We start from the raw sequence: 72,089 nt of genomic DNA on the forward strand, positions 1-72,089 counted from the left end.
TTTAGCAATTTTCCCTTCCAATTTCCCACCTTCAGCGTGCACGTAGACAATGGCCGACAAAGTAATTTCTAGCACAAGAAGATGTAAAAATAGCTGCTGACACCATAACTACAGGGAATTCATACATGCAAGTGAACTATGAACCAAGCTAAGTGTATGTGTGGGTATGAGCAGGTTTACCGCATTGTATGAACATGTTGCAATAACAACCTTAGCGATAAAATCGTTGTTGCAACAAACAAACAATCTTCTCTTGTCACCTTCACAGGGGTTAATGGGCTTTGGCTACAAAAGCGAAGACTCGACAACCTTACTACCTACCTGCTGAGGTGCCCCCAGAATATTTTTATAGTCTGATGTCAGATAAACAAACAAGCAAACGACCCAATGAAGTACCGTTTTTATACCCACCACCATAGCATGGGGGTATACTAATCTAGTCAATCCGTTTGTAACAACTCGAAATATTCGACTATGACCCTATAGAGTATATATATTTTTGATCGTCTCGATGTTCTGAGTCGATTAATCCATGTTCGTCCATCTGTCTGTCGAAATCACGATAGAGGTCGAACGAGTAAAGCTAGCCGCTTGAAATTTCGCACTGATATAGCTCCCATATAAACCGATCTCCCGATTTGAATTCTTGAGTCCTAACAAACCGCAATTTCTGTCCGATTTGGCTGAAATTTTGCTTGCGCTGTTCCGTTACGACTTTCAACAACTGTGCCAAATACGGTACAAATCAGTCTATAACGGGATATAGCTCCCATATAAATCAATTTCCAGATTTGACTCCTTGAGCCCATACAAGCCGCAATTTCAGTCAATTTCAGTTAAGCATGTAGTGTTTTGTTTTGACTTTCAACAACTGTGCCAAGCACGGTCCAAATCGGTCTTTAACCTCTTATAGCTCCCATATAAACCGACCTCACGATTTGACTTCGTGAGTAGTTACAAGCCGTAATTTTTGTCCGATTTCGCTGAAATTTTGCACGCGGTGTTCTGTTACGGTCAGTCTAAATCAGTCTACAACCTGATATTGTGACGTTGTCCGTGTGTCTGTCCGTTTGTTGTAATCACTCTACAACCTTCAATAATTGAGATATTGAAATTGGGCACAGAGACGTCTTTTTGATACACACTGATTAAGTTCTTGAACGGGCCAAATCGGACCATAATTGGATATAGCTGCTATATAGACCGATCTGGGATAAAGGGTCTAATGCCCACAAATGCTTTATTTTTTATCAGATTTTGCTGAAATTTTAAACAGTGAGTTGTTTAAGACTTCCCGACATCTGACCCAAATATGGTTCAGATCAACCTATTTTTGAATATAGCTGCCATGTAGACCGATCTCCCGATAAAGGGTCTGATGCCCATAAAAGCTTTATGTTTTATCCAATTTCGCTGTAATTTGAAACAGTGAGTAGTTTTAGGCCTCCCAACATTCGACCCAAATATGGTTCAGATCCGACTATATTTAGATTTAGTTGTCATATGGACCAATCTGTCGATAAAAGGTCTGAAGCCCATAAAAGCTTTATTTGTAATCCGATTTCGCTGAAATTTGAAAAAGTGGGCTATATTAAGACTCCCAACGTCCGTTCCAAATAAAGGTCAAATCAGATTATATATATATATAGCTGTCATATAGACCGATCTTCCAATTTAGAGTCTTAATCCCATCAAAAGCAGATTTATTACCTGAAAATGTTACTTGTATATGAGTTCTCGGGACCTGAATAAAATATGAGCGATATAACTACGTTTATAGTAGTGGAGATATAATAAAATAGGATGATTATTATATCCTTGTTTAATTTGGTCCAGATCGGTCCTGATTTGGTTATAGGTGCCATATAGAAAAAGCTTTCGAGAGCATTTATTATTCGATTTCGTTGAAATTTGACGCAGTGACTTATGTTAGGCTTTTCGACATCCGTGTCCTTTATGGTTCAGGTCGGTTTATATTACGATATAGCTGCAAAAAAGACCAAAATTGTGATATACAAAATTGAACAGTTACTTATATTGGGTTGCCCAAAAAGTAATTGCGGATATTTTAAAGGAAAGTAAATGCATTTTTAATAAAACTTAGAATGAACTTTAATCAAATATACTTTTTTACACTTTTTTTCTAAAGCAAGCTAAAAGCAACAGCTGATAACTGACAGAAGAAAGAATACAATTACAGAGTCACAAGCTGTGAAAAAATTTGTCAACGTCGACTATATGAAAAATCCGCAATTACTTTTTGGGCAACCCAATATTTGGTAGACCACTCAATGTCCGTACCGAATTTGGGTGCATAAGTTATCCAATATTCACCGGATTGTGACGAAAGGAGGTATATATATATACCCGAGGTGGTGGGTATGCAAAATTCGGCCCGGGCGAACTTAATGCCTTTTTACTTGTTTGTTGCTGCTTTAAGCTTCAAGCTCAGTGCAGTGTGTTACTGTGCCAGGCATCACAGGTGAGTTGAGTCCGTTGCATGCCGCACCGGGAGTTTCGTGTTGGTTATACCAAAAGTGTCTTGGGCATATGTATATCATACTATACGCTCATGCATTTTCTGACTCATATAAATATCTGAAATGCTCAAAAGATTTCAAATGTCACAAAATGTTTATGACTGAAATTTGTCCAAGCAGCAGCATGAAGAATCCTTTGAGCTTCTAAAACATGTTGTTGACATAAAAATTTTATATTTTGCAGCATGCTAAGAGATTGAAGGCAAGATGGCAAAAGAGAGAGAGAGAGAGAGAAAAAGGAGGAAAAGGAATAAAATTGAGTACCCAAGTTGTCAATGTAGAGCACTTGCAATCTGCATTGCATTTGAAATCAACAAAAAGGTCAGAATATGAAACAAGAAGTGATAAATCAAATATGCAAAAACCAATACGAAATCATATTTCATGAATGCTGAGACAGTTGAATTTTTATACCCTCCACCATAGGATGTGAGTGGACTAATTTAGTCATTCCGTTTGTAACACCTCGTGATATTCGTCTAAGACCCCATAATGTATATATATTCTTGATCGTCAAGACATTTTAAGTCGATCTTGTCATGTCCGTCTGTCCGTCCGTCCGTCTGTCCGTCCGTCCTTCTGTAAGTAAAGTAAAGCTAGACGCTTGAATTTTTGCAAAAATATATCTTATTGATGTAGGTTTGTTGGAATTGTATATAGGCCGATCTTGAGTCGTGACTTCTTGAGCATCTTGAGGGCGCAATTCTTATCCGGTTTGGGTGAAAATTTACATGAAGTGGTTTGTAATGATTTCTAACAATTGTGCTAAGTATGATCCAGATCTCCCGATTTGACTGCTTAAGCTTCTAGAGGGCGCAATTATTATTCAATTTGCCTTATATTTTCGATGTGATATTTTTCTATGACTTCTATGACATATAGCTCATATTTTCGAGGTGATATTTTTCTATGACTTGTACGGCATATAGCTCATATATATTTGAAAAAGTAATTGAAAGAACTTGGCAATTGCAATCCATGGGGAGGGTATATACAATTCGGCCCGTCCGAACTTAGCACGCTTTAAATTGTTTCGTATTAAAGCAGTTGTTTTGCTATCCTCCTGATTAGGGGGGTTTATGTTTTCTTTTAACTACATCTAGGACTATGAACATTTGCAAGGTGTTTCGTAGTTCATAAAATGTTTTGAGAATGTAATTTTATAAATTTTTCTAAAGACAAAATTCTATGAAATTATCAAAAATGATTAATTTGGTTGAAATTTTCCCTAATGACAAAAATTTCTATAAAATGTTCGATAAAGACAAAATTTGAATGCGATTTTTTCTTGAAAACAAAATATCTTTTTAAGTTTATATTTAACCCACAAACTTTTCCTAAGGATAAAAATATATGAAATTTTCCCGAGAGACAACATATCTATGAAATTTTTTTGAATTTAATGACAAAATTTCTATTAAATTTTTCCTAAAGACAATGTTTCAATGCAGTTTCTCACTTTGCGTGTTTGAGAAAATTTCATAGAAATGTTGTCATTTAGAAAAAATTCATAGAAGGGTTGTCTTTAAGAAAAATTTCATAAAAATGTTGTATTGAAGAAAAATTTCTTTTAAATTTTATCTTAAAACCAAATTCCTTTGAAATTTTCCTTAAGACAACATTTCTATGAAATTTTTCTTCAATACAACATTTTTATGAAATTTTTCTTAACAACGACCTTTCTATGAATTTTTCTCAAACACACAAAACTTTTGGGAAATGTTCCCTTAATATTAAATTTCTTTGAAATTTTCCGTAAAAACAACATTTCTTTGAAATTTCCCTTAAGACAACCCTAACCATAATTTTCAGAAACGCCAGATCCCCGTGATGGGTGGTGCGATTTAAACGTAATTTTTGTGCTCTACTATAGTACCCTAAATCCAACCCCACCCTAGATCCAACCAAATATATATATAGACCAATCACGACAATATGGAACTCAAATGAAAGATATTTAGGATCAGAAAATGTTTCTGGTATCCAATTGTCGGACCAAGTGTTAGGGGGACCCCAACCCCCAAAACACCCTAAATCGCACATATTTATCGACCATGGCAATATGGGACTCAAATGAAAGGTATTTGCGAGCAGAATACATGTTTGACATCCAAAGGTGGAACCAAGTTTCTGGGGGTCCACCCCTTCCCCAAAACATCCCGTAAACAGGACTTGTTTATTCACCATGGCAAAATGGGGCTTCGATAAAAGGTATTTAAGTATAAAATACGAATCTGATACCCAAATCTCGGGCCAAGTGTTTAAGAAAACATATCTGGTATCCAACTGTCGGACCAAGTGTTAGGGGGACCACTCCAACCCCCAAAACAACCCTCAATCGGACATAATTACCTACCATGGCAATATGGGACTTAAATGAGAGGTATTTGCGAGTGGAATCCCCAAAGAGGACAAATTTACGACCATAGCAATATGGGGCTCAAATGAAAGGTCTTTGGGAGTAAAGCAGGAATCTGATATAAATATTTGGAAAAAAGTTGTCTATGGGGCCACCCCACCCCATAACACCACCCACATAGGACGTATTTGCTGACCATTCCAATATTGGGCTGTAATAAGGAGTATTTTAGAGTAGAACACGAATCTGATCTATAATTTCAGGGCCAAGTCACTTAATGGCCGCCACATCCCCCAAAACACTCCCCAAGCCGGTCATGTTTGCCGACTATGGAAATATGGGACTCAAATGAACGGTATTTTGGGAGTAAACCACGAATCTGATATCAAAATTCGGAAGCAATTGCCTAGGGGACGTCGCACCCCCATAACAACCCCCAAATGAGACGGATTTGCTCATCGTCACAATTTGGGTATTAAAGGAGGAGGATCTCGATATTGATAGTTTTTAGGTCCCATACCCCAAACCGGACATATTTGCTGAGTTTTGCAATAAATGAAAGGTATTTGAGATTAGAAAACGAATTTGATATCCAATTTTGATGCCAATGGCAATATGAGGTTCAAAAAAATAATATTTGAGAGTCGAGAACGATGCTGATATATTTTCAGGGCTAAGTGTTTGAGGGACCACCCCACTTCCCAAAACACCCCATAATCGAGCATGTTTACCTCAATGTGAGACTCAAATAAAGGTATTTAAGAATAGAAAACGAATCTGATATCCAAATGCGGAATCATGTATTTGGGGCACAACCCCTTTTCCAAAACACCCCCCAAAGAGTTAAAATTTAGGTGCCAAGTGTTTGAAGATGCCTCATCTCATAAACTCACCTTAAACCATTGGTAATATGGGGTTTTAATGGATGGTATTTGAGCACGACGCTGATATTTTTTTCAGGACCAATTGTCTAGGGGCCCACCTCCCCCCCAAAAAATCTACAAATCGGACATCATGACAATATCCGGCTGAAATAATGACTTTAAGAATAGAATATATCAAACAACCAAATGTTAATGTTTACTTAATTTTTCCATAAACAAAATTTCAATAAAATTTACATAAGGACACAATTATTATGAAATTTTCAGTAAAACAATATTTTTGTGAAATTTTCCCTGAAGACGATAACATTTTCTGTTGAGGCCAAATATTATTGAAATTTTCTATAAAGACAACAATTCAATAAAATTTTATTAAAAATTTTGTGTTACAAGTTCTTCAAAACCAAACCAACCAAACATTTCTTCTTTCGTATATTTTTACTTTTCGAGTTTCTTAATATATTTTGTTAGACACCTGTAAAATTTTAACACATTCTACCATTTTTCGCAAGAAATCGCAGGTAGTTTACTGCCTGATGCCAACACATGCACCTGTGTCCATTTCATCGACTTCTCACAAAAATATCACTTTGCACTATCGAATACAGCCGAGTGCCCAATCCAGTAGAAGAGAAAACACAGCAGGTGTTTTGCTGCATACAAAAGTCATAATCATCTTTTTTCGATAGAAATTAGCACTAACATAAATTGTCAGAATATTGAGTAACACCTACGAATGATTTTGAAGTAAAGCACGCCCTGCCCCATGAGAGTTGAAGTGGAAACTTGGAGCTTACAAATTAACAGCCACCGACAGTCACAGTCACACTTTAGGCATTATTTATAAAATAAATTCTTACAGTTAACTCTTAAGGATCTTAAGGCTTATATATAACAAATAGTAAAAAGGTGCTAAGTTCGGCCGGGCCGAATCTTGAGAACACACCACCATGGATTGTGCTAAAAATGCATTCAAATAAATGAAGTTGTGTAGGCAGAATTTTATACTACATACCAAACTTCTGTCAAAACCAGCAAAAAATAAAACTTCTAGGAACCGAACAAGGTACAATGAGAGACCGGTTTACAAGGAAGCTATATCAGGTTATAAACCCATTTTGGCCGTATTTGGCATAGTTGTTGGAAGTCATAACATAACACTACATGCAAAATTTCATCCAAATCGGACAAAAATTGCGGCTGATGTGGCTGAAATTTTGCAAGTAGTATTCAGCTATGACTTTCAGCAACTGTGCCAATTACGGTCTAAATCGGTCAATAACCTGATATAGCTCCCATATTAACCGATCTCCCGATTTGATTTCTGGAGCCCTTGGAAGCCTCTATTTTGTCCGATTTGTATGAATTTTTAAACGTAGTGTTCTGTTAAGAATTTTTAAAACTCTGTGAAGTACGGTCCACATTTGTTTATAACCTGATATAGCTCCATTATAAACCGATCTCCCGATTAGACACTTTAAAGAGTCTCAACATTTGTGGTGTGTTAAATGTATCAAGAGGCGGGGTTGAATGATCGCGATTTCGGCCTTTGCCAGAGGCCTCGTCAGACTGCTATGCCACCAAAAGATTACATGCTTTTACCTACTCACTAATTGGTGAATGAAATGTTGGGTCTTGTTATTCAACCTTTTCTTATAGCGCAGTAAGAGAAAGTTAAATGCTAACAGCAAACATCTCTTTAAAGAGACATCTAACATCAACAACACACACAAAGCTAAAGAATTGTTATCGAGACAAACTTCGCTTGCCATAGAATAATTTTTCTATATGTGCATATTAACCACATATTTCTAGACGTACTGATTGTGCTTTGTTTATTTGTTTGTTCCTTATAGACTCAGAAACGGCTGAACCGATTTTCTTGAAATTTTCACAGATGGTGCATAATGATCCCTTGGTGAAAATTGGGTACTACATTTTGTGATATTTGAAGGGGGCCGGACCCTCCCCCTTACCCTAATTTTCAGAAACGCCAGATGGATTGTGCGATTTAAGCGAAATATTGTGGGCTCTCATATAGCACCCTAAAAATAAAAATTTGGTATCCAAATTTCGGATGGGGTACCTAGGGGCGCCGCACCGTCCTTAAACCTGCCAAACATATATTTAAACCAATTATGACAATATGGGACTCAAATGAAAGGTATTTAGGATAAGATAAGGTGTTAGAGGACCACGACCACCCCAACCCCCAAAACACCCCTAAGTCGGACATATTTACCGATCATGGGAATATGGAGCTTAAATAAAAGATATTTGAGTGTAGAATTCGAATCTGATATCTAAATATAGGACCAAGTGTTTTGGGGGCTGCCTCTCCCCAAAACCATCCCCCAAAGTGGGCAAATCTACGACCATAGCAATATGGGGCTCAAATGAAAGGTCTTTGGGAGTAAAGCAAGAATTTTATATCAACATTAGGGACCAACTGCCTAGGGGACGTCCCACCAACATAACAACCCCCAATAGGACGTATTTGCTCACCAAGACAATTTACAATTTACAATTTCACCAAGATAAATATTTATAGTTGATAGTTATATAGTTATAGATTGATAGCCTATTTTGGGGCCATGTGTTTGGGGGACGCCTCATCGTGTAACCTCCCCTAAACCAAGGGCAATATGGGGTTTAATAAATGGTATTTGAAAGAAGAGCACGATGCTGATATTTTTTCAGGGCCAAGTGTTTGGGGGACACCTCACCCCCGAAAACATCCCTAAATCAAATATCATGAGAATATCGGGCTGAAATAAAGTATTTTAAGAATGGAGTACACCTTACATTAAATTCGTTGACGTATAAAGCTCAAATCGGATTCAGATAAAGGCACTTATATTGTTAAACTGTCAAGCGATATACTATTTTCATAGCATGGTATTTCACTAAAAGCTCTTTAATTTTTGAAAATAAATATTCCAAGGAAAAATTTGTTCCATATGAAGTAAAAGAAGGCGCAGCGGAGCGGGCCCGGGTCAGCTAGTATATGTATATACTTTGAGGCTTTTACAAGCATTAGCATTTCATTAGTATACCCCCATCTTATGGTGGTGGGTATAAAAAAACGTTACCCAAATTTCGTCCTTGCAAAATTTCACCAAAATTTTACCTTTAGAGAAAATTTTATTTCAGTTCCAGTTTTGTCTTTACAGAAAATTTCAACAATATTTCCTTTGAGGTAAATTTTCCATAGGGTTAAAATTTTTATGGAGTTTTCTTGAAAGTGTGTAAGAATCTGGTCATCCTATTCTTTTTTATACCAGTCCAACTACTTTTTTCTACTTTTCATTTTCATCCTATACGAAAAACAAAAATCACAAATCGTTTGGAATATATTTCCGGCACAGTTGTTGAAAGTTATAATGGAACCCCTCATGCAAAACTTCATACAAATCGGACAAAAATTGCGGCTTGTAAGGGCTCAAGAATTCAAATCAAGGGGTTTGTTTTATATGGGAGCTATATCAGGCTATAGACCGATGTGGGCCGTACTTGGCACAGTTGTTGGAAGTCATAACAGAACACTTCGTAAAAAACTTCAACCAAATCGTAAAAACAACAGACAGTATGTTGTTGAACGAATAAAGATATCTTAATAATTCTTTTTGAATTTTGCAGATAAAAACGTCTTTAAAAAACTAAAAATTAATTCTGCCCGAATTTTTTTACAAAAATCCCCGAAAAAGCTACAAATATGCTGTGGAAGCTACAAATATTGTTATGTGTAAAAAGTTGTTGTTTGCATGGGTTTAGGAGACATATAGATTAAAAAAAAAAACATATGCCCAATTGGAGGATCTGGGCTTTGGAGATTTTGAACTCGATGGGTTTTTTCAGTATTTTAATAAAAAATTGCCTATTTTGAAGTATATATATTGGGTTGCCCAAAAAGTAATTGCGGATTTTTTAAAAGAAAGTAAATGCATTTTTAATAAAACTTTGCATGAACTTTAATCAAATATACTTTTTTACACTTTTTTTCTAAAGTAAGCTGAAAGTAGCAGCTGATAACTGACAGAAGAAAGAATGCAATTACAGAGTCACAAGCTGTGAAAAAATTTGTCAACGCCGACTATATGCAAAATCCGCAATTACTTTTTGGGCAACCCAATATTATACAAATTTCACATAGAACGCATCTTCAATATGTTCTCGTCAGCAAAAAAAAGACAAAATAACGCATTGGAGCAAGTTTTTTTAATAAAGAATAATCAATAAAAAACCTTTTTTGACCAAAAATACAAAAAATCCTTTTTTTTACATTTTTTACTTCCAAACTGTAAAACTTTCAACTGAATAATCAGGTGTGGACGCGACATGTGTCCATGTGGCAAAGTCGTTGTAGATTTTATCACAATTCCAAATCAAGCATAAAAATTAAAATCAAACCAGAAATGGCTTCGCAATTGCAAGATTTCAGTCAAAATTGCACACACAAAAATAAAAGTCGAATATCGTCGAAACCAGTGGACCTATTGTAGACCTCAAGCGGATTTTTTATAGGGATTTTCGAGCACTATTCAGTAAAAAAATTGGTCAGACCTTAAATGAGGAGTTGGCAGCCCTAACATTTTTTCCAAATTCCGAGGTGACCAAATTAAGGGACCAGCCAAAAGGCGCTCGGACAACCTAAGGCCTTTAAATTTTGCACACCGTTCTTGTTAACACCTCAGCTCTAACCATTTCAAAGAGATATTTACAACCGTTCTCACACGGCAAATGTTTTTCTCCCATTGTGCGTCACTTCGTTTACGGTAAGACCTTTAGGTAGTAAAGAATTGCTTTATTACTCATTATGTGAAAATACGATAATTCTTTTTAGTCAAATATGTTTTGTTTGCAGCAAAAGATGCTTTGTTGCAAGAAATTATAAGTTGTTTACCTCTTATGTCTCTTCCATTTCGCAGAGAGTGATAGCGTTTAATTTTTTGTTGGCAGTATGTATTGGTACTATTACTGTGGTATAGGTTATTATGGCTAATCGCATATTTGATAAGTATTCGGAACTTAGAACCACTTTCTGGTAAGTTTTACCTATGTCCGTCTATGTGTAGAAAATTCAGGTGGAAATATTTATAAATTTTGTCACAGCCCTTTTTTAAGTCTAGAGACGAAGCCTATCGAAACTGGTAAAAAATCGGTTCAGATTTGGAACTTCCTCCAATATATATTTTTGCCCGATTTGGAGTTATGTCGGAGCAATGTGGTAGTTTTAAAACATTCTTCACAAATTTTGGAATATATCATTCTCTTATGACTATTGATTTGAGTTGAATACTTGAGCAAAAGTTTTTTTTTTCGTCACAAATTCTTACATGAATTTATTCTAAAAGATCGTATACTTTTGCCTCAAACAAAGCTCCAACATTTTTTGCAAAAGAAGTTTGCCTGTCGAAAACTTCGTTTTTGGCTAATGAGTTAATTTTTTGGGTGTATTTTGTAATTTCACTGCTGATTGTAACCCCTACAAATAAAGCTGTTCTTAGGTATTGCTCGTATACTTTTCTTGTTCTTATTCAATTCGTATTTCATCCACAAATTGAACCCGTAATTTTTTCATTAAAGAAAATTTCACCGAAATTTTGCCTTGTGAAAATTAAACTGAAATTTTGTCTTTCGCATAATGTTACCGAAATTTTATCTTTGAAGAAAATTTAACCAACATTTTCGTCCTATAGACAACTTTATTGGCATTTTGTCGTTTAGAGATAATTTCGTAAACATTTCATCTTCAGGGTAAATTTCATATCAAATTTGTTTTAAGCTTAAAATGATATTGAAATTCTATTTATTTTTCTTGGTTTCTTAGTTCAATGTGGTCATAGTGCTGCCATCTGGTGGTAGAAAGTTTTTCACAACAATCCAACCACTTGGAATAAAGAAAAGACATGTTATAAAAGATGTAGCCTGTGTGCTACATCAGCGTTTGCAGTGTTTTGTATTGCGCTGTGGGTATCTTTGGAAAATCTTCACATTATTTTAGAAAAGGAGAAAATTATTGAGGCGAAGGTAAAACTAGTTTAAAAGTAAATCTTTTAATGGAAATTTGTATTCATAGAAAATTGTTAGTAATAAAAATTGTATTTGCTTCTGGTTAATAGATTTGTAAGGAGCCCAATAAAACATTTTATTAAAATAAGAAATTTCATAAAAATAAAAATTTCATAAAAATAAAAAAATTCGTAAAAATCAGAATAGAACATATACTAAAGATGCTTTCTTCGTTTCAAATTTTCAACATTCTGGGTAATGTTGGATCACCACTTCACCCATGTGACTATCATTTTTCATTATTATTAATATAATAGTTACTGAATCATTGAACTCATCGGAAATGTCAATGAAGATGTGGCGTGTGTAAGGCTATCATTCAAAAAGAAAATCGAATGATGGGTTTGTTATTTATTTTTCTTAGTCATAACAAAAAAAATTTCCATGTGAAAATAGTCATTTTCGAGCTAAAAATGCATAATGTATTGAAAAAAACTTTTCAGTTATAAATATTTGGATAGGTAGCAATATGTTTATCTGTTTGGATTATGGATTAACGATCTGCTTGGCAGCAGTGAAATCTCACTATTCATAGCTTCCCAGTGCATTATACCACAGCACCAATGTTTCTAATCTTTTAAAAAAAGTTTATAAAATAGCAATGGGGTCAGGTTGAACAATATCCTGTTGAATTCATCAAATCCATATACAATTTTATGAGTATATTTTCGGTTTTGGTAATAAATAAATAATTTGTGCGGCTTTAAGGAGTCCAACGTCAACATTTCCACCAACACCGAAACAAACCAATTTTTTGTTAACCTAATTCTAGTCTACATTCACAATATTCTTCATAGAAGTAGTTTTTCACATAATATATGCATCTGCTTCAAGTATACGTATTTCATTCCATTTCCATTAAATTACGTATTTTTACTCCATTTTATCCACCACATTCATTCAACCATCAACCGCCTTCTTACAACCTTTTAACTTGTTCAGTGGATGGTTGAAAACTAAAGAAATTTCCTTGTCAAATACCCAAAAGAACCCCAACACAGAAATAATATAACTCTCTATTGAAGTTGTAATTCACATGGCTTAATCATAACTCAAAGAGCAAGTGTTCTCAAAGAGTTTCTCTCTCTCTCGCTTCCTGTACTCCTTATTTGAGAGGTGAGAAAATTTCCCTTTTTGTAATCAACTCAAATGAATGAAGCAGGTAATTTATGAAGGCTATGAGTGAGATTTTTCTCATGTTCTATGAAGGAGATTTTGAGAAGTACATTTTCCCAAGTCAATGAAAAAATGAATGAGTGGTACTTGGGAGTTTGCTATGATGGTGTGTTTTGTGGAAATACTCAACATTGTAATAGAATGAGTGATAACGGCTATATTGAGTTGCTATTGAGGTGTTTTTTTCTTGAGGAATGTTTAGAACTCATGCGTTCAATATTAAATTCTTACAATGAGTAGATGTTTGTATCAGTGAGAGAGAGAGAAAAAGAGTCGAAACAATAGAACTCAACTTTAAGATATTGTGCTGCAGTTTGACTTTTCAATGTGGGATCAAATCATTTTGAGGTTGCAAGTCATAGATACAATCTCCACAGCGAATTTTCAAGTCAATGGTTTTCCTATATTTTTGACGAAAATAGGGAAAAACGGAAAGGAAAAAAAAAATATCAAAGAAAATTTCTCTCAGTTTTGCATTTTTAAATTAATTTGTATTAGGTATTTCAATGGGATATAGTTAAAATGCACAAAATTACATGAACTCGAAAGATGGAACGTTAGAGAATAACTCTATTGCACTGATGATTAGCCCTCGCAGAGCTTATAAATGATATGAAAAAAAATCTTTGGCAATATGCCCAATATTGTGGGTTCTTTGACGAAAATTCAAAAAATTATTATTTTGAGAATTTATATGGACAAAGAATTTTCATTAACAAAGACTTTTTTAAAATTCTTAAAATCAAATTAAAACTAAATTTAGTTGAAGGGAATAATTTTATTCTGCAGACCAAACTTCTGTCAAACCAACAAAATTAAAGTACATTTTTGTAAATTCTCTCAAATCAAAAAAAAAAAAATTATTTGAAACGAAAATTTAATTAAAAACAAAATATTTTGAAAACATTTAGAAAAAAATTTAATATTTGATTCTTTGAACAAAACTCAAAAGTTTTTTGAAACAAAACCACAGAAGTGGGTATTCTTAAACATCGGCGTATTTCTTAACGAATTAAAACAAATAGTTTTTCGAATAAAACATTTAAATTTTTTAAACAACAAACTTTATATCCTAAACATCATTTTTAAACTTTTTGAAAAAAGAATTAGAAAGTTGTTTAGATTTTCTAAAAAGCAATATTGGGCATATTCCATTGCTTATAATTTTCAAAGATTTTATAAAAAATAATGATATAAAAAAATTTTTTCGAGTTTAAAACTATCCTGTGCCACAGTAGTGGTGTAGGGTATAAAAAGTTGGACTGCTACAAATTTTTAATTTAAATAAAAAAAAATTAATTTTTTGGAAAAGAAAAATTTTTTTAAAGACCATTTTAGTTTTGTTCGGAAAAAGTTTTAAATTTTTCAGCCAAATCGGATGAAAATTGCGCTGTCTAGAGGCTCAAGAGGTCAAGATCCCAGATCGGTTTATATGGCAGCTATACCAGGTTATGTACGGATTTGCGCCATACTTAGCACAGTTGTGCAAAATCACAGCCAAATCGGATAAGAATTGCACCCTCTAAAAGCTCCAGAAGACAAGATCCAAGATCGGAATATAATCCGACCAGCACCGTATTCGCTAAGGGTGAAACAAAAGTTATGGACGAAAGAGTTTAAATCGGTAGATCGATATACATAAATTGTCTTATATATGTACCCAAATAAGGTTCGATCTGAACCATACTGAGCATAGACGACCCTATTTGATACGGATATCGTGGGTCCCAAGATAACCCACTGTGCTAAACTTCAGCGAAATGGGGTAATAAATGCGACTTCTATGGGTCTTATACTTTGAGATCGGTCTATCTTGGAACTATTGTTCGATTTGTACCGTATTCAATAAGGCTATCGAGAGTCCCACGAGAACTCACATGCCAAATTTCAGCGGAATCGGGTAATAAATACGGATAAAATTGGACACTGTAGCGCAGAGGTTAACATGTTCACTTATGACGCTGAACGCCTGGGTTCGAATCCTGGCGAGACTATCAGAAAAAAATTTCAGCGGTGGTTTTCCCCTCCTAATGTGTAATGGTCTCTTTTCGTTATCACGTAACAGTGGTATGAAAAGGATTTCGTTCGGACTTCAGAGAGGACTGCACGTTCTTAGAAAAGGCTAGGACTCGCCGGATGGGGTGGGGTTCTTGTGCTCTCTTAAATCCTCCATCGACCAAAACAAGAAATCGAACGTGCAAAGCTATAGTATGTACTAATTAAATATCGGAAGGACGTTAATCGGACTATGACTGACTCTAATATTAAAAAAATTAAGTCATTTCACCTTACATATGTGGGTCTATTGCTCTTAAAGACCCCTTGCCCACGCCGACCTATGTTCTCATAAAGTCCCTTCTCATTTTATGGAGAACCCCTGAATGGACACCGATTTTTGGCTTGGCCCCCTTTTAACTTCTTAAACAAAAATTAGCCCATATTTAATTATTCAATTCTTATTCTAGAAAACAAAGGTATTCTCTTAAACGTATTATATAGGTAATGACCTTGGTAATTAAGTAAATCTAAATATCAAAAAAAAAAAAACAATAGAATAATGATAGAATGATAGAAACAACTTACATGTCTAACCCCGAACATCCATTATGCTGAGGCCTCTGCATGCGGTGAAAACGTTCGCTGGGAATAACTTTATAATAAAACTAATGATATGTACTTATAATTACAAACTCGCCAAAATGTATCAAAATGAACTATTATTTACATTGATATGAAAAGTAAATAACGAGTACGTACTTAAAAAAACAAAACAAACTCGCTAAATAGAAGTATAAGAGTTTGCAATATTACTACTCAGTTACTCATTCAATCTGTGGTTACAACAACAACATTACTTAGTTACTTTTAATCTCTTTTCTCTGCTATGCTTTGAGACAAGTAGCCTAAGTTAGCGGGGAGGTGGAGGGAAGACGAGATCAACTCCCCATTAACCACAGCCACGGTAAGTCTGTCTCAGAGAGTTAAAATTTTGTGAGAAAGAGAACAATAGAATAACAAGGAATAGCAAAGAATAGATATTTGAGAATAAAAAAAAAGAATTATCAATGAAGCACGGGGTGATGAATGAAAATGGCAAATGCAAATAATGAATGAAAATGATGAATGAAAATGATGAATGAAATCAAAATCACTTAACAGCAACAAAATATCCACGTTATAAATGTAACCTTGCGAGTCCAGGAAGGGCGGTTAAATAAATTTAAAATCAAACAAAGGTATTTATAGCACTTGTCGTCCAAATCAAATTGTGCTGATGGTATAAAAATTCCAATGCTTCCAAATGGTATGCCACTGCTCTAACCTCGCCGAGTGTAACTCCAAATGTCTGGACAGCAGAATTATGATCAATTCCCATTCACTAAGCCTCCTTCTATATCAATCTTTGGTCATACATATCCAAATCACCAGGATCATACAATTGAATTGGCCACGTGGGGCCTTAAGTTATCGGTCGACCCACGTGGACCCCTTTTAAAATCGTGGACACAAATCTTGAAGAAAATGATGGATTTAGCAAATTCACTTCAAATCTATGCAAAAACACTACCTTTATAGCACTTGCTAATTGTCACAATTCCACCTGACAGGAAATAATTAAAACCCGTGAACGAGCACTGGCAAGACGTTGTTCACTGTGTATTTACCCAAAGTATTTTAGGCCACTAATTTCGATCTTTACTTCACCGGCACTGAATGGGAATGAGCACTAAAACTGAAATAGCAGATGTCATAACCTATGCGCCAGTCGGTTCAATTCATGTTGTCCCCTTGAAGCATGATACCGCTAGGTATGACAGAACAAAGAAGAGATGAGGAAAAAAAAAATAAAAAAAAAAAAAAAAAAAAAAAAAAAAAAAAAAAAGGGAGAGATTGAAATCTTGATTCCACCAACAATTCCCCTTACAGCAGAATGCAATCGAAACGGCTCCCCTCATCCTATAATAGGCGCTGCTGCCAATGAGCATACAAATCAATGCAAATAAATGATGTCAACTATTCTAATCTGAAAACCTCTAACCTAATCGTAAAGCTATATGAGGACACCACTGTAGATAAAAAGAGCACTATCAAGGTGTTTAATGTTATAAATCCGTGACAGAAAATATATAGCCGTCACAAAGCAGGTAGATTTTCATTTATCCCAATGAAAATATATCTGGAAACGGCCAACTATGCCGGCTTTAAATCCTTTCCATGATAGGTACCTATAGGATTTCCTTCATGGTCAACTAATTCATAGTAGCAATTCCCTACTCGTCTGACAATCTTGCACTGTAGCCACCGTGGTGCCAATTTCGAATTAAAGTTGTCGGCCTTCCGGCTTTGGACAAAATTCCTTCTATACGCGATGTCCCCTTCCTTATACTCTATGGCTCTTGATCGCAAATTATATATCCTTTGGCATGAGTTATACGCGGATTCCAAATTCTCTTTCACATTTTGTCGAATGATTTGCAGCTTATCCGAATGACATATATCCTCACCTTCGTTAAGTCCATCCAAACGTCTCAGGAGTTCATACGACCCACCGTGCGTAATCATTGGGTATCCAAATAGGACGTGGTATGGGGAGTAACCTATGGAAGTATGAACGAGGCTACGTAAGGCTATAGAAATGCTATCCAGATGGACATCCCATTCTCGTTGGTCCCGTTTCAGGTAAGATCGCACCGAAGCCAAGATCGAGCGATTGAGACGTTCGGATGCATTGGACTGTGGACTATATGGTGCAGTAAAAACGTGTCGAATACCGTACCTTCCCATGAGTTCCTTAAATTGTACCGACCGAAACTGGCTCCCATTATCTGTCACAATGTACTCCGGGACTCCATAATAAGTAAAAAGGAAAGACTGAAGAAAATCGGAAACGTCACTGGCTGTAAAACGCTTCACAGCTTTTAATATAGGAAATTTCGAAAAGTGGTCAAGTAATACAAGTATCCCAATATGTCCCATTTTCGATCTAGGATATGGCCCAAGGAAATCCATATACACTCGCTGGAATGGCCTCTCACTAACTACACGATCACCCATAAGGGGTCTCAAGACAACGTTCGGAGCCTTGGATTGTTTGCACTCCACACACTTATTTATAAAATTCCTAACTTCCACTGTCATTTTAGGCCAAAACAGGTTCCTCCGTATCTTCTCCAGGGTCTTACCTATGCCGCAATGGGCAGAATTAGGCGAGGAGTGACATCTGCGTATAACACCTGCTGTTAATTCCCCCGGCACCCACAATTTCCAGTTCGAAGCTTCGCTAAAAGGATTGCCATCCGAGAAATTCGTGCGCTTATATATAAAATTATCGATGATCTTCAGATCCGGAAGATTACACTGCTCCTTTAGAATCGAACTACGCAAATCTGTGTATTTGGGCCCACTAAACGCCGGGGACTGTAAATCAATATCAGGTCCAGTGTCCTCAAGAGAAAATGATTCCAGCGACAGGCGGGAAAGAGCATCCGGTACAGTCTGAAGACTACCTCTTCGATGCTCAATCTTGAAATCGAAGCCTTGCAGCTTCAGCGACCACCGCACCAAGCGACCATTCAAGTCGGTCTGCCGCATCAGCCACTGTAGACTGGCGTGGTCTGTGACTACCTTGAATCTATGGCCTTCCACGTATTCTCTGAACTTCTCGATCGATTTTAAAGCCGCCAAGCACTCCAGTTCAGTAATTGAATAATTCCTCTGGGACTTATTCAGTTTATAGGAAAAGAATGATATAGGTCTTTCAACCCCCTCTTCGTCCTCCTGGGCCAAAACACCTCCAATTCCAACCTTCGAGGCGTCACATTGAATCACGAAGGGTTTGTCGAAGTCCGGTGTAATGAGAACGGGAGCACTTGTCAAACGGGTTTTAAGGGTCTCGAATGCCTCGTCCGCCTCTTTCGTCCAAGCAAATCGGGTCGTCTTCTTCGTCAAATCGGAAATGGGTGCGGTCAGAGCAGAAAAGCCATCAATAAATCGTCTGTACCAACTGGCCAGACCCAGAAATTGCCTCACCTCCCGAACAGACTTTGGTGGTAATAGATCTCTTATCGCCGAAATTTTGTCGGGATCGGTCTTTATCACCCCATTTCCGATGACATACCCAAGGTACTTCACTTGCCTCAAACACCACCTACACTTATCAATATTCAGTGTGAGACCAGCCTTCCTTAGACACTGTGAGACCTCTATAAGCAATTCAAGGTGATCCGCAAACGATTGTGATACGAGCAAAAGGTCGTCCAAATAAATAAATACCTGATGTCTCAGATTGGCCGGAATAACAACATCCATTAGGCGACTCATGGTTTGGGGGGCATTCGTCAATCCGAAAGGCATCACACAAAACCTATACAAAGGCCTATTGGGTACGGTGAAAGCCGTCATGTCCCTTGAATCTCGAGCCAGCCCAATCTGCCAAAATGCATGTTTTAGATCCAAGGAGGTTATATATTCCGCCTTAGGCAATCGGGACAGTATATTACTTATCTTAGGTTGAGGATATGCATCCTTTACTGTCACCGCATTGAGCCTCCTTGAATCTAAACATAGCCTTGACTTGCCATTCCTCCTGACGAGAGTGACTGGGCTGCTCCAAGGACAGTTCGGCGGCGCGACCTCGATGACCCCCAAACGTAGCATCTCATCTACTTCCGCATGTATCAAACGCTCTATGGCGGGAGATACAGAAAAGTACCTCTGCTTTACGGGTCTCGCGCCAGTCTCGACCTCAATGGTATGCTCCAGCAACGATGTTCTACCCAAGCCCTCTCGCTTGAAGGACGGAAATAATTCAATTACGGTGTTGAGCCTCGTCTGCATATCAGCTGTGAGCGCATGTCCATCCGGCACAGCCGTCCGAGATACTTCGTTAACCTCTAGGCCAACCAAGTTCAAAAGGGCGAATGATTTCACAAAGTCTATTCCTAAATACAATTCGTACTTCAAATCCGGAACAATATAGACCCTAAAACCCTTTTTCTCGCCACGAAATCCAATATCGCAGTCCACATAACCGGCGATATTACACTGAGAGCCTCCTGCGGTCGAAATTGTCTCACGCAATCGCCTATACGGTACATCTCTTTCTAAGAATGATCTAGCTGCGGTTCCTCCAATGCAAGTGACAGATGCACCCGTATCAACCAGTCCCAAAAGATCCATTCCTAATACGTTCAACCTCACGTACGGTCTTAAATCCTCCTTAGTATCCGTGAAGGCGTTCATGGAATTTTTAAGAAATTTTCGGTTCAATTTGACATCTTTCCAAAATCTTCGAAGCCTTTCTGTGTTCCGTTTCGAAGTTCCATTTCGAGTAGGCAAGAAAGCAATCGATTCACAAAATATTCGGCTCCTAATGGCCTGATATCGTCTCAATCTCTCATGATAGGGTATAATTGGTGTAAGTCTAGGTTCATATCCGAAGCCGTGGCTTGGAGGTAATTGACATGTCTGGGTAGATACAGAATTATGTGATTCTATTTTTTCGAGCGGAATCCGCCCGCTCTCCCGTTTCCCTGAATCTTACAATTCGAGCAGTTCGGTTTCAAAACCTCCTCTGCTCCACAACCGTAGCAGAAGATGGATCTCTCTTCTAAGCAATCCGCGAAGGTATGGCCGGGTTTCCTGCAATTCCAGCAGACAACATTGGAACCCCGGTCCATTGCAGAAACATCCGCTGCAACATCCTCAACCTCATCTAACTCTAATTCATTTACTCGCTTCATAGGAGTCCTATAAGTCTGCTTTTCAATCTCACTATTCAGCACTTCTCTCCTCAGTAACAAATGTCGAAGGTGGGCTACGGAAGTTACGTCAATGTAAAAGAGCTCCTTTCTCAATTGCGGCCTTAAATTCCTTTTGAGCATCTCCACCAAATCGTGTTCCAACAATGGGTACCGGAGCCTATCGCAAAGTTTCAAAACGTCCGTATAATACTCGTCGAAATTCTCACCAGCCATCTGCTTTCGATCCCTTATCATCTCCCTTATATCATTATCCGAAAGGTGATCTGAAAAATACGACCTCAATGCTCCACGCAACGGATCCCATCTTATTACTCCCACTGCACTGCGATACCTCCAGTACCATTCTTTTGCTCTTCCAATCAAAAGAATGTGGAAATGGTCACATAGAAGCTGAAAATCTCCTCCTAGATTGTCCCGTGTCAATGAAGTAATTACGTATAAAAATTTTCCAACAGGAAAATTTGTCGAATTGCCATCAAATTTCACGGACCAACTATTTATCACATTGGCCACCTTACTACTATTTGTGAGAGATATCGAGGAAATTGTGTCGTTATGTCCACCCCGACTCACGTCAGCAAAATTCAACTGTGGAATATCATAATTGGCCCCAGATGCCGTATTTCGGCCCAAAGGATGACCACCAAGGAATGTCGGTCGGGTATTAAGTGGCGGAAAAACGTCCTGCGGAAAATCTGGTTCGAAAACCCTACTGACATTCAGTTCATCTAATTTTCGTGACAACCTCTCTATAGTCTGATAAATTTTGGTAATCTCATTTCCGACATTATCGTCGGCACCTAAATCATCACGCGGAACAGTATCTGAGTTCGGTAACGTATGGTTATTCACCCCGGAAGGATTCTGCGTTTCACCACTACCTGGTAGTGAAAGATTCCTGTTGCCATCAAGTCCAGCCAACCTTCTAGCAGACCTAGTTTGAATCGTATTTGCCTTCGAGGATGTCGTCTTCTTCTTTGCCCCCGTACCTTGAGGAGGTGGAACTGACGACAGTCTAAACTGCGTCAGACCAGTCATATCAACCGAAGCCTGACAAGTTGGACAAAATGGATTATTCTCGGTGAAGTTCTGTAGGCATACGTAATGAAATGTATGGGAGCATTTAGTAGACACAAGAACTTGCAGATTATCAAATAAATTGGAACAAATACTACACTGTAAATTCATCGGGGTTGCCATCTTTAAATTTCAAGTCAAATTTGAAATTTTACGTTTCTAATAAGTATTATGAAGTTATAGAAGCCAAGCCAAAGCAGTGAATAAAATTTATTGTAAGGTGAAAAACTGTGAATAAATGGATGGAAAACATCGGAGATCCTATCACGTGTGACGTTTAAGTATCGGATAACTGATCTATCAGAAGTGACAATAAAAGCTATATTCCAGAGTACCTAAAATCGTCCACAAAGGGTTAAAATTCCACAACGTTTCCAAATTGGCTATGGTAATCTAAAGAAAGTTATTGAGTAGATGCATTAACGATCTCAAAAGAGTTCCACTTGTGGACTAGTGACAATGTATGTCTATCACATGACAACTAGTAATTCCTGCAAATTTCCTTAATATGATCCCGAATAACTGCACCTTGTAGATGTAGAAACCTGACTAATCCCATGTAACAAGATAGAGTCGAATGGTTACGGACGATTTGGATAGTCAGGCCCCACGTTGGGCGCCATCTGTAATGGTCTCTTTTCGTTATCACGTAACAGTGGTATGAAAAGGATTTCGTTCGGACTTCAGAGAGGACTGCACGTTCTTAGAAAAGGCTAGGACTCGCCGGATGGGGTGGGGTTCTTGTGCTCTCTTAAATCCTCCATCGACCAAAACAAGAAATCGAACGTGCAAAGCTATAGTATGTACTAATTAAATATCGGAAGGACGTTAATCGGACTATGACTGACTCTAATATTAAAAAAATTAAGTCATTTCACCTTACATATGTGGGTCTATTGCTCTTAAAGACCCCTTGCCCACGCCGACCTATGTTCTCATAAAGTCCCTTCTCATTTTATGGAGAACCCCTGAATGGACACCGATTTTTGGCTTGGCCCCCTTTTAACTTCTTAAACAAAAATTAGCCCATATTTAATTATTCAATTCTTATTCTAGAAAACAAAGGTATTCTCTTAAACGTATTATATAGGTAATGACCTTGGTAATTAAGTAAATCTAAATATCAAAAAAAAAAAAAACAATAGAATAATGATAGAATGATAGAAACAACTTACATGTCTAACCCCGAACATCCATTATGCTGAGGCCTCTGCATGCGGTGAAAACGTTCGCTGGGAATAACTTTATAATAAAACTAATGATATGTACTTATAATTACAAACTCGCCAAAATGTATCAAAATGAACTATTATTTACATTGATATGAAAAGTAAATAACGAGTACGTACTTAAAAAAACAAAACAAACTCGCTAAATAGAAGTATAAGAGTTTGCAATATTACTACTCAGTTACTCATTCAATCTGTGGTTACAACAACAACATTACTTAGTTACTTTTAATCTCTTTTCTCTGCTATGCTTTGAGACAAGTAGCCTAAGTTAGCGGGGAGGTGGAGGGAAGACGAGATCAACTCCCCATTAACCACAGCCACGGTAAGTCTGTCTCAGAGAGTTAAAATTTTGTGAGAAAGAGAACAATAGAATAACAAGGAATAGCAAAGAATAGATATTTGAGAATAAAAAAAAAGAATTATCAATGAAGCACGGGGTGATGAATGAAAATGGCAAATGCAAATAATGAATGAAAATGATGAATGAAAATGATGAATGAAATCAAAATCACTTAACAGCAACAAAATATCCACGTTATAAATGTAACCTTGCGAGTCCAGGAAGGGCGGTTAAATAAATTTAAAATCAAACAAAGGTATTTATAGCACTTGTCGTCCAAATCAAATTGTGCTGATGGTATAAAAATTCCAATGCTTCCAAATGGTATGCCACTGCTCTAACCTCGCCGAGTGTAACTCCAAATGTCTGGACAGCAGAATTATGATCAATTCCCATTCACTAAGCCTCCTTCTATATCAATCTTTGGTCATACATATCCAAATCACCAGGATCATACAATTGAATTGGCCACGTGGGGCCTTAAGTTATCGGTCGACCCACGTGGACCCCTTTTAAAATCGTGGACACAAATCTTGAAGAAAATGATGGATTTAGCAAATTCACTTCAAATCTATGCAAAAACACTACCTTTATAGCACTTGCTAATTGTCACAATTCCACCTGACAGGAAATAATTAAAACCCGTGAACGAGCACTGGCAAGACGTTGTTCACTGTGTATTTACCCAAAGTATTTTAGGCCACTAATTTCGATCTTTACTTCACCGGCACTGAATGGGAATGAGCACTAAAACTGAAATAGCAGATGTCATAACCTATGCGCCAGTCGGTTCAATTCATGTTGTCCCCTTGAAGCATGATACCGCTAGGTATGACAGAACAAAGAAGAGATGAGGAAAAAAAAAATAAAAAAAAAAAAAAAAAAAAAAAAAAAAAAAAAAAAAGGGAGAGATTGAAATCTTGATTCCACCAACAATTCCCCTTACAGCAGAATGCAATCGAAACGGCTCCCCTCATCCTATAATAGGCGCTGCTGCCAATGAGCATACAAATCAATGCAAATAAATGATGTCAACTATTCTAATCTGAAAACCTCTAACCTAATCGTAAAGCTATATGAGGACACCACTGTAGATAAAAAGAGCACTATCAAGGTGTTTAATGTTATAAATCCGTGACAGAAAATATATAGCCGTCACAAATGCTGGAAACATTTGTGAGGTACTATGCCATTAAAACTTCTCTCCAAAGAGGTGTTGCACTGTGGCACACCGTTCGAACTCGGCTATAAAATCGGAATCGGACTGCATTCATTGATATGTGAGAACTTTGCCTCTGTTCCTTAGTGGAATGTTCATGGCCAAAATATGCAATTTGCAATATGGGTGTTAGACCATAAATCGGAAGATTAGTCTATAGGTAATAAATAAAGCTTTTTTTGGGCTTCAGACACTTCATTGTCAAATCGGTCTACATAGCAGCTATATCCAAATATTTTCCGATTTGGCCCGCAGCAAAAAGACGTTTTTGTGCTAAATCCGAAATATATATACTTTTTAGGGTCGGAAATTGTTATTTCGATGTGTTGCAAACGGAATGACTAAATGAATATACCCCCTATCCTATGGTGGTTCGTTTGATAACTGTGTGAAGTTGCAGCTTAATATCTTCATCTTTAAAGTCGTTATTACCTCTGACAGACGGACAGACATGCCCAGGTCATCTTTGCAACGATAAAGAATATTTGCAGTGGCATAGATATGTCTACAATGTAGACTCTACATACCTTTTCATAAATAGCAGTTACGTAAACTGACAGTGACGTAGTTAGGAAATATTTTAAGTATAATACTAGGTACCATGATGAACAATTTTAACAGCAATAGATATTTGGCAGAAAAAAATTTTACAACTAAAATTTCGTTTTGAAAAACGTGTATTTTGAGTGCGGTGTGTCGAATTTTATGTGCCGCTGTATACTTTGTAGGGTTGGAAATGAATACTTCGAAATTTAACAAAGGGAATGACAAATGTGTAAAAATATTCTTTTAATTTCCTAAAATAAAATATTTACCGCAAATTTATGATTTTTATGATGATAGCCATTTCCGTCCGTTTATGATAGCCATGTCCGTCCGTCTGTCTGTCGACAGCACGCTAACTTCCGAAGGAGTAAGCCTAGCCGCTTGAAATTTTGCACAAATACTTCTTATTAGTGTAGGTCGGTTGGTATTCTAAATGAGCCATATCGGTCCATGTTTTAATATAGCTGCCATATAAACCGATCTTGGGTCTTGACGCGTTTTGTTATGATACCCAACAACTGTGCAATGTATGCTTTAAATAGGTCCATAACCTGATATAGCTGCCATATAAACCGATCTTGGGTCTTGACTTCTTGAGCCTCTAGAGTGCGCAATTCTTATCCGATTAAAATGAAATTTTGCACGATGTGTTTTGTTATGATGTCCAACAACTTTGTCAAGTGTGGTTCAAATCGGTCCATAACCTGATATTGCTGTCATATAAACCGATCTTGGGTCTTGACTTCTTGAGCCTCTAGAGTACGCAACTCTTATCCGATTTGAATGAATTTTTGCACGAAGTATTTTGTTATGATATTCAACAACTGTGCCAAGTATGGTTCAAATCGTTGCATAACCTGATATAGCTGTCATATAAACAGATCTGGGGACTTGACTTCTTGAGGCTCTAGAGGGCGCAATTCCTATCCGATTTGGCTGAAATTTTGCATGACGTATTTTATTCTTACTTTCAACAACTGTGTCAAATAAGGTTTAAATCGGTTTATAACCTGATATAGCTGCCATATAAACCGATCTGGGATCTTGACTCCTTGAGCCTCTAGAGGTCGCAATTTTTATCCGATTTGCCTGAAATTGTGAATTGTACGACGGATCCTCTCATGATCATCAATATACGTGTTTATTAAGGTCTGAATCGGTCTATAGCCTGATACAGCTCCCATATAAATCGATCTCTCTATTTTACTTCTTGAGCCCCCAAAGGGCGCAATTCTTATTCGAATTGGCTGACATTTCCACAGGTCTCCAACATATAATTTAATTGTGGTCCAAACCGGACCATATCTCTAATAGCAGAGCAAATATTTTCTTATATCCTTTTTTGCCTAAGAAGAGATGCCGGGAAAAGAACTCGACAAATGCGATCCATGGTGGAGGGTATATAAGATTCGGCCCGGCCGAACTTAGCACGCTTTTAATTGTTTTTAATAAAATCAATAAATAATAAAAATTTAATGCTACTGGGGTCTAAAACTGTGTTTTAAACTCTCTCTGACAACAATTTTCAGAGAAATTATATAAAAATTCTATATAGGATAGGAATTTTTTACATTATATGAGGAAAAAAATTTTTAAGTACTCCGTTTGATCAGTTTACACCAAAAAAAAAAATCGAATTCACAGCTTTTACCTAACTCGAGCTGGAATTTTTTTAAGCCAGATCTACTTTTGCACCTCTTAGAGACGTTGATGCGTTAAGTAACCTCTTTGACTACTATTCATTGACCAAGGCATAATTTTCGCTGTTTGTTTTGGAAAAGTTTTCTTTTATTTCTATATATCTGTCTCTCGAATTTGGTCTTAATACTAATTTCGTTTTTTATGTAGATTATTTTTAATTCTTTTGGTCGTAGTTTCAATTTTATATATTTTATTTTTTGAAGATTTTCAAGCATTTTAAAATTCAATAAAATGTAATCATTTATTATTGGGTTTAATATTTATCATATTTTTATTTAAATTTAAAAAACGTACCATTAAAAATTTAGTTATGGTCCAATGTTACGTTCTCTCCTTTCATTATGAATTTCGAACATCTTGTTTCTCCTTTCATTATGAAATTCTACACCAAAAGCATATTAGTCGGCCACCTGTGTAATGACACCAACACCATATTTTCTTATTCTCTTTCTTTTCGCAATATTAAGTCCGTCCATATGGCTAAATATCCGGTGTCGTGTGTCCTTTTCATACATCCGTTTTCATGCTTAAGTTTCAGATGGCCTTTTGCACAAGTCCTTCATGCACAAGTCCTTCCGTTTTTCATGGGTGGCCTTATTTTGCAAAGCATGAAAGTATCATATAACAAATTAAAAAAAAAAAAATATATTACCAAGAAGGTATCAAGAAGGCAAATATACATCATAAGAAAAAAAATATTTAAAATAAAGCATGAACTTTTCTCTAGAAGTATTTTTGTCTAATTTTTTTCTTTAAAAATTTTTCCTTTTTTCCCAATATGCCCATAATATATTTTTGGCTTTAAATTTTTATTTTTGTCACAAAAGCATCACTGCATTCAGTGTCTGCTCAGCCATAAGGCAGAGAGCCAAATGTAGGTCAGTATTACTTAAAGTTAAACCCAAGCAAATACTTTAAATCCCAAAGGATATCAAAACCAAGAGCCACCAACCATCGTCTATCTATCCATCCATGCTCGCCAAAAATACTCCTACAAATTTCCTACAATAACAAATTACATACAGACAGCTATGAGAAACAAACATTTAAACACTCACTTATACATATCCAAAGAAAAGAGAGCATTACAAATAACAAACCAAGAGTTAGCATTAAGAAAATAAATATCCTTAGTTATATGATATGGTTAGGTGTATGAGTAAAAAAATACATGGATGCTTGTGTATTGCATAGCAGTGTGACCGATGATGATGATTATGATGGCACAGGATAACAAGCAATGCTATGAAAACAATAACAAGAGAGTACTGGAAAAATGAAAACAATAACAATCAGGGATATTTCTCTCTCTCTCTCTCTCTCTCTCTCTCTCTTGGATGGGAATTGTCTTTTATTCTCAACCTGTTACCTTACTAAGGAAATAACTTCACTAGGTGAAGTTAAATTGACTGGGGTGAAAGAAAGAGAGAAAGAGAATTGAAAATGTCTATGTTAAACTGAGAGCGCTTATATTCATTTCTTATGAGTAAATGTGAGTGAGAGAGAAATTTGCTTTATTTTTGTTTTTTGTTAAACCATCTGCTTTGATGCCTTTACTAGTTGGTCTGCTGTTGCTGTTGGGAGTGTTAAAATGGGAACGAGTATCTTGTGCATGTGAGAGAGTGAATTTTTTCAATACTTTACACTTTGGCATAGCAAAGAATGCAACGTGCTTGGCCCAAAGCGAAACTAAACACAAATGCCAGATATTTGAAAACAGTTTGATTCTAGACACCAGACGGGACGGTCATGTTTTGGGAAAACTAAAAATCGATCAACTAAATTCGAAAATAAGAGCAAAAATTTAAAACGGAGGAAAAAATACGAGAATAACGTGACTAAGAAAATAGTAAAAAAAATAGATGGAAAAATAAAAAAAAACAAAAATATAGAAATTGCCAAATCAAAAAATTTTAAATGAGAAAAAAGTGTTAAAATTTAAAAAAAAAAAAACTAACAACCAAAGTTATAAAAACCAAAAATTTTAACAAATAAACTAAACCCATATACAATTATCAACATGGCTCCTTCACTGAATCAGGATTATTCAGAGGACACCACGACCATGAGTCCCATTATAACCACCACCACCATAACTACCGACAGCCTGTACACTTCATCAGCTTCACCCACAATTATGGATATGTGGATGTCGCAATTGCAAAAAGATCATCCGGAAATCTCATTTGTTGTCCCCAGTCAACATGATAATCAACACATTGATAATATGATGAATTTTAAACGTCTGCTTGAGCAGGTGGGCAATACCGCCTACGATACCTTCTCTGCGGACCATCAACATTCCAGTTTGGTCGACTCTTTGGGTCAACCCATAACACATGAGCAAATTTCAAATAGTGCCGTCTTGAATATGGCCGATTTGAAAAATAATGCCATGTCTGGCTTGGAGAGATTTTTTTCTGGTGCCGATATGAATTCAATGATAAATTATTTATGGGTTGGTGTGGTCACTTCATTGGTCATCTTGACAGTGATTTTTGTCTTGTTCAGCTGTTATTTCTATCGCAAGTTTCGTGAATGGAAAAAATGCAGTAAGTATTTTTATTATTTTTCTTTTTTAAATTTTTTTTTTTCAGAATATTAGGGAACTTAACGTGATTAAACAAAATATTGTTAAGAATAGGAAAAATACAATAAAATGAGAAGAAAATTAAAAAACAACAAATCCAAAACAAAAAAAATTGAATGACGGAAAAAAGAATAGTGACTAAAACTAACAATAAGTACAAAAATTTAAAAAAAAATATAAATAACATAAAATAAAAATAAAGTAAAATAAAAAATAAATCAAATCAAATAAAATAAAATAAAATAAAATAAAATAAAATAAAATAAAACAAAATAAAATAAAATAAAACAAAATAAAATAAAAAAAATAAAGTAAAATAATACTTTTTATACACTCCTACCACTACTGTGGTACAATTTATTATAACTTAGTGAATTTGTTTGTAACACCCAGAAGGCAGAGAGATAGACCCATTGATAAGTATACCGATCGACTCAGAGTCACTTTCGGATTCGATTTAGCTATGTCCGTCTGTCCGTGTTAATTTGTGTACTTACTACAGGCCGCAGTTTTCATCCGATCGTCTTTATAAAGCTCTCATACATATGTCCGTCCGATTTGCAGTAATAATGCAATAAAATAGTCATTTGTTAACTTATTCTCTAGCAATTCAGCAAGAAGGATTTTGTCTTGACTCTCGGCATTGCGTGTGAATTTTATAAAAATCGGTTCAGATTTTGATTTAGCTATATATATATTGGGTTGCCCAAAAAGTAATTGCGGATTTTTCATATAGTCGGCGTTGACAAATTTTTACAACGGCTTGTGACTCTGTAATTTCTTTCTTTCTTCTGTCAGTTATTAGCTGTTACTTTGAGCTTGCTTTAGAAAAAAAGTTTAAAAAAAGTATATTTGATTAAAGTTCATTCTAAGTTTTATTAAAAATGCATTTACTTTCTTTTAAAAAATCCGCAATTACTTTTTGGGCAACCCGATATTTTGCCTGATTTGCACTCCTAGAGCCACTGCAAGCGCATTTGTTGACCAATCTTGCCAAAATTTTGCATAACGCATCCCTCGAAAAGTGCCACAATATCAATGAAGTTTGGTCGAAATTGGTTCAGATTTGGATATAGCTCCCATATATATGCTCATTAGATTCTAAGAAATATTGCAATAAAGTGGTCATTTGTTAACTGATTCTCTCGAAATTTGCCAGGAAGGATTTTCTTATGACTCTTAATATTACTGGTGAGTTTCATAGAAATCGGTTCAGGTGTAGATATAGCTGCCACATATGTATATCGCCCGATTTTCATTTTTAGAGTCACTGCAAGCGCATTTATTGACCAACAGTGCCTACCACAATATCTAGGAAGTTTAGATTGTGGTAGAAATCGCTTCAGATTTGGCTATAGCTCCGATTTGAACTAGTTTAGAAATAATTTGGATTTTGGTCGAAATTCTTTCTAATTTAAGAAAATTTTAGTTTTGACCTGCATACCTAATGTGGTGAAGGGTAATAAATGGTCGGCTTTGCCCGACTTTAGACCATCCTTAGTTGTTGTTGTTTTTTTTTAATTAAGTAATTAATGTTTTTCTCTTGTCTTTTCATTTATAAATTTTAATTTTCTATTTTTTGTGTTTATTAAATTTCAAAATTTTAATTTTTTTCGCTTGGCCCTAAATTTTTAAAGCCTTTCTCCCTTTAAAGTTGAAATTTTGGTGCCCTCAAGCCAAATACTCCCCAAATATCAACAGACACCAACCTCTTTTTTTATGACACTACTCTTTTGATATTCTGCTTTATTTTTAGCCATTGTTTTTGTTCTTGTTTATGTTTATTTATGGCTTTGAAAAATAAAATGTTATCTTTATCTTTTAACAACCACTCTCGGTCTCTCTCCTGTTGGCACAGGCACAGTCTGGAGGCATTTCCAATTAGACTTTCATTTTACAATGTCTATGCCAAAGGCTATTCTGTTGGTGTTAACCAAATATATTGCCTATTTTTAGGGGCAAATTCAACAATAATTTTCAAATTGCAAACGCGCTTAGAAAAAGTCATAAATTGTGAGAGACTGAGCCAAAAAAAGGGAATATATATTGTATTAAAAATGGACATGAACGAAAAGAGTCATTCTAAATAGAGCAAAAAAAATAAATAAAACAAATGCCAGTAATCCGCTACACTGAAATACCCTGAACATTTTTTATGAAGGCACAAAAAATTATGAAATTATGTTTTGTTTTTTTTTTTTTAATTATTAATAATAAAAAGCAGGAAATACGATTATTTGTTATCAAATATAATAACATTAAGGCTTTAAAAGAATGAAAGATTCTTTAATTTTTTGTTAAAGGCAACAGGTGTTTTTCAAACTTCTTTTTTACTTTGTTTCTATAACTTTCCTCTAATATTTTTTTTTATGTAGGACACAAAGTTTCCATTTGCCATAAATAATTGATTTATTTTCCTCCCCAAAACTTGGTGTTCGCTTAGAAGTGTCAAAATCTATCAAATACCAGTTAAGCTAGTACAACTTTAGCCTTCATTTATGAAGTGACTGTGGGGGGCAAAAGGGAGGCCAAATCACGATGTTAACTAATTTAGGTTCTTAATTAGTTTAGACTTTAATCAACCTGCTTTGCCAACCAAAGCGCTGTCATTTTGTTGTTAGCAAAAGTAAAACTTTTGCCTTTCTCCATGTTTATTTTGCCACCTACATAACATTTAACGAAAATTTATTGTTACCCCTGCCCTCGAAACACCAGCTGCCTATCACAGAGGCGCAAGTGTGAGTGTAAGAAAGGAAATTTGTTTTATGCTGTCTTAACCTAAATAAAACTTTACCATAAATAAATAAATAAGCAAGTTGTAGCATACTTTTAGGCTCTTCGGCCTAGCTTAAAATATCTTAGATACGACCGCCTAACAATTCACTTCCCATAAACTCCTATGTGAGTGTCTACATGAGTTTGCTGTACTGGCTGGGGTTTCTACTTAACAGGTAGATTACGGTTTATTTGTAATCAATTAGTTGGGAAATTTTTCTTTCCGTTCTTTCTTTCGCTTTTTTTCTTACCTTGTGTACATATTTTATGCCTTTGCCTAAATGTATGCCCCCGAAATATATTGAGTGCTAGATATTTTTGCCTTAATGGCATGCCCGCCTCGAGGCTGGTTCAGTTACCTTCTTTCTCTGCTTTCTGCTCCCCCCATTTAATTAAGTTGTAAATAATGTAAATGTTTTGTAATAATTTCTTACCTGGCGGCCATAAATTCTTGAAAATGGATAACAAATAAGGATAAGGCAAATGGATTTGTGGATATTTGTGGTTTGGCAAGGGAAAGTGAGTGAAAAGATTTATTTAATTTTCCCTATAGTCAAATGCACTGGCCAAAGTTTACAAGGTTAGCCTTGGGCCATTTGATTTAGGAAATGAGAAAACATGTAGGGGATGTTAACTGAGGTAAAGATTAATGGAAACTCAAGGTAAAAATGTTGTGAAGGGTAATGACATAAAAAAATCTAAAGAAGTAAAGGCATTTAACATTATTTTCGGCACTATTTTGTTTCTTTCTAAATCTTTCTGAAAAGTTTAGAGGAAAAAGTCAATTGTACTTTATACTATTACTTTTTCTTAACCATGTCTAAATTAAATTTTCCATCGCTTTCTTTTTTTAAAGTTTTGTTAACAAAATTCTTTTTAAAATTAAATATTTTTTAAATTAGCCTGAAAGTATGCTTATTTAAAAAACCTGTAATCTTGTTGTTTAGCGTTCGAAGCCAACTTCCAACAGATGCAGAGAATCATGTGGATACCATGAGAGTATTGTACTTTGTGTAGACAGAAAGTATGTCATTATACAAAAACACATGCATTGGGAAAAGTGTAGCAGATAGGCAGATAGACAAATTACGAAATGCGTCCCATAGTGGTTGGTGTGTGTTGCGATCTCTAGCATTCCTTTTCCATTTGCAAAGAAAAATCTCTGATTATTGAGCTCTTTTCGAAAGAGAAACAAACAAACATTGTAAACTTTACATATTTTTACTATTTAAAAATCCATAAAAATGTCAAAGCTATTTTTTTAAATTTTAAGAGATTAGAAATAACAAAAAAACAGACTGAATAAATTATTGATTACAAAATTAAAGAAACACGGAATTTTTTGGGGTTTCTAATAATTTATTGAAAAAATGTTCTGATCCTTTTGTTTTCTTGCTTAAAATTTTAAATCTTAAGAATATCCTTTATACGTAATTCTATAAAAAGAGATGAAAATTAAAGATCAATATACATTTTTTGATAAGTTAAAAAATATACACAGTTGTGTAGGCAAATTCAAAATTTGTCGGAATTCTTAGAGAAGAAGCCTTAAGATAGGCAAAAAATTTTGTTTCTGACAAAATTAAATGGTAGGCTTTTTTACATTTTCCTTTATTTTTTATGTTAAACTTATTTACTATCTTATTTTACTCTGTTTGGGTATTGCTGACCTGTTTTAAAATTTCTGCTATTTTGTTGTAAGGTATCGGCTGTAATGTTTTCCTATTTCTTTATCTCCAATATTTCGGTATACTCCGTCTGCAATTTTCAAGGATAATAAAGTTTTACATTTTTCAATTATTTTATTTTATTTTATTTTATTTTTTTATTTTAATTTATTTTATTTCATTTCATTTCATTTCATTTTATTTTATTATATTTTATTTTATTTTATTTTATTTTATTTTATTTTATTTTATTTTATTTTATTTTATTATATTTTTTTTATTTTATTTTATTTTATTTCATTTTATTTCATTTTATTTTATTTTATTTTATTTTATTTTATTTTATTTTATTTTATTTTATTTTATTTTATTTTATTTTATTTTATTTTATTTTATTTTATTTTATTTTATTTTATTTTATTTTATTTCATTTTATTTTATTTTATTTTATTTTATTTTATTTTATTTTATTTTATTTTATTTTATTTTATTTTATTTCATTTTATTTTATTTTATTTTATTTTATTTTATTTTGTTTTATTTTATTTTATTTTGTTTTATTTTATTTTTTTTATTTTATTTTATTTTATTTTATTTTATTTTATTTTATTTTATTTTATTTTATTTTATTTTATTTTATTTAATTTTATTATATTTTATATTATTTTATTTTATATTATTTTGTTTTGTTTTATTATAATATCTTATTATTTTATTTTACCTTATTAATCGGTTTTTGTTTAATGTTTTTTGAATTTATTAAATTTTTTATTATTATTTTGTTTGAAATAATCTGAACACTAAGCTTTTATTTTGGATTTAAAGTTTACATTCTTACAATAGCATGAAAATCTGCACGGACCTATTTTGATGGAATTCCATAAATTCATTATTTAGAGCATTACATTTTTATACCCACCACCGAAGGATGGGGGCATATTCATTTTGTCATTCCGTTTGCAACACATCGAAATATCCATTTCCGATTTTTCCGAATTTTTACCAGCATTTTGTTTAATTGGTTTACTTTTTCGCTTTTGATGACCTACTTTTTTTAAGTTATTTTTATAGTAATTTTCTCTTCTTCCTTTTCTCTCTTCCTTGCAGATAAAGACATTCGCGCCCACTTGAACAATGACATGTATCCTGGCACCATTGTGCCTTGTGATCCTTCATCAAACCCTGAAGCTGCTTATTACCAAATGGATATGCCACCACCACCTTGTTACACCATTGCCACTGGCCTGCCCACATACGATGAGGCTTTGCATCACCATCAACAGCATTTTGCCTTTGGCATGAAATTCATTTATCCCACGCTCGCTGCTGTGCACCATCAGGCCACAAATTTGATGAGCTCCTGGGAAAAATACGATATGCAAAACACCAAGGACCAAGGCAAGGCATCCACAGCATCTTCAGCGGCTGCAGTCATTGGTGCCAAGAGTTCCCCCAGCAAACAAGTAGGAGGAAAATCATCAAAATGTAAATTATCGCAAACCTCGGATGGCGCTTCAGAATCGGCCAGTGAATTGCTGCTGCCACCACCCTCCTATGATGTGGCAGCTGCCTCCATGGCATTTTTGGCGCCCGAGGAATTCTCACAAGGATGTGACAATGTTAGCATTGTTATGCCCTTCAACAAGGATGCAACAAGGACATTGGATACAGCCTCCGGCGACTTAACAGACGTTATCGCTGTGTGATTATCCTGTTAAGAAGAGCCTTAAATGCGAAAAAAGAGTTCCCTCCACTGTCCAAGCATGATTTGGGAAAATTTGTATATAAGGAGATTGTGTAAATACCAAAACCAAAATTAATTTTGGAAACACTAGTTTTAAACATTTATAATTTTTTTAATTAATTTTTTTTGAGATTCTTGTAAAAAATTGTTAAATGTTTTTTTCCTCTCTAAAATAGTTTTTGTAAATTTTTTGTTTATGTTTCCAATGGTTTATTTTTGTAAACACCTGTAAGACTGAATAGTTTATTTGAATTTTGTTTTAATTTTAAGTTATTTAAAAATTATCCTAAGAATTGATCTGGTAGCAAGTAGTTTAGAAAATTTTTAAGTTTTAGATGTAGAAATTAAAAAAAAAAAAACAAGAAAGAAAAAAACCTAAACAAAAAAGTCAACAACAAAAAATAAAATTGAAAAAAATTTACAATATTTAAATTTTATATTTGTTTTAATTTGTTTTAATTTTTTTTTTAGTTTCTTATAATTTTTTTTCACAAAAAGTAAACAAGGCAAACCACCCACACTTTTTATAACATAACCGCGGTTAATTCAAAATATAAAATTTTGAATTTTACTCAATTCAATTCAACTCACCTCACTTAACCCCTAAACTCAATACACCTCATATCATATCGCCTCACCTCCATTATCGGTTTCACCTAACATAAATACCTAAAAACATTCCAACATCAACTCTAAAAAACACACATTGCTCAGCACATGTTACAAAATAATTTTTCGGTTTGTTTGTTATTTTTTAATCCTTTCAAAAACAAACTACAGCACAAAGTGTTAAAGCATTTCTCTAAAATAATCCATTTAATAAATACAAAGAAAACAGATTTTATCAACAAATATTTAAGAGATGAGCAAAAATTGTGAATGAAAAATATAAGAATAAAATTGAATTTCTAATTGAAATGGTACCAAAGCCTTCGTCTTTGAATCACAAGGAATAGTATAAAATATCCCTAAAGTATGATTTACTTTTGATGGGTAAATATATCCGAATAGTGTGCTTTCTTTTGAATATTTAATAATATTGATCCCAGAAGTATGCTTGGTTAATGTCACACATGTTGGACCATTTTAATATGAGGTTGTGACAACTGCGTTAAATTTAAGGCGTGCGATACGTTAAAAATGCCCCATTAAAAATATTTTTGCGAAATTATTGAATTTTGCAAAAAATGTATGCTGAAGCCTTATTTTGTTATGTTTTTTTGTTTAAAATTTATTGGTTCTCAATTATTCGAATTTATATCTTTTATACCCACCACCATAGGATGGGGATACACTAATCTAGCCATTCCGTTTGCAACACCTCGAAATATTCGTCTAAGACCCCATAAAGTTTACATATTCTTGATCGTTTCAACGTTCTGAGTCGATCTAGCCATGTCCGTCTGTCAAAATCATGATAGCGGCCGAACATGTAAAGCTAGCCGCTTGAAATTTTGCACAGGTACTTAATATTGATGTAGGTCGTTGGGGATTGAAAATGGGCCGTATTGGTTTAGATTTAGATGTAGCTCCCATATAAACCGATTTTATTAGGAGATCGGTCTATATGGCAGTTATATCTAAATATAGTTCGATCTCAAGAATATTTGGGTCAGATGTTGGTAGGCCTTAAACTACTCACTGTTTTAAATTTTAGCAAAGTCGGATAAAAAATAAAGCTTTTATGGGCTTCAGCTATATCTAAACAAAGTCCGATCCAAACCATATTAAGGTCAGATGTAGGGAGGCTTAAAATAACTCACTGATTAAAATTTCAGCGAAATTGGGCAATGAATAAAGCTTTTATGGGCTTTAGACCTTTTATCGGCAGATCGGTCTATATGGCAGATATATCCAAATATAGTCCGATCTGAACCATATTTGGGTCAGATGATGGGAGGCCTAAACTGTTTAAAATTTCAGCAAAATCGGATGAAAAATGAAATTTTTATGGGCGTTAGACCCTTTATCGGAAAATCGGTCTATATAGCAATTATATCCAAATATGGTCCGATTTGGCCCGTCCAAGAACTTAACCAGCGTGCATCAAAAATACGTATCTTTACCAAATTTCAGCTCAATGTCTCAACTTTTGAAGCCGGTAGAGTGATGACAACAGACGGACGGACAGACGGATAGGCGGATAGACACACGGACAACGTTTAATCATCTTAGAATTTTACGACGATCCGAAGTATATATACTTTGAAGTGTCGGAAATTGATATTTTGATGTGTTGCAAACGGAATGACTAAATGAATATACCCCCTATCCTACGGTGGTGGGTATACAAATAATTTTGTTCGCCCAATGACATGAATATGAAGCTCATTATGGATCAAAAAATCCGCTTTATGAATATGACGTGCGTTTTAAACATTATATGAAAAAAATCCTAAATGTATGCAATGTTTTAACAGAACAATACTACTTAGACAAAAAGTATGCTTTGATTTATGTCATGCAAATAGGTTATGACAGATTGATATTAAAATTTTTCATTATAAAGTAAGCAAATCTGGGAGCACGAATATTAAGTCTTATTTTAGGAATTTCATATGTACTAAAGTACCTAAGAGTGTGCTATTCAATTGTGGATACAAACTGCGTTACTTTTAACACATTAACGCCTGAATCCCTTGTCCGATTTTGATTGAAGTAGTTATTTTCTTAAAATTTTTTAAACTTTTTTTTATTTAAAAAAAATAACAATTTAATTTTCAAAATTTTTTGAAAAGTAACTTCTCTGTTTTTACAACAAAAAATTAATTTTATTAATATTTTAATACAATTTAGCGAATAAGAGAAGATTTTATTGACTTTGACAAAAAAACGCACCTGCTATCGATAGTAGTTGGCCTATAGCCATAAATTTATTTTTATATCCTACTCCTACTCCAGTTTGCCCCTGTTTCTTAGGGGAATGTTCATGGGCAATATTTGCATTTTTACTCCACTACTGTGGTACAGGGTATTATTTATTTGTAGCACACAGAAGGTAGAGAGATAGATAGATAGATGATAAGTATACGGATAGACTCAGATTCACTTTCAGATTCGATTTAGCTATGTCCGTCTGTCTGTCCATGTTAATTTGTGTTCAAGGTACAGATCGCAATTTTCATCCGATAGTCTTCAAATTTGGCGTAAGCATTTTCTGGGGCCTAGAGACGAACTGAATTGAAATTGGAAAAAATCGGTTCAGACTTGGATATAGCTCCCATATATATGTTCGTCCGATTCGGGGTAAAATTGCAATTATAGCGTGATTTGGAAACCTATTCGCACGAAATTTTGCACGAAGGGATCTCTTAAAAGTCTCGAGATTGTTGGAGAATTTCACAGAAATCAGCTTAGATTTAGATATAGCTCCCATATATATGTAGGTTTGAACTTAAATTGCAATTATATCGTCATTTTTAAATCGATTCTTACAAAATTTTGCACTAAATATTCTTTTATAAGTCTCGACACTATTGGAAAATTTCATAGAAATCGTTTCAGATTTAGATATATGTGTCTCATGTATATATTCGTCTGATTTGGACTAAAATAACAATTTTAACGTCATTTATAAACCGATTCTCACGACAATTGGCACAAATTGGCCAATTGGCACAATTCACTTGTGACTCCCGGTACTGCTATAGAATTTCATAGAAATCGGTCCAGATTTAGATATAGCTCCCATAAATGCATCTCCCGATTTTCACTTTTAAGGGGAGCTGTATCAGGCTATAGACTGATTTAGACCATATTTGACATGTATATTAAGGGAAATGGGGGATGCCGTTGTACAAAATTTGAGCCAAATCGGACAATAATTGCGCCTTCTAGAGGCTTAAGAAGATCCCAGATCGGTTTATATGGTTACAGACCGAATTAAACGATACTTAAAACAGATTTTGGAAGTCATGACTAAATACTTCATGCAAAATTTCAGCCAAATCGGATAGGAATTGCTCCTTCTGGATGCTCAAGAAGTCAAGACCCAAGATCGGTTTATATAACAGCTATATCAGGTTATTGACAGATTTTAACCATACTTAGCACTTTTATTTGAAATCATAACAAAACACCTCATGCAAAAGTTCACTCAAATTGGACAAGGCTCTAGAAGTCAAGACCCAGATCGGTATATATGGCATCTATATCAAAACATGGACCGATGACCTACACTAATAAGAAGTATTCGTGCAAAATTTTAAGCGGCTAGCTTTACTCCTTTGAAAGTTAGCGTGCTTTCGACAGATAGACGGACGGACCTACAGACGGCCGGACATGGCTAGATCGACTTTATCGAGGAGTTACAAACGGATTGACTGGATTGGTACACACCCATCCTATAGTGGTTAGTATGACAAATTTCAAAATTTTTGGGAGTGAAATTGCTGCCTATGCCTGTCTGTCTGTTCGTCCATGTTAATTTTAATTTTCATCCGATTGGTACAGGGCCTAAAGACAAAGCCTAGGCCTAGAGACAAAGGCCTAGGTCTAGGGACAAAGCAAATTGAAATTGGAAAAAATCGGTTCAGATTTGGATATAATTCCCATATATATGTTCGTCCGATTTACAGTAATAATGCAATAAAAAAACAAGTAAAAGCGTGCTAAGTTCGGCCGGGCCGAATCTTATATACCCTCCACCATGGATCGCATTTGTCGAGTCCTTTTTCCGGCATCTCTTCTTAGGCAAAAAAAAGGATATAAGAAAAGAGTTGCTCTGCTATTAAAACGATATCAAGATATGGTCCGGTTCGGACCACAATTAAATTATATGTTGGAGACCTGTGTAAAATTTCAGCCAATTCGTATAAGAATTGCGCCCATTGGGGCTAACGAAGTAAAATAGAGAGAACGATTTATATGGGATCTGTATCGGGCTATAGACCGATTCAGACCATAATAAACACGTTTGTTGATGGTCATGAGAGGATCCGTCGTACAAAATTTCAGGCATATCGGATAATAATTGCGACCTCTAGGGGTCAAGAAGTCAGGATCCCAGATCGGTTTATATGGCAGCTATATCAGGTTATGAACCGATTTGAACCTTATTTGACACAGTAAAAATAAAATACGTCATGCAAAATTTCATTCAAATCGGATAAGAATTGTGCCCTCTAAAGGCTCAAGAAGTCAAGACCCAAGATCGGTTTATATGGCAGCTATATCAGGTTATGGACCGATTTGAACCATACTTGGCACACTTGTTGGGTATCATAACAAAACATGTCGTGCGAAATTCCATTCCAATCAGATAAGAATTGCGCACTCTAGAGGCTCAAGAAGTCAAGACCCAAGATCGGTTTATATGGCAGCTATATCAGGTTATAGACCGATTAGAACCATACTTGGCACAGTTGTTTGATATAATAACAAAACACGTCGTGCAAAATTTCATTCTGATCGGGTAATAATTGCGCCCGCTAGAGGCTCAAGAAGTCAAGACCCAAGATCGGTTTATATGGCAGCTATATCAGGTTATTGACCGATTTGAACTATACTTGGCACAGTTGTTTGATATCATAGCAAAATACGTCGTGCAAAATTTCATCCCAATCGGATAAGAATTGCGCACTCTAGAGGCTCAAGAAGTCAAGACCCAAGATCGGTTTATATGGCAGCTATATCAGGTTATGGACCGATTTGAACTATACTTGGCACAGTTGTTGGATATCATAGCAAAACACGTCGTGCAAAATTTCATCCCTATCGGATAAGAATTGTGCACTCTAGAGGCTCAAGAAGTCAAGACCCAAGATCGGTTTATATGGCAGCTATATCAAAACATGGACCAATATGGCCCATTTACAATACCAACCGACCTACACTAATAAGAAGTATTTGTGCAAAATTTCAAGCGGCTAGCTTTACTCCTTCGGAAGTTAGCGTGCTTTCGACAGACAGACGGACGGACGGACGGACGGACGGACGGACAGACGGACGGACATGGCTAGATCGACATAAAATGTCGCGACGATCAAGAATATATATACTTTATGGGGTCTCAGACGAATATTTCGAGTAGTTACAAACAGAATGACGAAATTAGTATACCCCCCATCTTATGGTGGAGGGTATAATAATTTATTAACCGATTCTCTTGAAATTTGGTAGGAAGGATTTTCTCTTAACATTCGACATTACTGGGGAATTTAATAGAAATCGGTTCAGAGTTAGATATAGCTGCCATATACGTATATCACCTGATTTTCCCTTGTAGAGCCAATGCAAGCTCGTTTATTGATCAATCTTGCCAAAATTTTGTACAACGCTTTCCTCGACGACTTGCACAATATCTATAAGGTTTTGTCGAATCGGTTCAGATTCAGATGTAGCTCCCATGTATATGTTCGTCCGATTTTGAGAAATATTGCAATAAAGTGCTCACTTGTTAAGATAAAGCTGCTATATATGTATATCTCCCGATTTTAACTATAGAGCCACTGCAAGCGCATTTATTACCCAATCTTGGCAAAATTGTGCATAACGCAATATCTAAGAAAAAATCGGTTCAGATTTAGATGTAACTCCCATATAAATGTTCCTCAGATTTTGGGTAATTTGCAATAACATTGTCACTTGTCAACCGTAGTTATAACAGTTTGAACATATTTGCTTTACTCAAAAGGTGTCGTATCAAGGTTGTTTAAAACCTATCTGAAAATATCCAAGGAGGTCCATAAAACTAGGTTCAGAATAAGATATAGTTCCCTTTTTGTACCTATAGGGTAGGAGTAGGTTATTATAAAGTCGGCATTGCCCGACTTTTGCCTTTCCTTACTGGTTTTATCTTTTGTTTGCCTAAAAAGGGATACCGGGAAAAGAACTCGACACATGCGATCCATGATTGAGGGTGCATAAGATTTGGCCCGGCCGAACATAGCACGCTTTTACTTGTTATACCCACCACCGAAGGATGGGGGTATATTCATTTTGTCATTCTGTTTGCAATACATCCTAATATATATTTTCGACCCTATATTTATTGTCCGATTTTACGAAAGTTTGGGACAGTGAGTAGTGTTAGGCCCATCGACATTATTTTTCAATTTGGCCTAGATAGGTGCAGATTTTGATACAGCTGCCATATAGCCCGATCTCTCTATTTAAGGTTTTGGGTCCATAAAATGCGCATTTATTGACCAAATTCGCCGAAATTTCGGGACAGTGAGTTGTCTTAGGCCCTTTGACATCTTTCTGCAATTTGTGGCCTAGATCGGTCCAGATTTGGATATAGCTGCCACATAGATCGATCTCTCGATTGAAGGTCTTGGATCCATAAAAGGCGAATTTATTGTATGATTTTGGCGAAATTTGGAACAGTGTGTTCTGTTAGGCCCTTCGACATCTTTTTCCAACTTAATCCAGATTGGTTCAGATTTGGATATAGCGGCCATATAGACCGATCTCTCGATTTAAAGTCTTGCCCCATAAAAGCAGCATTTATTATCCGATTTCGCTGAAATTTTACACAGTGACTTATGTTATGCTTTTGTTCATCCGTGTCGTTTATGGATCAGATCGGTCTATATTTGGATATAACTACCAAAGCGACCAATATTTTGGTCTACAAAATTGAACAATGACTTATTGTACTTATTACACCACTCAATGTCCGTTCCGAATTTGGTCCAAATCGGACATTTTTTTATATAGCTGCTATGGGGTCATAAATTAAGCATTTTTCACCGGACTTTGACTAAAGGTGGTTTCCATATACACCCGAGGTGGTGGGTTTCCAAAGTTCGGCCCGGCCGGACTTAACGCCTTTTTACTTGTTTTTTTATTTTTTTGGTTATTCAAAATTGCCACCTTTCGACAAGCCAATTTTCCCCCAAAAACATGAGCTTATATAATAAGTAAGATTTTCGTACCCTCTTTCTTTACGCCAATCCAAATTTCACTAGTATACTTTTTTCCTAACTCGAGTTAGAATTTTTCGAGTTAGAATTATCCGCGTTGGGGCATAAAAAACCAGCTTAAAGGAACGTGGAATTCTTTTCGAGCTTTAATAGTAGCGGTTCCTAAGAGTATGTATTATATGTAATAGAGTGCCTATAAGTATGCTACGCAATTTTGGATACAAACTGGAGGCTGTAATTTTAATATATTTGCAATTTCGCAAGCTAAGCCATTGCTACAATTGGAATTAATATAATTTATTTGTTTTGATTGAATGTGCTTTCAAATGCATAAAAGGATTCTCAACAATTGTTGTTAATGTAGAAATGCGTTTTTTTAGGAGAGAAACTACGGAAAAATATGTATTTTAATAGCAAATACTCAAATTGCTCTAGAAAAGCAAATAATAATCCTGTGTTTTGGAACCTTTAGGGCTTTAAATAGTCAGCATTGATATGGCGTGAAATTTGAAGTTTATTAGCGTATCCGAGCATTTTACATATATTTTCATTAGTTTCAAAAAAATATTTCAAAACGTCCTTAAAGTATGCGTTAAAATGATTAGTTTAACGTTTCCAAAATATTCTTTATATAAAGAGCCATATCTATTTAGCCTTAATGTATACTTTAAACAAGAAATTCGCATTAAAAAAATATATTTTTTTGAATATTTAATTTTAAGTGACAATAGAAATTTAATTTTACCGGGTTGCATTATTTTAAATACTTTTTCTAGTTTAGTTATTTAAATAATTTTTTTTTGTTATATATAATATATTTCTTTGTTTCTTCCTTCCCACTGCCTTCTGGAATACTTGGGAAATTGTTGTCATTTGTAAGACATATCTAACTAAATTATTGAGCCCATTTTTCAGATATTTCTTTCTTTGTCCTAGTTTGGAAACTCGGAAAACGTTTTGGAATTTCCAGCATTTTGCCTTTAGGGTTTAGAGTCTTTGCAAACTATGAAAAAAAAAAAAATAATAATAATTGGAATATTTTCAAAGGCTTATTGCAGAAGGATCCTGTGACGCAAATATGCCTGACAAACTGCGCATTGAATATCATCGTTGTGGACCAATTGAACTATTATGAGTAATTCATGTCACAAAGGAAAATGTGTTGGAACCACAGGAGTACAGCTTTGAAAATAATGCATTACTTCTATTCATTTTATAAAATGTTAAACTATATAAAAATAAAAAAATATCCTCTGACAACTGGTTTGTTTTATTCCACCAAGTCGCCTGAAAATTTGTTCAAAATATGCCTAAAATGTTCTTTGCGAAATCAATAGCCTTAGTATGCACAAATACATGTAGCTTGGTTGTAGTGGTTATGAAAAAGTTTAGCAATCTCTCCAAACACCTGAAAATATGCAACATTTTTAAAAATCGTAATTTGTAAATTCTAAAGAATTCATGGAATGTGGATTTCACATTCATATATTTACTTGTTTATGTTTATGCCTTTGATTCTTTTTTTTTGGAATTTGGAGAATTAATGAATGATTTTATAGTGAAACTTCCTACCTTAAATGACCTTCTGCAAATGGGTTGTACCTTATATGTTTTGATCATGGTACTTTTTTCCCAAAAGTTCTCTCTGATCCGCATTTATTTATTTTTAAGGTATTTGTTGTCTACCTTAAGATCATGTTATAAAGATACCATATCGGTATCTAGCACACGTACTAGGACCCCAAATAAAACACTTCACGCTAAATTTTATAAAGATCGGAACTTAACTGTAGCTTCTACAACCTTTAATGGCCAAGTCAGTTGAAAGATATACATGGAAGCCAAGGACTTAGCCAGGGGTAGGGGGGCTTTATAAAAAAATGTCAATTAAACTCTCTAAAGACAAACTAACCTCGAAATTATTTTTTAAAGGCAACATTTCAATAAGATTTTGCATCTTGCGACACTACATTTTGCATAAACATTTGAAAGTCTTTTTATTTTGGGAAAAAATTTTCCAAAATTTTTTTCTACAAATAAATTTCAATAAATATTTTTTAACACATTATGTCTGGCTCTAGATTCTTTTTTCCGATTTTGATGGAATTTTATATATAAAAATCAATTTGTGTTTGTTTGTTTGCGTGTTCCTTATAGACTCAGAAACGGTTGAACCGATTTTCTAGAAATTTTCACATATGGTGCATAATGATCCCGTGGTGAAAGTAGGATACTAAATTTTTTTGATATCTGAAGGGGGGGCAGACCCTCCACCAAACCCTAACTTTCAGAAACGCCGAAATTATGTGTGTCCTCTCATGTAGTACCCTAAAAATTTGGTATCCAAATTTCGCATGGGGTACCTAGGGGGGCAGCCCCACCCTAAAACCAACCAATCATATATTTAGACCAATCATGACAATATGGGACTCAAATGAAAGGTATTTAGGATAAGAAAACGTATCTGATATCCAATTGTCGGACCAATTGCTAGGGGGACCACCCCAACCCCTAAAACACCCTTAATCGGACATATTTACCGACCATGGCAATATGCGACTCAAATGAAAGGTATTTGCGAGTAGAATACGAATCTAATATCCAAAGGTGGGACTACGTTTCTGAGGGTCCACCCTTTCCCCAAAAAACCACACAAACAGGACTTATTTACTCTCCAAGGGCATATGGGGCTTAAATAAAAGGTATTTGAGTGTAGAATACGAACCTGACATCAAAATATGGGACCGAGTGTTTGGGGGCCGCCTCTCCAATAGCAATATGGGGCTCAAATGAAAGGTCTTTAGGAGTAAAGCAAGAATCCCATATCAATATTCGGGAAAAGTGTCTATGGAGCCACAACACTCCCCACAACACCTCCCAAAGAGGAAATATTTGCTGACTATTGCAATATTAGGATCAAATAAGACGGTTTTTAGAGTTGAACATGAATCCGATAATTATTTTCAAGGCCAACTCATTGAGTGGCCGCCCATCCCCCAAGCCGGTCATGTTTGCCGACTATGGAAATATGGGGCTAAAATTAAAGGTATATGGGAGTAGACCACGTATCTGATATCAACAACTCCTAAATAGGACGTATTTGCTCACCAAGACAATTTGGGTCTTAAAGAGGGTGAAACTAAATATTCATAGTTTTTGCATATTTGCTGACTGTTGCAATACGGAGTTTAAATCAGATTAGAAAACGAATTTGATATCCAATTTTGAGGCTAATGGCAATAGGGGGTTAAAATATATGAGAATTGAGCACGTAGATGATATATTTCCCAGGGCTTAATGTTTGGGGGACCACACCTATCCCTTAAACACCCCTAAATCGGGCATATTTGCTCGACCATGTCAATGTGAAGCTTAAATGAAAGGTATGGGGGGTAGAGCAAGAATTGATACCGACTTTCGGGACCAATTTTTTGGGGGTCTGCCCCATTTCCAACATACCCCACAAACAGCAATTATTTACTGACCATCGCAGCATGGGGCTCAAATAAAGGTATTTGGGAGTAGAATACGAATTTGATATCCAAATGTAGGACAATGTTTTTAGGGCATCACCCCTTCCACAAAACACCCCCAAAGGGTAAAAATTTTCCGACCATGCCAATATGTGGCTCAAATGAAAGGTATTTGAGATAAGAAAACGAATTTGATAACCAATTTTGGGACCATATGTTTGGGGGACGCCTCCTTCTATAAACTCTTAAGCCAATAGCAATATGGGGTTTAAATAAATGGTATTTGAGAGAAGAGGACGATGCTGATTTTTTTTCAGGGCCAAGTATCTGGGGGACCACATCTCCCTCGAAAACAACACAAAATCAGACATCATGAGAATATCGGGCTGAAATGAAGTATTTATAAAATGGAGTAAACCTTACATCCAAACTTTAATTCGTAGACCAATAAAAATCATGTGGGATTCAGATAATGGCACTTATATTGTTAAACTGTTAGTCAAGTTTGCATGGTATTTCACTAAAAGATCTTTAATTGTCGAAAATAAATGTTCCAAGGAAACTTTTGTTCCATATAAAGTAAAAGAAGGAGCAGAGGAGCGGGCCCTGTCCAGCCATTAATTTAACGAATTTACGTAGCATTTTTTAAATATATTTAACTTAAAAAATTTTTGAATAACAAAAATCTTTTTATTTTCTCATGCTCTACAATAAAAAATCATTTTCTTAATATTTTATGACCTTTAGGCGAAGAAAGCTGGCTTTAATGATTTTGGCATAAAATCACACCTGCCGTTGTTTGTTTGTGGGTTTGTAAATTTGTTTGTTCCGTATAGACTCAAAAGTGGCTGAACCGAGTTCTTTCAAATTTTCACAGATTGTGGGGAGTGGTCCGGAAGGACCACTTAATAATTTATTGATATCGGTAGGGCGGACCCTCCCCCTTACCCTAAAAGTATGACCCCAAAATAAAATTGAACCTGGCAGGAGATTACGAATATGACATTAAATTTTGTGTCCAAGAATCTACGTATTGCTTTACCTACTAAAATCGCCTCCAATTGATTTGACCCATTAAAACAATGGGGGTTCAAGTGATAGATATTTTTAAGTGGAGTGCGTCAATCAAATTTGTGCTCAAGTGGCAGATGGAATGAGGCGCCCCCCGCCAAGCGGCTATATACACCAACTATGACAATATGGGGTTAAATTCATAGTATAAGATTGTGAACTGCGAATATGATATCTTTATTTTACTCATATATCTAGCGGACCACCTCACCCCAATACAGTTGATAAATGTTAATGACCTAACAGGACACTGCCGTCATATCCCCAAAGTTATGACGTTCAGTGTGATAGGTGCAGTTGCAAACCTTAACGTCAAGGTGGCCGCCATTTTAGCTCATCGACAAGGAGCCTTTTATACCCTCCACCATAAGATGGGGGGTATACTAATTTCGTCATTCTGCTTGTAACTACTCGAAATATTCGTCTGAGACCCCATAAAGTATATATATTCTTGATCGTCGTGAAATTTTATGTCGATCTAGCCATGTCCGTCCGTCTGTCCGTCCGTCCGTCCGTCTGTCTGTCGAAAGCACGCTAACTTCCGAAGGAGTAAAGCTAGCCGCTTGAAATTTTGCACAAATACTTCTTATTAGTGTAGGTCGGTTGGTATTGTAAATGGGCCATATCGGTCCATGTTTTGATATAGCTGCCATATAAACCGATCTTGGGTCTTGACTTCTTGAACCTCTAGAGTGGGCAATTCTTATCCGATTGGCACGAAATTTTGCACGACGTCTTTTGTTATGACATCCAACAACTGTGCCAAGTATGGTTGAAATCGGTTCATAATCTGATATAGCTGCCATATATACCGATCTTGGGTCTTGATTTCTTGAGCCTCTAGAGTGCGCAATTCTTATCCGATTTGAATGAATTTTGGCACGACGTGTTTTGTTATGATGTCCAAGAACTGTGCCAAGTATGGTTTAAATCGGTTCATAATCTGATATAGCTGCCATATAAACCGATCTTGGGTCTTGACTTCTTGAGCCTCTAGAGTGCCCAATTCTTATCCGATTTGAATGAATTTTGGCACGATGTGGTTTGTTATGATATCCAACAACTGTGCTAAATATGGTTCAAATCGGTCCATAATCTGATATAGCTGCCATATAAACCGATCTTGGGTCTTGAATTCTTTAGCCTCTAGAGTGCGCAATTCTTATCCGATTGGAATGAAATTTTGCACGACGTGTTTTGCTATGATATCCAACAACTGTGCCAAGTATAGTTTAAATCGGTCCATAACCTGATATAGCTGCCATATAAACCGATCTTGGGTCTTGACTTCTTGAGCCTCTAGCGTGCGCAATTCTTATCCGATTACAATGAAATTTTGCACGACGTGTTTTGTTATGATATTCAACAACTGTGCCAAGTATGGTCCTAATCGGTCCATAACCTGATATAGCTGCCATATAAACCGATCTTGGGTCTTGACTTCTTAAGCCTCTAAAGTGCGCAATTCTTATCAGATTGGAATGAAATTTTGCACGACATGTTTTTTTTATGATATCCAACAAGTGTGCCAAAAATGGTTCAAATCGGCTCATAACCTGATATAGCTGCCATGTAAACCGATCTGGGATCTTGACTTCTTGAGCCTCTAGAAGTCGCAATTATTATCCGATTTGCCTGAAATTTTGTACGATGGATCCTCTCATGACCATCAACATACGTGTTGATTATGGTCTAAATCTGTTTACAGCCCGATACAGCTCCCATATAAATCGATCTCTCTATTTTACTTCTTGAGCCCCCAAAGGGCGCAATTCTTACTCGAATTGGCTGACATTCTACACAGGTCTCCAACATATAATTTAATTGTGGTATAAACCGGATCATATCTTTATATCGCTCTAATAGCAGAGCAAATCTTTTCTTATATCACTTTTTGCCTAAGAAGAGATGTCGGGAAAAGAACTCGACAACTGCGCTCCATGGTGGAGGGTATATAAGATTCGGCCCGGCCGAACTTAGCACGCTTTTACTTGTTTTTCCTAGAAAGGTCCAAACAACGTGCTTTTGGGCAACACTTTCATGTTAAAAACTTTTACATGGTTTAATTACTAAGAACTGTCGCCACCGCACCAAATATAAAGAACGGCAAACTATATCTTTACCACTGACAATCGTTTAATATGGCAATTTGAGTTGATTTAAAAAAGACTGCATTTTGACTATTCAACAGGTAGCCATATAGTCAGTTATAGAGAACTAACACATGATGATTAATGTTATAAACGCTAAGCTGCTCCAAGCGAGTAGCAGTATAGACAAAGGAAATCTATTGACTCCTAACCATATGTTCAAAAAAGATCTAACAAACAACAAATTCTCAGTCGTTTATATGTGATTGCTTAAGGATCTGGGGCGGAATGGAAATGAGAGCTTTCAAGTTATTTTATTAAAATTTTGGGTATTAAAGTCTAAACCTTTCCCTTATCGAAGGCACCATTAACATTTAAATAGGCGCCATCTATTCTGTTTGCAAATGGAGAAGCCACCACGAACAGAGAGAGGGCAGATTGGTAAAAATTGATCATCTAGCATTTATCTTTGTTATGGGAACCTATCGGTCCATCAAGAAAAATAAAGTATAGGAATTTCGTGGCGGTTGTTTGCTGTATTACTTTTTAAATTTCTCACTCTAAGACGAGCCTTAACAATAGGTGTTTTGGTAGTTTAAGTAGCTATCTTTGCCATAGATAACAAAGAGTGCGAATATCCAAGTTTGTGTTAAACTGTTAAAGGGGAAGGCTCAACGAACGTACACAGAATCAGAGCTATTGGAGAGTAGGTTACGTTACATAGGTGACATTTTTCTATGCCTTGAAAGCGAAAGCTCAGTGAAGCGGGTTTGATTGAAAATTTAGCTCAAAGATAAGAAGCCTCCTTTTTATAGTCGAGCCCAAGTGGCGTGCCAATAAACACGCTTTTTTTCGTTTTGTCACTTGATTTGTTTGCCAAGTCATTGAAAACAACTGATTTTTTAAATGGAAAAAAGCTTGGCGAACAAATCGAGTGACAACAGGCCAGGCCGAATCTTACATTCGCTCTACCATGGATTTCATTTGTCATTTTTTTTGCCCCGATATCTCTTTATAGACAAACAAAGAATAATGGATAAAAATTGTAAAGCTATTGAAGCTATTTCAGGTTATCACCTGATTCGCACTATGCTGGGTTTGGCTGTTGGGGACCATAGTAGATGGCATTGGGCTAAATGTCAGCCAAAATTGGATAAGAATTGAGCCCTATAGTGCCTTAAGAATTAAAATCGGGAGATTGGTTCATATGGGAGCTATATCAGGTTATGGACCCATTCAGACCATACCAAAAAAAAGAATTAAAGATAATATATGAAGGGCGATCAGAAGAATAGGAAAGCAATAAAAGGTCTTTGGTAGTGAGTACACTGTTCACCCTCAAATTGGGATAGACACAGAAGGACCTACGGATCTATAAAAATGTGGTATCCCAGGTGGTAGTTTTGAAATATAATTTTGAATGTAGATAACCAAAACAAAAAACCAGTAATGATTGGCAAAAGTCGGGCGGAGCCGACTATATAATGCCCTACACCACCGAGTCTACGTAATACTTTCAATATATAGCACTTATATCCTAATTTAGTCAGACTTTAATTTTGCATACCTATTAAAATATCAAATAAAACCTTCTACGATTTTCTTACAATGGTACGAAAATTATGGCTTCTACAGCCTTAAAAGTTGAAACACATAAAATATTTATATGGGAGTTTTATCTAAATCTGATTCGATTTTGATGCAATTTTGCACACGTATTTGGATGTCAACTAAAAATTGACATATGACAAATTTTGCAGAGATCGAACCAACATTGTAGCAACTACAGCCTTAAAAGTCGAAACTATTTAAATATAAATATGGGAACTTTACCTAAATCTGATTCGATTTTGTTGACATTTTTAGCATGTAGTGCGACGTCAAAAAAAAAAACATCTCCTCCAAAATTGTGGCCACTACAGTTTTAAAAGGGCATGTCGGATGAAAGATATATATGGGAGCTACATATAAATCTGATACGATTCAGATAAAATTTTGTACACATACCAGGCCGTGAAAAAAACTCTTCGTGCCAAATTTGGTAAAGATCGGACCAAAATTGTGCCATCTACAGCCCTAAAATACCATATCGGATGAAAGATATATATGGGAGCTATATATAACTCTGATCCGTTTGTGACGAAATTTTGCACACGTATTAAGAAGTCACAAAAAGCACTTCGTGCCAAATTTGGTAAAGATCGGACCAAAATTGTGCCTTCTACTGCCTTAATAGGTCATATGGGATGAAAGTTATATATGGGAGCTTTATCTTAATCTGAACCGATTTCAATGAAATTTCGCACACATATTTGGACGCCAAACAACAAAACACTTTGTGCCAAGGTTTGTATGGATCGGACCAAAATTGTGGCTTCTACAGCTTTAAAAGGGCACATTGGATGAAAGATATATATGGGAGCTATATCTAAATCTGGACCGATTTTCAAAATCAATAGCGTTCGTCCTTGCACCAAAAAAAGACTTTTGCAAATTTTTGTCAAAATCGGACCACAAATTCGACCTGTATCTTGAATACAAGATTACATGGACAGACAGACGGACATAGCTAAATCGAATCAGGAAGTGATTCTAAGCCGATCCCTAGACTTATCGATTGGTCTAGCTCTGCTCCTTCTTAGCGTTGCAAATAAATGCACAAATCTATAATACCTTGTACCACAGTGGTGGTGTAGTGTATAAAAATTGATTAGTGTGGATTTGAAAGAGACCCCTGAGCATCTTGATCGCCACCTTCAAAATGCTTGCCATTAAAGGTATTATTTCAGGATCCGCCCTCTAAATTCCCTTCAAACCGGCCATGTTTGCCTACTATGGCATTAAGTTGCTCAAAAAATAGGTATTTGAAAGTAGAAAACGAATTTGCTATCCAATTTTGAGGACAAGTGTTTGGGGGTCGTCTCACCCTATAAGCCCCCCCTAAACCGATGGCTCAAATAAAAGAAACTTAAGAGTAGAGAACGATGCTGATATTTGTTCAGGGCTAAGTGTATGGTGGCCGCCCACCCTAGATACCCCTTAAAGTAGACGTATTTGTGGATTATGACTGCAAGGGGGCTCAAATCTGATATCTGTTTTATGGCCAAGTATTTCAGGGATACCCCACCTCATAAACTCCCCCTAAACTACACATATATACCGACTTTAGCAATATGTAGCTTAAATGTGGTTTTTGGGAGTAGAGTATGAATCTGATATCCACTTTCTGGGCAAAGGATTTGGTACTACGCCATGAAAAACTTCTTCGTTCCGTTCGGACTCGGCTATAAAAAGGAGGCCCCTTATCATTGAGCTTAAAACTTGAATCGGACTGCACTCATTAATATGTGAGAAGTTTGCCCCTGTTCCTTAGTGGAATGTTCATGGGAAAAACTTGCATTTGTGCAATTTGCATATAGGGGGGCCGCGCCACCTCCAAAACACGCCAAATATTGATATAACCAATAATGACAATATGGTGCTCAAATGAAAGGTATTTGAGACTAGATCAATAAATCTGATATAAAGGGTGATTTTTTTGAGGTTAGAATTTTCATGCATTAGTATTTGACAGATCACGTGGGATTTCAGACATGGTGTCAAAGAGAAAGATGCTCAGTATGCTTTGACATTTCATCATGAATAGACTTACTAACGAGCAACGCTTGCAAATCATTGAATTTTATTACCAAATTCAGTGTTCGGTTCGAAATGTGTTTCGCGCTTTACGTCCGATTTATGGTCTACATAATCGACCAAGTGAGCAAACAATTAATGCGATTGTGACCAAGTTTCGCACTCAGTTTACTTTATTGGACATTAAACCAACCACACGAATGCGTACAGTGCGTACAGAAGAGAATATTGCGTCTGTTTCTGAGAGTGTTGCTGAAGACCGTGAAATGTCGATTCGTCGCCGTTCGCAGCAATTGGGTTTGTGTTATTCGACCACATGGAAGATTTTACGCAAAGATCTTGGTGTAAAACCGTATAAAATACAGCTCGTGCAAGAACTGAAGCCGAACGATCTGCCACAACGTCGAATTTTCAGTGAATGGGCCCTAGAAAAGTTGGCAGAAAATCCGCTTTTTTATCGACAAATTTTGTTCAGCGATGAGGCTCATTTCTGGTTGAATGGCTACGTAAATAAGCAAAATTGCCGCATTTGGAGTGAAGAGCAACCAGAAGCCGTTCAAGATCTGCCCATGCATCCCGAAAAATGCACTGTTTGGTGTGGTTTGTACGCTGGTGGAATCATTGGACCGTATTTTTTCAAAGATGCTGTTGGACGCAACGTTACGGTGAATGGCGATCGCTATCGTTCGATGCTAACAAACTTTTTGTTGCCAAAAATGGAAGAACTGAACTTGGTTGACATGTGGTTTCAACAAGATGGCGCTACATGCCACACAGCTCGCGATTCTATGGCCATTTTGAGGGAAAACTTCGGAGAACAATTCATCTCAAGAAATGGACCGGTAAGTTGGCCACCAAGATCATGCGATTTGACGCCTTTAGACTATTTTTTGTGGGGCTACGTCAAGTCTAAAGTCTACAGAAATAAGCCAGCAACTATTCCAGCTTTGGAAGACAACATTTCCGAAGAGATTCGGGCTATTCCGGCCGAAATGCTCGAAAAAGTTGCCCAAAATTGGACTTTCCGAATGGACCACCTAAGACGCAGCCGCGGTCAACATTTAAATGAAATTATCTTCAAAAAGTAAATGTCATGGACCAATCTAACGTTTCAAATAAAGAACCGATGAGATTTTGCAAATTTTATGCGTTTTTTTTTAAAAAAAAAAGTTTTCAAGCTCTTAACAAATCACTCTTTATGTGCGTCTATCTCATTGTCAAAAAAACCTCATTTGTGCTCATTTGTTAACCGATTCTCTCATGATTTGGCAGGAAGGATTTTCTTATGACTCTCGACATTATAAGTGAATTTCATGAAAATCGGATCAGATTTAGATATAGCTGCCATATCTTATATATAAAAAATCAATTTGTGTTTGTTTTTCGGTTTGTTTGTTTGTATTTTGTATGTTTGTTTGTGCGTTCCTTTTTGGATTCAAAAGCGGCTGAACGGATATTTTTGAAATTTTCACAGATGCGTAAACTTTTATGGAATTAAAAGTCATTCGCCGAAACTTTTACTATAAAACAAAGATATTCGCAAAGACAACCACACTTTGAAGGCTTTGAAAGATGGGCATCGGCCTATGAATAGATTGTTGGCAATCAGTACAAAATTCATCTCTGTCTTTATGACCAAATGTCACCGCCGATGGGCCAGTTCCTGCACACAAAAGCGACCACAATTTTCAAAAGAAAAAGTTGAAATATCTTTACCATTTTAAAGAACAGAAAAATGTTTACAATTTTCGATTTTGAAAAAAAGTGGGTTGGACCCCCAAAAATAAAATCCTGGTTACGTCCCTTATGGGAGCTATATCAAAATCAGATCCGATTTTTGTGAAATTTTGCACACGCACGCAAAATTTTTTTCTTGTCAAGGTTAGACTACCTTCAAATGTCATATCGTATGAAAGATATATATGGTGGCTATATCTAGATCTGATCTAGTAATATGCAACTTTATTGTACACAAAGATATAGTATTACTGCAAGCAACATATTTGGAGGCCAACACACCGTGTCGTGAGTTTATAGTAAAGTTGGCCAAAAATAGAAGGAGTTAACGTAGACGAATGAAACTTGGAACAGATGATTTTTTATTTTTATGGAAGACTTGGGACCAAAAAATGGACCATTTAGGCACACATTTTAAAATTGATCCCATATAGACAAATCTTCCAATTTTACTTCCTTAGACCACAAAGTGCTCATTTTCTATCCGATTTCTCTCAAATATGATACAAAGACTACAAAGACATGCCAAATATGGGCCTAATCAGATAGTGTTTCTATATAGCTGTCATATAGATCGATCTCGCGACTAATGGTTTTGGCCTATAAAAGACCAACTTTTCAGCCGATTGTGGATATTTGAATCAGTGAGTTATATTAAACCTCTCAAAGCCCGTATCGAATATGATCCAAATCGGACCACATTAGGATGTCATATCCAAATATGGCCCGATTGTCCGATCTTTCGATTTTGGGCCTCGGGACCATAAAATACACATATGTCATCCGATTTCGCTGAAATTTAAAACAGAAATTTTTTTTAAACTTCTCTCTAAGCAAATTATGAGTCCAATCAGGTCATATTTGTGTATAGCCTTTACAGCTCTTTAAACTATTTTTACTCGATATCTGATCCTTAAAATGTTTTTCCAGCTATATCAAGTTATAGACCGATTTGAACCAAATTTAGCACAGTTATTGGAAGTCATAACAAAACACGTCATGCAAAATGTCAGCCAAATCGGATAAGCATTGCGCCCTCTAGTGGCTTAAGAAATCAGTATTAAAGATCGGCAGCTATATGAGGTTTCAGACCGATTTGAACCATAATTATCACAGTAGTTCGAAGTCATAACGAAGCAAGCCATGCAAAATTTCAGCCAATTCGGATAATAATTGCGACGTCTAGAGGCTAAAGAAGTCAAGACCTCAGATCGGTTTATATGACAGCTATATCATGTTATGGACTGATTTCAACAATACAAAGCACAGTTGTTGGAAACCATAACAAAAAACCTCAAGCAAAATTTCAGCGAAACCGGATAAGAATTGTGCCCTCTAGAGGCTCAAGAAGTCAAGATCCAAGATCAGATATATCAAGTTATGAACCTATTCTGACCCATTTTCTCCTTTCGACAGACAGATGGACTGTCGGACAGACTGGTGGCCATGGCTAGATCAAGACGATCAATATTCTTCTATTATATAAAAATGAAATTGTTGCGCTTTGTTTGTTTTTTAATTTGTTTGTCAGTTCCGTATAGACTCAAAAACGGCTGAACCGATTTTCATGAAATTTTTACAGATAGTAGAGTTTGAGCCCCCGGTGAAGGGCTCAGATAAAATAAGAGAGTGAAAGAAGGCGCAACGGAGCGTGTCCTGTCCAGTTAGTAATATATACCTTGTAGGGTGTTAGACGCATATTTCGAGGTGTTACAAACAGAATGACGAAATTATTAGCTGGGCAGTTTAACAGGTGACGTGTGTCGTGTGGTTTCTGATCACAATCGGGACATACATCTTGCACGTCGGCATCAATCCTTGCTCTGTAGGAGTTGAGCCAGAACTATTCTGGTTTGCAGGGAGAGGTCAATTTCTTCAGGTGCAATGGGAAGCGGACGTTCTCCAAGGACGACATTCACCCGGTAGCCGCATCTGCTATCGCAACTGTAGACTGTAGTGTAGAGATTCCTTCGGGGCCCAACGGGTGATTTGCCGCCACTGATGACATTCGTAACTTCGCCCAAGATAAATTGTGATGGCTGTCCACCGGCTCGGAGACCGCGGATACGACGAATGGCTCTCCTCCTTGCCATGTCACTCTCGGGATGTACAATAAATTGACGGTTAAACAATCTGGCGCATCTCTTCGAATCAGTCAAGGTTACGTCACCAAAAGTGACTGAGGTCTTGTCATCCCGTCTACCGGGGTTCGAGAGTGACTTAACAGTAGACCACAGCTTGCCTAAACCGGTGTCTAAGTTACATAGCTCCAAGCGCTCCAGCCACAAATTCCGCTTATGTTCGTTGACTACCTTGTTTATTTCCAGATTAAACTCGCTGGTTCTGGGGTTAGTCGGGTCCGTTCAATGAATCCAATCACGCTCGTCTGTGAGTGCCACTGCCTGCGACGGGAAATTGGGCCACACTTGGGGTATTTGACCGGCTGGTGTGAAGCGAGCGGCTGCTGCGTTAAAGATGTCTCGGAATTTCCTCTCGGCCACAAGCACATTAGCGGGGGGTGCCAGTTCACTGAAGCGGCGATTGGTGTACCCTCTGAAGCCAGCCTAATCGGCCTTCTTCTGATTGATAAACGTCCGGCGTTCAGAGGTTATGAGATCGGGTGGTCGGTCGATGATGAGAATTATGGGGAGCTTGTCTGATCCCAAAGAAATGACGGTTTGTCAGGATACGTCAATCAGAAGATCAGGGAATGCAACATAAATGACTGGCGAGCTGCTGTATCTCCTCGTTATCCTAGTGGGGGCATTCTCATTCACAGTGCAAAACGTGGAGTCTTCAAACTGCTCTGCAAAAGCTATGCCCCGCTGGTCGTTACTTAGGGGAGAATGCCAAGAAATGCAATGCGCATTTAAGTCTGCTAGAACCTGACGATTATGGGCAGATAGTAGACCACTTATGTCGGGGTTGTAAGTCTGGCCATTATTTGGGATTTAAAATTTTGCATTTCCCCAAAAAACTTAAAAAACTCAAATTTGGCTCTTGACATTCATATTGTTTTGTCATTTCCCTATTTTATGTAAGCTAAAGACAAAACAATTTGCTTTTAAAAAAATTGGTTCCAGTTTTTCTTGCGTTTTCCCGTAAGGTATAAATGTCCACAAGAATTTGCACCTCAATATATATTCGGGTCAGTTGTAAGCCAATGTTATTGTTGTTTTTGCTGTTAGTATTGTTCACACTATGAATAAATAATTCCATTTCATTTCATCATAAATTTATACCACATTTGACCTTGCCAAAATGAAATCCCCAAAAGTATGCTATAGCAAAAAAAAGTAAAACAAAATAAGTAAGTGCGTGGCCGGGCCGAATCTTATATACCCTCTACCATAGATCGCATTTGTCGAGTTCTTTGCTCGGTATCGCCTTTTAGGCAAACAAAGAATAATGAATAAGAACAATTATGCTATTGCAGCTATATCAGGTTATAGCCCGATTCGGACCATAAATGAATTGAATGCTGAACATTGTAGAAGTCATTGTGTAATATTTCAGTCCATTCGTATGAGAAATGCGTCTTTTGGGGGCTCAAGCTATATCAAAACATGGACCGATTTTGCCCATTTACAATTCCAAATGACCTACATTAATAAGAAGTATTTGTGCAAAATTTCACAAGCCTAGCTTTATTCCTTCAAAAGTTAGCTTTCGACAGAAAGATGGACGGACATGGCTAGATCGACTTAAAATGTCATGACGATCAAGTATATATATATATATACTTTGTTGAGTCTTAGAAGCATATTTTGAGGTATTACAAACAGAATGACTAGATTAGTATACTCCCACCCTATGGTGGAGGGTATAAAAGTGCAAAACACACGCACACGCACACAAGTGCAAAAAACACAACAATTTTATGTCTATAAAGGGATTTAAATGTTGTTGTTTGGGGAAATTACTATTTTGTGTATGCGTAGGTCCTTTCCTGCATTTTTGTTCCTCAATATTTATAAATAAAATGTTAAGGTGCGGGCAATGGAGGCTCTATAATAAGGCCAGATACCGAGTCTTTGCTAGTAGGAACAATTTTATCGGGGTGTTGGGTCTTAATGAAGATGAATGGAGAAAGCTGAAAAAATTATTTGGTTTTCTTCTTTTGGTTTGAGTTATGAAAGCTTTTATTGAATTTCTGTTTAACGATAGCCTTGGAGCAAAACATTTTGAGAACAGGATAATAAACACGGCACTTATTTTTTGTTTCTCTTTCTAATAGTCACAATTGCATTGGTGACCTAATTTTTGAAAATTATTAATTTATTCTTTGCTTTATCGAATTTTCAGTGAACGGGTGTTGGTGTTAAAAACAACGATTGTAATTGCAGATTCTCCAAAAGTATTGCCATGTATAGAAATATTAAAATGTTGACTAAATTTTGAAAGGCAATAAAATGGAAACATAGTTATTCTATGTTACTTAAACACAATTTTACCAAAAAATTTTACAAAAAAAAATCAAAAATTTTTTATATAAAAAAAAAAAATACGAATCAATTTTAACAAGTAATAAAATTGAAAAAATATATGTAACATAACAAGTCTTAAAAATTCGAAAAATTGAAATAGAAACAATATTTGACAAATTTTTTTTTAGAAGTAAAATGTCCACCAATGTTTTCTTCAGGAATAAAATTATAAATTTTTCAAAATTTTAACGAAAATGTCAATGGAGATAAAATTTTGCAATTTTTTTTAAAGAATTATAGGGCGACCTAGGAATTATAGGGCGATCTAGGACTATAAAGCAAAAACACATTTTTTGCCAAGCTTAAAAAACTTTTTTTGTTCTTCTATTTGTAATAGAAACGGATAACCTTATGGCCTTCGCCAAACAATATCCGATCGTAGAAACAAAATTGTTGATAAAAATAAAATTTCTGCAAAATCATTTGTAGCAAAAAAAAAAGGAAAATCGGTATATATAACAAGTAAAAACGCGTTAAGTTCGACCTGGCCGAACTTTGGATACCCACCACCTCGGGTTTCTATGTAAACCACCTTTCGTTAAAATCTGGTGAAAAATTCATACCTTATGCCCCATAGCAGCTATGTCGAAATATGTTCCGTTTTGGACCAAATACTAATAAGTTATTGTTCTATTGTGTATAACAAAATATTGGTCTTTTTAAAAGCTATATCGATAAATAAACCGATCTGAACCATATACGACACGGATGTCGAAAAACCTAAGCCTAACATAAGTCACTGTGTCAAATTTCAGTGAAATGGGATTATAAATGCGCCTTTTATGGGCCCAAGTTTTAAAATAGAGATATTGGTAAATATGGCACCTATATCCTAATCTGGACCGATTTGGGCCAACTTGCAGACAAATGTAGAAGAGCCTAACACAGCTCACTGTCCCAAATCTCTGTCCCAAATATGGCAACTATATTCAAATCAGGACCGATCTAGACCAAATTGAAGAAGAATGTCGCAGGGCCGAACACAACTCACTGTTCCAAATTTCGGAGACATCGGACAATAAATGCGCCTTTTATGAGCGCAAAACCTTAAATCGAGATATCGGTTTATAGGATAGCTATATCCAAATCTGGGCCGATCTGAGTCAAATTGCAAAAAGATGTCGAGGGCCCTAACACAACTCACTGCCCCAAATTTCGGCAAAAACGGATAATAAATGTGGCTTTTTTGGTGGTAAGACCCCTAAATCAGCGGATCGGTCTATATGGGGGCTATATCAAGATATAGTCCGATATAGCCCAACTTCGAACCTAACCTGCTTATGGACAAAAAAGGAATTTGTGCAAAGTTTCTGCTCAATATCTTTATGTTGGGACCCCCTCCTTACCCTAAAAGTACGACCCGAAAATAATAGTGTACCAATTCGGACTACGAATATCATATTAAAAATTGGATCCAAGTAACTGGGGAGCCACCCCGACCCCAAAACCCCCTAAAATAGGTTTATTAGACGATAATGACAATATGGGACTCAAATGAAAGGTTTTCGGGAGTAGATTACGAAAATGACCAGGAAGGAGGAAAAGGCTTTTAGTTTGTTGAAATTTGAAGGGGGCGGACTCTCACCCGTTAACCCAAAAACATCACTTAAAATCGAAGGTGGACCGATAGGGACAATATGGGTATCAAGTAATAGGTATTGGAGAGTAGAATACGAATGTGGTATAAAAAATTGGGATCAAGTATGCGAGGGTCGTCCAACCCAAAAAACTCCCTCAAACAAACATATTGGACGTAAGTACCAATTTGGGACTCAAATGAAAGATAATCGGGACTAAACTACGAATATGATATAAAAATGAGGTCCAAGTAATTGGTGGTCGCCCCACCCCCCAATGGGAATATAATTCGATCATAGCTAGATGGGCCTCAAATTAAAGGTATTTGGTAGCAGATTACGAATATGACATTAAACTTTGTGCCCAAGAATCTAGGTGGTGCTTTACCTCCTAAAGTCGCCTCCAATAGTTTATTCGACCCATTAAAACAATGGGGGATCAAGTGATAGATATTTTTAAGTAGAGTACTATATTCAAATTTGTGCTCAAGTGGCAGATGGAGTGAGGCGCACAATTCTCCTATAGACTCCCCCTACCAAACGGCTGTATACAGCAATTATGACAATATGGGGTTAAATTCAAAGTATAAGGTTGTGGACTGCGAATAAGATATATTTTTATACCCTCCACCATAAGATGGGGGGTATACTAATTTCGTCATTCTGTTTGTAACTACTCGAAATATTCGTCTGAGACCCCATAAAGTATATATATTCTTGATCGTCGTGACATTTTATGTCGATCTAGCCATGTCCGTCCGTCTGTCCGTCCGTCCGTCCGTCCGTCCGTCCGTCTGTCTGTCGAAAGCACGCTAACTTCCGAAGGAGTAAAGCTAGCCGCTTGAAAATTTGCACAAATACTTCTTATTAGTGTAGGTCGGTTGGTATTGTAAATGGGCCATATCGGTCCATGTTTTGATATAGCTGCCATATAAACCGATCTTGGGTCTTGACTTCTTGAGCCTCTAGAGTGCGCAATTCTTATCCGATTGGGTTGACATTTTGCACGACGTGTTTTGTTATGATATCCAACAACTGTGCCAAGTATAGTTTAAATCGGTTCATAACCTGATATAGCTGCCATATAAACCGATCTTGGGTCTTGACTTCTTGAGCCTCTAGCGTGCGCAATTCTTATCCGATCAGAATGAAATTTTGCACAACGTGTTTTGTTATGATATCCAACAACTGTGCCAAGTATGGTTCAAATCGGTCCATAACCTGATATAGCTGCCATATAAACCGATCTTGGGTCTTGACTTCTTGAGCCTCTAGAGTGCGCAATTCTTATCCGATTGAAATGAAATTTTGCACGACGTGTTTTGTTATTATATCCAACAACAGTGCCAAGTATGGTTCAGATCGGTCTATAACCTGATATAGCTGCCATATAAACCGATCTTGGGTCTTGACTTCTTGAGCCTCTAGAGGGCGCAATTCTTATCCGATTGGAATGGAATTTCGCACGACGTGTTTCGTTATGATACCCAACAACTGTGTCAAGTATGGTTCAAATCGGTCTATAACCTGATATAGCTGCCATATAAACCGATCTTGGGTCTTGACTTCTTGAGCCTCTAGAGGGCACAATTCTTATCCGATTTGAATGAATTTTTGCACGAAGTATTTCGTAATGATATCCAACAACTGTGCCAAGTATGGTTGAAATCGGTCCATAACCTGATATAGCGGTTATATAAACAGATCTGGGGATTTGACTTCTTGAGCTTCTAGAGGGCGCAATTCCTATCCGATTTGGCTGAAATTTTGCATGACGTATTTTATTTTTACTTTCAACAACTGTGTCAAATAAGGTTTAAATCGGTTCATAACCAGATATAAACCGATTAGGGATCTTGACTTCTTGACCCCTAGAGGTCGCAATTATTATCCGATATGCCTGAAATTTTGTACGATGGATCCTCTCATGACCATCAACAAACGTGTTTATTATGGTCTGAATCGGTCTATAGCCCGATACAGATCCCATATAAATCTTTCTCTCTATTTTACTTCGTGAGCACCAATGAGCGCAATTCTTATACGAATTGGCTGAAATTTTACACAGGTCTCCAGCATATAATTTAATTGTGGTCCGAACCGGACCATAAATTGATATCGTTTTAATAGCAGAGAAACTCTTTTCTTATATCCTTTTTTGCCTTAGAAGAGATGCCGGGAAAAGAACTCAACAAGTGCGATCCATGGTGGAGGGTATATAAGATTCGGCCCGGCCGAACTTAGCACGCTTTTACTTGTTTCTGCTCATATATCTAGCGACCCACCTCACCACAAAACAGATAATCAATTATAATGACCTAACCGGACACTGCAGCCATACCCCCCAAAGTTATGACATTCAGTGTGATAGTAACAGTTGCAAACCTTAATGTCAAGGTGGTTGCCATTTTTAGCTCATCGACAAGGAGCCTTCTTTTCCTAGACAAGTCCAAACAATGTGCTGCTGGGCAACACTTTTCAAAAGTTTTACATGGTTTAATTACTAAGACCTGTTGCCACCGCACCAAATATATAGACCGGCAAATTAGTTCTTTACCACTGAGAATCGTTTTATATGGCAATTTGATTTGATTTAAAAAAGACTACATTATGACTATTCAAAAGTAAGCCATATAGTCAGTTATAGACACATGATGATCAATCAAATAGGCGCTAAACCGCTCCAAGCAAGTAGCAGCATAGACAAAGAAAATCTATAGACTCATAATAATATGTTCAAACAAGTAAGAAGGCGTTAAGTTCGGCTGGGCCGAACTTTGGATACCCACCACCTCGGGTATATATGTGAACCACATTTCGTCAAAATCCAGTGAAAAATGCATACCTTATGCCCCATAGCAGCTCTATAGATATCATCCGATTTAGACCAAATGCTTATAAGTACATGTCATTGTTCAACCGAGAGATCGGTCTATATGGCAGCTATATCCAAATCTGAACCGATCTGAGCCAATTTGAAGACAAATATCGAAGAGCCCAACACAAGCCATTGTCCCAAATTTCGGCGACATCGGACAATAAATGCGCTTTTTATGGGCCCAAAACCTTAAATCGAGAGATCGGTCTATATGGCAGCTATATCCAAATCTGAACCGATCAGGGCCAAATAGAAGAAAAATGTCGAAGGGCTCAACGCAACTCACTGTCCCAAATTTCAGCAAAATCGGATAATAATTGTGGCTTTTATGGGCCTAAGACCAAAAATCGGAGGATCGGTCTATATGGCAGCTATATCCAAATTTGGACCGATCTGGACCAAATTGACGAAGGATGTCGAAGGGCTCAACGCAACTCACTGTCCCAAATTTCAGCAAAATCGGATAATAAATGTGGCTTTTATGGGCCTAAGACTATAAATCAGAGGATCGGTCTATATGGCAGCTATATCCAAATTTGAACCGATCTAGGCCAAATTGACGAAGGATGTCGAAGGGCTCAACGCAACTCACTGTCCCAAATTTCAGCAAAATCGGATAATAAATGTTGCACAGTTTCAGGTAGTTTAAGTGGCTATCTTTGCCATAGATAAAAATTTATTTGGTAGAGTGCGAATATCCAAGTTTGTGTTAAACTGGTAGAGGGGAAGACTCAACGAACGGACACAGAATCAGAGCTATTTGAGAGTAGGTTACGTTAGAAAGGTGATATTTTCCTAAGTCTTGAAAGCGAAAGCGCAGTGGAAAGGTTTTGATTAAAAATTTAGCTCAAAGATAAGAATCCTCCTTTTTATAGTCAAGCCGAAGCGGCGTGCCGATAAGCACACATTTTTTTCCTTTTGTCACTCGATTCCTTCGCCAAGTCATTGAAAACAGAAGACTTTATAAAGGGAATTAGCTGTTTTCAATGACCTTAAATCGAGAGATCGGTCTATATATAATAATTTCTTTATTCACCAACATATTTCTTTACATTACAATAGATTGCTGATCTGTAATTACAGTTTGGTAAAAAAAGAAAGTAAGGTATTAATAGACAATGGCTCTGTTATAAGCCGTCTGTCATATATATAACTTTTCATGCCTTCTATACGGAGTTGTACTCATTTACTAGAAATTTCCTGTAGGATAAACAAGTTTTTAAGTATGAAATTAGCTGTCGCCAATTGTCAGGTTCACGGCCGTCTAAGATGTTGATCATGGTTTCCTCAGATAGCACAGCAGATTGGAATATTGTAATTCTAAATTCTCTCAAAACAGGACACTCTCCAAGAAAGTGCAGTAATGTTTCATCTCGATTAAGGTTGCACATAGAACATTTTCTTTCCTCGTTTTCTGCATTAAATCTGTTGGCATTCAGGTTGATCAATCCACATCTTGCCTTAAAGACCCAGGAAATTTGATCGCTAGAGTAAGAATCAGTAAAGTACATTTCTCCCATTCTATAATCTAAATGTTTGTATATTCTAGATTGGCTTTGATATTTTAACTTCAAGTTTTCATAAAAGATATAATGTCGTTCACTATTAACCAAGCATGTGCTGAATAAGTTCCACTCATATTCATTCGTGGTATTTGGCCATTGTACGTTTAATCGTTGTGCAGTTCTTTTAATATCTGATACCCAAAATCCTTCTTCTTGCAGTAATAAATTAGTTAGCTTTCTTGGTAAACGAGTTTCTTGATATTTGTGCATTATTTGGTGTATGTATTGTAGATGTAGATTTAGTGTATATAAATGGCAACTTTCAACCGCGGTCTCGAGCATGAGTGCGTAGTTAGGAGCAAAACAGGGCACCTTCAGTATTTTCTTCAAAAAATAACGTTGTAGTTTATCAACCTCGTCAAAGTGAGCAAATCCCCATACTTGAGCAGAATATGTTTGTATTGCCCTGCAAACGGCCTGGTAGATTTTCCATTTCATGGGAATATTGACATCTTTTTTTCCCAGAAAGTTAGTCCATGTGGTATTTATTGCCATCTTTGACTGGTTTGTGCGATTTTCTACATGCTTTAAAAATGATAGCTTTGGTGTAAATGTGACGCCTAGATATTTATACTCGTTTACAATTCTAATCTCATTTCCATTATACATCCATTTCTCTCTTGCGCTAAGCCTTCCTCCCTTTCTGAATATGAGTATTTCAGACTTGCTCATATTGACTTGTAAGTTCCACATTCTGCAGTAGTTTTCGAGGTTTAAGATCATGGTTTGCAGTATATGTATATCATCTGCTAGGATAACAATGTCGTCTGCATATAGCAAAAGTCTTATGTTCAAATTTTTGATGTTTATTCCACCTTCTAAGTGTTCATGTAGATCATTTATATATAGAGAGAATAGCATTGGCGATAATAGGCATCCCTGTTTAACACCCGAATCAGTTCCAAAATATTCCGAAAGTTCCTCTCCTGTCCAAACCGCATATTCTGTGTTGTCATATATATTCTGAATCAGTTTTACGAACTTGTTTGATACACCAAGTTGAGCCAGTTTGTATAAAAGTGATTTTCTGTGAACATTATCAAAAGCCGCTTTGAAGTCCACAAAAAATGCGTATACTTTTTTATTTTCCTTGATTTTAAGGCTCACAATAGATGCTAGATTATAGATGTTATCAACAGTGGAATAACCTTTTCTGAATCCGGCCTGATATTCACATAACACCTGATGATGATTTACCCATTTACATAGTCTTTCGTTTAGGATACCCATCATTATTTTTGCCAAGCAGTTCATAAACGCAATTCCTCTGTAATTTGAAGGTTCTGACATATTTCCTTTTTTATGTATCGGGAATATTATAGTCTTATTAAATGCATTATCAATATCTCCAGTATTTAGAATTTTGTTGTATCTAACTACTAATTGCTTATGGAAATCTTCTGTTGCATATACAATGTGTTCATATGGGATTCGATCCTCTCCTGGCGCTTTATTCATCTTCAACTTTCTAAGAACACTTTTTAGCTCTACCAAACTGATTTCACTATCTAAAATCAGATCAGTGTTAAAATTTAGGGCGTAAGATATTTGCAATGCATTCTGTTGAGGGTTTAAAAGCTCTTGAAAGTGATTTTTGAAACATTCTGATGATATTGTTGGACTTATTTGAAATGTTTGGTTCCTTATCACTTTGACTGCTCTCCACCACTGCTTAGAGTCGCTTACATTGTTTATTGTATTCAATAAATATCTGTTATGGTTCTGTTTACTGATTAAGCATATATATCTGTATTTTTTGGCAGATTCTAAATATTGTGTTTTGGACTCAAGTGAGTTGTCTTTTTTGTAAGTTTTTAACAGAGAGAACATACTATTTCTTGCATTGTGACATTTAAAGTCATACCAAGGTTGTTTTGGTGTAAATCCTCTTTGGTGTACCTCAAGTTTTACTGACGCTTTTATTGTGTTTCCAAGATCGGCCAATGTAAGGTCATTTGATCTGCTTATAAACTTATTTAGATTTTCTTGGAGATCTACATGGTACCTGCTGATTTTATTTTTATTCCATAAAAGTTTAGGAAGTAAATTAAGGCCTTTGTTAGTAGTGTTTTCTGTAGGTAACTTGAGTTGAATTTTTATTGGCAAGTGGTCTGACCACGTTTTATTTTCTACTACAAATTCCTCTACCAGATTTAGTATTTCTTGTGATACTGCGCAAATATCATTTACGGATGCGCCAGTTCCACTTATAAAGGTAAGATTTCCTTCCTCGTCTCCGCGTGTTCTACCATTTAGAATGAGCATATTATTATTTGTACATAGTTCTACAAGTAGATTTCCCTTTCTATTAACTTGTTTATCTCGAGATTTTCGTGTGTTCATTCCAGCTGAGAATAATTCCCTGTATACTTCGTTTACTTCTTGTGATATTTCTCCTATCCTTGAGTTAAGGTCCCCAATTAAAATTGGATTAAATACATCTTTTTCTTCGAAAAGTTTACGGATTTTATTATAGTCATATGACCATTGTGCGGGTCTCCAATATTGAGGTATGATTGTAAATATTGGTCCCTGTTGGGAATAAAACAGATAGCAGTTTATATTTTCATGTTTTATTACTCGATGGTTTATACCCATTCTTGAAACAGTGTTATTTACTGCAAATATGATACCACCAATTCCACGACCGTGCGTGTGTACTTTTATTGCCGGAACATTATACAATTCAAATCCAGGGAAATATTTCTTAACGTTTTCAAATTTATTTTCAAGTAGATGTGTTTCTGTTAATACAAGTATATCATTTTTATTTAAGAAATTGAAGAATGATGGATCGGTCTATATGACAGCTATATTCAAATCTGAGCCAAATTAAAGAAGGATGTCGAAGGGCCGGCGGCAACATCGGACAATAAATTTATGGGTCCATAACCTTAAATCAAGAGATCGGTCTATATGGCAGCTATATCCAAATCTAAACCGATCTGTTCCATATTGTAGAAGTATGTCGAAAGGCCTAACGCAAATCACTGTCCCAAATTTCGGCGACATCTGCCAATAAATGCGCCTTTTATGGGCCCAAAACCTTAAATCGAGAGGTCGGTCTCCATGGCAGCTATATCCAAATCTGGACCGATCTGAGCCAACTTGAAGAATGATATCGAAGTTACTAGCACTACTAATTGTCCCAAATTTCAGCAAAATCGGATAATAAATGTGGCTTTTATGAGTCTAAGACCCTAAATTGGCGGATCGGTCTATATGGCAGCTATATCCAAATCTAGACCGATCTGGCCAAATTGAAGAAGGATGTCGAAGTTCCTAGCACAACTCACTGTCCCAAATTTCATCAAAATAGGATAATAAATGTGGCTTTTATGGGCCTAAGACCCTAAATCGGCGGATCGGTCTATATGGGGGCTATATCAAGATATAATCCGATATAGCCCATCTTCGAACTTAACCAGCTTATGGACAAAAAAAGAATCTGTGCAAAGTTTCAGCTCAATATCTCTATTTTTAAAGACTGTAGCTTGATTTCAACAGACAGACGGACAGACGGACGGACATGTCTAGATCGTCTTAGATTTTTACGCTGATCAAGAATATATATACTTTATAGGGTCGGAAATGAATAGAATGTTGGAGGAAAAAGCCGAAGTCATTGCGAAATTCAAACAATTTAGATAAGAATTGCGTATTCTAAGGACTTAAGAAGTACATTCGGGAGATCGGTTTATATGGGAGCTATATCAAGTTATGGATCGATTCAAGCCAAAACAACTATCAACTGGACATAAGGCCGACCGGGGCTATAGGATACTCTAATGAAGGTCTATGGGAGTAAATTATGAAAATAAAATATCTAAATTTAAACCCAAAGAAGAAGTTTTACCAAATTGGAGTCAGAAGAGTTGGGGCAACAGAATAGTGAGTCCGCCAGAAACCTAAAACAGAAAATATGGGAGAAATTTAATGCGTTAATTGGTGGTAGAAATCTTTACGCTTCGCGTGAACTCTCGAGTGTGGAGGACATTGAGTCTTGGTACAGACCATAGAGAAAACGTTGATGCTGACGACATGGTTATTCTTGACGCCGAAAAGTTCGTCGATGACCTATCTATTGTTTTTGACACTGCTCTCGGAGTTACGGCGCCTAGGCTACCGGGTGTGACTGGGGTGAATACCAGGAAGACTGAGTTGGTATTTTTCACCAAAAAGGAGGTAGATACCTGGGTTTACATTACCACCACTGCAAGGAACGGCCTTGAAGCTGTCAAGGTCGTCAAGATTTCTTGGGATTATTCTAGATAGTAAATTAAACTGGGACTTGTATCTGGAGTCTATGCCGAGGAAAGCATTCGCCGCTTTCAATTCATACCAGGGACTTGTTGGTAGTAAATGGGACCTGCAACCTAGATTGATGCATTGGCTGTACTCGGCTATGCACAGTGGGAGAAAATCGAAAAAAACTAGTAAAACATATGCCGTGTGAGAATAGGTAGAGATATCTCTTTGAAACTTGGAATGGTCGGAGCTTAGGTGTTAACGAGATCGTGTGTAAAATTTCAAGTCCCTGGGTGCGCTTTTTGGCAGGCCCCTAAAATTGGTCACCTCGGTATTTCGAAAAATTGTTCGGGCTGCCAAATTTTCATTTATGGTCTGATTTGAATTTTTATACCCTCCACCATAGGATGGGGGTATACTAATTTCGTCATTCTGTTTGTAACTAATCGAAATATTCGTCTGAGACCCCATAAAGTATATATATTCTTGATCGTCGTGACATTTTATGTCGATCTAGCCATGTCCGTCCGTCCGTCTGTCTGTCGAAAGCACGCTAACTTCCAAATTAAAAAAAGTAGCCGCTTGAAATTTTGCACAAATACTTCTCATTAGGGTAGGTCGGTTGGGCCATATCGGTCCATGTTTTGATATAGCTGCCATATAAACCGATATAGCTGCCATATAAACCGATATGATATACAACAGCTGTGCCGGGTATGGTTCAAATCGGTTCATAACCTGATATAGCTGCCATATAAACCGATCTTGGGTCTTGACTTCTTGAGCCTATAGAGTGCGCAATTCTTATCCGATTGGAATGAAATTTTGCACGACGTGTTTTGTTATGATATCCAACAACTGTGCTAAGTATGGTTCAAATCGGTCCATAAACTGATATAGCTGTCATATCAACCGATCTTGGGTCTTGACTTCTTGAGCCTCTAGAGGGCACAATTCTTATCCGATTTGAATGAATTTTGTCACGGCGTGTTTTGTTATGGTATCCAACAACTGTGCCAAGTATGGTTCAAATCGGTTCATAACCTGATATAGCTGCGATATAAACCGATCTTGGGTCTTGACTTCTTGAGCCTCTAGAGTGCGCAATTCTTATCCGATTGAAATGAAATTTTGCACGACGTGTTTTGTTATGATATCCAACAACTGTGCCGAGTATGGTTCAAATCGGTCTATAAACTGATATAGCTGTCATATCAACCGATCTTGGGTCTTGACTTCTTGAGCCTCTAGAAGGCGCAATTCTTATCCGATTGGAATGAAATTTTGCACGACGTGTTTTGTTATGATATCCAACAACTGTGGCTAGTATGGTTAAAATCGGTTCATAACCTGATTAAGCTGTCATATAAACCGATCTTGGGCTTAGACTTCTTGAGCCTCTAGAGGTCGCAATTATTATCGAATTTCTTTGAAATTTTGTACGACGGATTCTCTCCTGACCATCAACATACGTGTTTATTATGGTCTGAATCGGTCTATGGCCCGATATAGCTCCCATAGAAATCGATCTCTCTATTTTACATCTTGAGCCCCCGAAGGGCGCAATTCTTATTCGAATTGGCTGACATTTTACAAAGGTCTCCAACATATAATTTAATTGTGGTCTAAACCGGACCATATATTGATATCGCTCTAATAGCAGAGCAAATCTTTTCTTTTATCGTTTTAGTGCCTAAAAAGAGATGCCGGGAAAAGAACTCGACAAATGCGATCCATGGTGGAGGGTATATAAGATTCGGCCCGGCCGAACTTA

At 36.3% G+C, this 72,089-nt stretch overlaps 1 protein-coding gene across 1 annotated transcript; it reads left to right on the top strand.

The window, feature by feature from the left end:
* The first annotated feature begins 28,654 nt into the window (after nt 1–28,654).
* LOC106090364 (protein commissureless 1) lies at nt 28,655–36,510 on the top strand. Its single transcript, XM_013256528.2, has 2 exons — nt 28,655–29,461; nt 35,049–36,510. Exons 1-2 carry the CDS (start codon nt 28,930–28,932, stop codon nt 35,645–35,647), a joined length of 1,131 nt encoding a protein of 376 aa, XP_013111982.1. The 5' UTR covers nt 28,655–28,929; the 3' UTR covers nt 35,648–36,510.
* Nucleotides 36,511–72,089: the final 35,579 nt, after the last annotated feature.

This window comes from Stomoxys calcitrans, chromosome 1, assembly GCF_963082655.1.
Source record: "Stomoxys calcitrans chromosome 1, idStoCalc2.1, whole genome shotgun sequence".
Taxonomy (NCBI): Eukaryota; Metazoa; Arthropoda; class Insecta; order Diptera; family Muscidae; genus Stomoxys; species Stomoxys calcitrans.

Coding starts and splice junctions, on each gene's coding strand:
- LOC106090364 (XM_013256528.2), top strand. CDS start 28,930: ATGGCTCCTTCACTGAATCAGGATTATTCAGAGGACACCACGACCATG. Junction 29,462..35,048: donor TCGTGAATGGAAAAAATGCA/GTAAGTATTTTT, acceptor TCTTCCTTGCAG/ATAAAGACATTCGCGCCCAC.